The 51,324-nt window shown below is 38.1% G+C and overlaps 3 protein-coding genes and 1 long non-coding RNA gene across 4 annotated transcripts; 3 read left to right on the forward strand and 1 right to left on the reverse strand.

Annotated features, from left to right (window-relative positions):
• Positions 1–300: 300 nt before the first annotated feature.
• On the forward strand, positions 301–18,941 carry LOC140922345 (tyrosinase-like). Its single transcript, XM_073372338.1, has 2 exons — positions 301–439; positions 14,733–18,941. The coding sequence occupies exons 1-2, from the start codon at positions 316–318 to the stop codon at positions 15,716–15,718; spliced, it is 1,110 nt and encodes a 369-aa protein (XP_073228439.1). The 5' UTR covers positions 301–315; the 3' UTR covers positions 15,719–18,941.
• Positions 10,726–11,744, forward strand: LOC140940124 (uncharacterized). The gene is made up of 2 exons (XR_012166302.1): positions 10,726–10,906; positions 11,035–11,744. It is a non-coding gene; the product is annotated as an uncharacterized lncRNA (long non-coding RNA).
• Positions 18,942–22,403: 3,462 nt separating the features above from the next.
• LOC140922361 (uncharacterized) lies at positions 22,404–27,006 on the reverse strand. The gene is made up of 5 exons (XM_073372354.1): positions 26,748–27,006; positions 26,603–26,631; positions 25,996–26,460; positions 24,945–25,075; positions 22,404–23,461 (listed from the first exon to the last, which is right to left on the reverse strand). Exons 1-5 carry the CDS (start codon positions 26,995–26,997, stop codon positions 22,960–22,962), a joined length of 1,377 nt encoding a protein of 458 aa, XP_073228455.1. The 5' UTR covers positions 26,998–27,006; the 3' UTR covers positions 22,404–22,959.
• Positions 27,007–27,027: 21 nt separating this feature from the next.
• Positions 27,028–37,253, forward strand: LOC140922355 (tetraspanin-33-like). Its single transcript, XM_073372347.1, has 7 exons — positions 27,028–27,170; positions 29,488–29,673; positions 30,022–30,096; positions 32,159–32,365; positions 33,404–33,451; positions 34,532–34,648; positions 35,781–37,253. Exons 1-7 carry the CDS (start codon positions 27,087–27,089, stop codon positions 35,874–35,876), a joined length of 813 nt encoding a protein of 270 aa, XP_073228448.1. The 5' UTR covers positions 27,028–27,086; the 3' UTR covers positions 35,877–37,253.
• The last annotated feature ends 14,071 nt before the right edge of the window (positions 37,254–51,324 follow it).

Genomic DNA, 51,324 nt, shown 5'->3' on the forward strand with positions numbered 1-51,324 from the left:
TTTTGTTGATCGTGTGTTCTTTATTTGTACTTACATAACGCACATATGTAGTGGATTGTCAAAAAAGAAGTTATAGGAATCCGCATCGATCGAGCACCAGGCAAACAACGTGAATCGACCACACGGACCAGCCCACTTGGGCAAGGGAGATTTTCCCTTCGACTCGCATAATTTTCCTTCGTTTTTAGCGATTTTAAAACAGCCCCGAAGAAGTACTTTTAGTCTCTAAGTCAGTTGTTACCAGGTTATGTTACTGTACTTTAAAAATCAAATCGCAATATTCAAGGGCCGTTGGTAGGTTACAAAAAATTAATTATGCTTGGTACATGTCCTTTTCTCAGCAAAGAAACCAAATATATATTTATTACAATTTTACAAGTCAGACAAAACGCATCCTCGGAAATCTTTCTTAGGAAAGCGCGCTTTGTTGTTCTTGAAGGTAAGTTTATCTGAAAATTAAGTTAAGTTGGGTTTTGGATAAACACTTTGATCCAAAGGCGTGGAAATAATTACAGACAACTAGCTGCGCAAGCAAGAATGTAACATCGAACCTTTCGTTTGTTTTCACCACAAGAAAAATATGGCACCTTTTCTCTTTCTTTCTTATATATTTAGGTCGAAAAGGTTTGAGGTTACTGTTCGCATCCGCTTTGCTGAAGTCAGACATTGTATTCAGTTTTCATACACTCCAAAAGAACTCATTCATTACAAGTTGTAACCATTTCAGTTCAATTTGCCTTACAATGGCAATTTCAGTGTATACAGAAGGTTATCTACAAAGACCACTTTCTCTCTCGAGTTCACAAGTTTAAAAGGTGACAATACTGTTTTTGAAAAGGCGGCGAAGAAACATAGCCATTTGTATATACATCCAACGGTGCAGAGATCTTTTTTGGCTATTTGCATTTCATCAGTTTTGTTGCTCGATCGATCTATTGTTTCCTTTCGTCTTAGTTTCATTTTTCGCCGTTCATATATGTACCAGACCTGTGAAAGGCATGACTGCCTGTCATAGCCTTCCAGCATTACTTATTTTATGCATTTCGAAAAATCCACGAGAGGGCGTTTAACTTGAAAAAATTTGAGTTGTTCGTTCGATGGGGGAGTGAAGCACCGAAAATTTTGCTTATGTCAACTGAGTTGGCAATTAAAAGTTTCTGAATTTGCTATTAATTAAATTAAAAGCTATGACAAACTTAACTTGAAATGACTAAGGGAACATTCCGCTACCGTCCATGTTATTGTCTAAAAACGCTTCGCGAATTCACGAATTTGTTAATCAAACAAGAACGTTCTTAGTAGCGTTGAGTTTCGCTTGCTTGGAGATAACTTTTATTGTCTGCTGGCCGCCGCCTCACCGAGAGGACACAGAGGCTTTTTACTGGAAGTACCATCCCACGCAGGGATGTTTTCTCCGCGGGCAGCTAATCCGACTTAATCCCATTTAATATGTCGCTCTCCTCGAAAGTGCGAAAATTTTCTTGTCGTGTATTAGATTTCAGATACATTTTTTTAATCTTCATTTCGCGCCAGAATAAATTAGTTTGCGCGCAAAGCGCTCCTAAAAAAATCACAAGGTTTGTCCCACTTCGAGTCCATCTTCTGGAGATACGCCGGCTTGGTAGCTGGAATACATTGCCGAGGCGAAGATCTGGCATTTTTTCCTCCTCGTCGTATTTTCTTCACGACAAATGTTTATATTTGTTGCGAGAATGCAGCGCATATCGGTGGATTTTAGTCATGCGGCTTGCTACTTCTGAAAGAAGAGTGCCGGATTTCATCGTCTTGTTCATGTTTATTAGTGTTGGCAAATGTAAGGTAAGTGAACCGACCACTGTAAGGTAAGAATTGAAGTTTTAAATTTGTTACTCGGCGAAAAATCGTGGAATTGGAATTCGTGAAACTCGTGAGTATTACCTCTGTTACCTAATGTCATGCGATGACTCCTCGCTTTTTCGATGCGTAACACGGATACAAGCGATAAATTTCTTTCGCAAAGTGAAGTATAATTTACTTAACGAGACCATTTGACGAATATTTCTCGTTATATGCTTTATTCATATTTGCTTGGCTTATTCAGGCTACATGCCAGGAGTTTGATGACAATGTTTATGTGCTATAATTGTGCTGATAAGTTTTTGCACCTTTATATTGAAACTCATGTTAGCCAAACGTTTGTTAACTCTAGCAAAACACTCTTCTATTATGGAGGAACTTTCAACGTCTTTCGGGGCCCTAATATGGTGTCGAATTTTTAGGGGAAACAAAGCTTGATTTTTGGCCAAACAGACTATAGCATTTTTGTCTTTAAAGAGGGCGCGAGGCAAACGTCCGTGAGTACAGTGTAAGCCAGTGATTCTTTAGGTAGAGGTAACAAACATAGGCTGCACTTTAGGTGGCACACCCATGGGTGCAGTGTAACCAAGTGATTCTTTAGGTAGAGCCAACAAACATAGGCTGCACTTTAGGTGGCACACCCATGGGTGCAGTGTAAACCAGTGATTCTTTAGGCAGAGCTTACAAACATAGACTATACAACAACAACAACAACATAAGCTTTATTTGCATGACTATAATTATGTAGTTACAGTATTGCAAAAGTTTTAACATAAAAAGAGAACAAACAAACAAACAAATCATAACAATGATAATGCAATGCAATGATTACTATAGTCAATCAAGTGTCATCAGCATGATTTGATAACAAATTATTACGTAAATCATTACATAATGAGACAAATTTCAACAAATGTGAATTTACGGAAAAATTCTGTGAATTCATCAATTTAATTATTAATTCTGTGTAAGATAGCTGATTAAAGTCGACAAAATTTTGTTGGATTTGATTGTAGAATTTCTCCCTTGGGATTGAGTATTTTGGACAATGGAAGAGAAAATGAAATTCGTCTTCAATTATACCAGAGTTACAAATAGGGCAGAATCTATCGTTGCGGGAAGTTTGATTATATCTTCCAGTTTCAATCATGAGTTTGTGGTTACTTATACGAATTTTCACTAAATCTTTCCTATTAGCAGAATTTCTAATTAAGTCTAGATAACTTGAAATTTTATAATCATGTTTAAATAAGCTGTAAAATTGTAGTTTCTTAGAATGATGGATTGTATGTTGCCAATATGCAATGTATTTTTGTTTTATTATATCTATATAGTGTTTGATCTTAGCTTCACTTAAATTATTAGGATCAAAATCAGGGAGGTCACTGCTGCGGAGCGACCAAAGGGAGCGAGCAGCAACATAATCAGGATTTAAAGGAAATATATAAGTGGCGACGAATTCTCGAATTCATCACTTTTTACCACAATGCATTGCATTTAACCACACTTTTTACCACAATGCATTGCATTTAACCAGAGTGCATTGCGCCACGAACAACTCAAATAAAAACACGGGGAAGTTCGGTGGGTGAGAGAGTGCATCGTTCGCTGCTCAGACTTAGAGTTTTCTTTGTGACAAATTTTCTACAGCACAGTTAGAGGTCTTACCAAATTTTAAGACGCGCAGGAGTCTTTCAGATGAGTACGATGGTTAACTTGGGGATTGGATTTCAATTCAAGAGCCTTTGACTCGTCCAGGTGTTAAACCTGACGAGAAGATGAGCATTTGCTCTTTGACTCCGCAACACGGGGGATATAAAAATTCCAGCTTGCTAGAAGGTGATGTGAAAGTGAGAAAATGTCATACAATGCTATTCTTAAGAAACTGATGAGCCGAAAATGGATGTGATTTGGACCATTCGCTTCAAAATAACAGCGGAAATCGAGATAACAAAACATATGTTTTGTGTCCTACGTTGCAGACGAGGACGTGTATTGGCGTTTTGAAAAGCATAATTATGTTCTTTCGTTCATTCATTGCCTTGGAATATCCGTTTACATTGTTTTTTCACTGTTAATAGCTCGGTTAATGCGGCTGGCGATCATCTTGCCGGCGGAAGTTTCATGGAAAAGGAATAAAATGAAAGACTTTTCCTGAAGACTACGTATTCAGCCTCTGTGGTGTAGTGGTTAGTTGTAGTCGCGTCGAGTCGAAGGTTCGAGTCCTACCCAATTATTTATTCCTACTTTCTTTTTTTTTCCGTTTTTTGTGTTGTTGTTTTCTATAAATATATAGCTAAATAACTATTACTTCATAAAGTGCAACAAACAACAAGAAAAGTATTGTGCTTCCAGAGAAAATATCGTGCACCGTATATTAAATATAAACAATCTGAATTTCTATTATTTCCTACAATTTACTGTGGGAAAACCAGAGTTGATAACCATTTGACATTTTCTAAACAAAGTTCCCACGAGTTCTTTCTATAGACTGATAGTAATTATTCTAGTACTTCCCAACATGTAAATAGGACATTCAATGACATTTTTGATTCTTTTAAGTCTCACTGCCTAACTAATGCCAGTATCAACAGAATGTGCCGCAGCATTACTATCTTTTAGATACCCTAGTAATATTCAGATATTTTCATAAGATTATGGTAAAAGCTATTTTTACCATTACAGTGAAGTTCTAGCGAAGTACGAAAGGCTTGTTTAACAATAGTATCCTCGTTTTTACGCAGAAGATACAATATGTAATAAAGGATGTTTTTATAAATATTAATAATTAATGGCAACCGTCCTAATTCACTTCTACTTGCAACATTTGAAGCTTTATTGCTTATTTCTAGGTAACGCTTGCAAAATTTCAAGTGTGTTTTTTCAATTGGGGTATTGTCCCAAGCTTTAAAATCATGTTTTACATATACACCCCAAATTTCTCTATTATATGATAATATTGGGGAAATCATCGTTTCAAATATTTTCAAACAAGAGAAGGTTTTAATTTGCTAAAGTTTGTGTGTTTTCTTAAACTAAAAAGAGCATGCAGAGCCTTCTCTTTCAAGTGTTCGAGAGAGATATTAAAATTACCGGTTGAGGAGATACGGGTTCCTAAATATGTATATTCATGGACAATATCAATGGTTTCTTTACCTATATGGAATTCTAGATTGGAGTTTTTCTTCGCTCGTTTTTGAAAGACCATAACTTTGGTCTTTATGGAATTTATATCTAACATACAAGAGTTGCAAAAAGAGGATAATGTGTTGAGACAGTTCTGTAATCCTATTTTAGATCGTGATATAATAATTAAATTATCAGCATATAAAAGCGAATTTAATTTGGTACCATTTGGAAGGATGATAGGGTCTGATAAAGTATTTTGAAATGCGGACGGTAAGTCATTAACGTATAAATTGAAAAGTAAGGGGCTTAAAATACAGCCCTGGCGTACGCCTCGTGAATAGCTAAAAGATTTTGTTTGACTCGTACCTATTTTCAATGCACACGAAGAGTTTGAATATAGGTTTTGGATTAACTTATAGAAACATCTCCCTACACCAATTTGTAATAATTTAAATAAAAGTGCGTCATGCCAGACTGAGTCAAAGGCTTTTCTAAAGTCAACAAAACAAACGTATACTTTCTCACCGTGACAGTGGACGTACTTGTCTATAAGAGTTCGTAATGTTAGGAGGTGGTCTGATGTTCGATTTTTAGGTAAGAAGCTGATTTGAGACTTGTGGAGTATGTTCAGCGAAGTGACGTGTTCAAGAAGTCTTTGGTTTAAAATTGAAAAGAACAACTTTCCTAGACAACTAGAAACACAAATCCCGCGGTAATTTAATGGGTCATTTCTTACGCCAGATTTAAATATGGGAGTTATAAGACCGTTGCACCAATTTTTAGGCACTGTTCCTAAGTTAAGAACAGTATTAAAAAGTTTATGGTAAACAGATAGCAGTGTTGGTGAGCTAGCTTTAATCATTTCGTTTCTTATTTTGTCGGCGTATGCAGATTGGTTATTCTTTAATTTTCTTGCTGCCTTGCTTATTTCAGCTTCTGTTATGAAGTAGTCTAGAGGTCGTGATTGCATTAAGACGTCTTCTCGTGTTCTTAACTCATTGACAACTTTCTATTGCTCAGAAGTAAGTGGCTTATTAGAATGTAGACACTGGAAATAATTGTATTTTATAGTGTCATCCATTGATTTTAAGCAATTCCAAAATTTTTTAGTATCCAAATTGTGTTATATCCTTTAATTCTGAAAGTTTATTGTTGTAATATTCATTTCTTTTATGTGCGAGTAATTTCTTATACTGCTGCAAAACAATATGATATTTTTCACGCAGAGTGGTATTTAAGGGATCTCTGTGTTTTTCATTTGACAATTTCCTTAATTCGTATCTTTTTAAGCGACATTCCTTATCTAACCATTTTTTATTTGAGCGTGAATAGGTGCGTTTATGTCGTCTCGTCGTTCTTATCTTTAGGCACCGTTTTGCCGTTGTGATAAGAATATTTTCTACCTGTTCCGCGGAAGTGTTAACATTTTTAGCTGAATTGATGTCACTTAAATATTCATGAATTTTCATTTGCAAATTTGGAGATTGAAGAGCTGCTTTGAATTTTGGTGTAGAGTCACTTTCCCACATAAATTGTTTTGGTAATCGTGTTAAAGTATCACTCTCTGGTGAAGGATCTTGATTACGAATATCGGTGTCAGTACATAACCAGGTCACCAGTGGACTATGATCCGATAAATGCGTGGGCTCTTTAGCAATAAAGTTTAGTATGTGTGAAAATAACGTTTGATCACATACATGTATGGCATAATCAACGACACTTATTCCAGCCTTTCCATGAAATGTGGCTCTTCCTAAGGAGTCTCCACTAACTCTACCGTTAAGTATTCTAAGATCTACCCTTCTGCAGATTTCAAGAAGGCGTTTGCCGTGATTGTTAATGTTGTTGTCAAAACTATTTCTATGAGTGCAACCTAAAGAAAGATGAGACTGATCATTGGTAATCATAGTGTTTCCTTCTTGGCTTACACAATCCGAATATTTTCCTGTTCTAGAATTAAAGTCACCCATGAGAAGAATCGATCCTTGAGAGTAAAAAGTTTCAATGTCGTTTTCAAGATCTTCAAACATTTCATGGAGAAAGTATTTTGAGCCGTTAGGCGGAACATAAAGGCACAAACATAAATATCTTCTGAGGTTTTTACGTACTTTTTGCTAATTTTGAACCACAGAAAGTTAGGAGTTATTTTTTCTATTGATACCCAATTACGGAGTTCATTTTTCTAGAGTAAAGCAACTCCTCCTGAGTTGCGACCATTGTTTCCTAATGTTGAGGTGCCTGAAACTACCGATCGATATCCTGTTACGTCGATAATCGTCTCCTTCCAGGTCTCACAAAGAATTACGAAATCAAATTGACATATCAAATTCAAACATTCATTTTTTTGCAATTTATCACCAAGGGGTTTAGCAAAGATCCCATTGATGTTCCACGAAAAGAACGACAGACTACCAGTCGGGGAGCGATTCGAGCAATCTGCCAACATTAATGATATCTTATGGCATGTTCTAATCGTATCCTAGTAAATAATTAGGTATTATTTAGAGTAAGGATTTAATGATTCTAAAAAAAGATATAAGTTCCTGAGGGAGTTCAAGATGAGAGTCTTTACCATGGTGAGGTTTACTGGTTATCTGCTAGCCTGTAGTGAGGTGAGGAAGTATCTGTTGCGCGGGCGGTTGTTGTTGCCTTTGAAAGTGTACATCAGATGGTAACAAGGTTTCCAGTTAAAACTTTGTCATAAAGTGCTACACCATGGCACTTCGACTATTTCATTATCGCGCTTGTTTTGACGCACAATTCATAGTCAGGAGAAGTCGTATTGTCTAAAACCATAGCAAAAGACAAATTTACACACATCACAGCGTTAAGGTAAGGTAATACACGGTATTTCCTTCAGGTACATTTACATTTTCTGTTAGGTTATAAGCGATTAAATCGCATGCAGCGACGAACAAAACGCGAAGCCGTCAGATATTCTAGAACCGTGTTATTTACAGTGCTGTGCATTATTATTGCTTAACTAACTAGCTACGCGCTGATGGAAATAAGTTTCGGCCGCTTTAAATTTTGAAGCAATTCACTGGTACTGTATAGTGATAATTGGAGCGGAAAGTTAGCACGCGAGTAGGGCGATTCTGCTGTGGTTTCTGTAATGTAGAAGATATTACGGCAATGAGGCTCCCGAGGTCCGTTCTGGAAATCACAACTACATGTAGGATGAAATGTATTCTGCGTGCAGATGTCTCCTTTTCCAGGTTAGGTTAAATAAACTCGTACCAACGGTTTGTTTAACAAAGCTCCCGCGAGACGGTTTCTTGGTGATTTTATTAATTTTACCGATCCATTTTTTTTTCAACTCTATTGTCGCGGCTTTTGCGATACAAACTAAATTCATTTTTAGTTGTGATAGCATTACACTGCTTAATCAAGAGGGCTTTGGAAGAAACTGAATATATTGCGCTTCGCGATTTCGCAAAATCGCTGCGGGAATTAAAAAATATTTCCTTCCAAAAAAACGTTTTTACGGTTCTTTCTCTAGTCAATTATCTCGTTTGTCTCTTTTTTTAAAGGTCCTTGAGAACAGAATAAGACAAAATTTTATTACCTACAACCTAAAAACCTGATTTTTGGACAGATCGAAACAAAACTGGCCTCTGAAATGGAAGAAGAAAAGCCTTTTATTTTTGCCGCCTTCGGCCTGCCGACGCGATCGTGTCTGTTTTGCTTTCATATCATGACATTTTCCTGACAGAAGGGTGTCGGGAAAAACACCTCACGCAGATCATACGTGACAAAATCCGCCGCGCCTAAGCTAATGAAGAAAAGTCTCCTCGAAAGCTCCATACAATTCCTTATAACAAAATTATAAGGAATTGTATGGAGCTCTCTGGGATACTTACAGTGCAAGCCCCTTGTGTCTTCTCATTGACTGTTAGCTACGTTTTCGTTTGAAATACAAAACGAGTGTTATATGTCATAATGCGAATCCTCAAAACTTAAAATTTGCAAGGAGAAACAGGCCGGAAGCCTTAGCTACACACCGGTGTGAAGCCTTTGAAAATCTTTGCATATTGATATTGCTCCAGTGAGGAGAACTCTTTCAAGGATTTACATTCAAAACGGATGTAACCATAATTTTTATCGGTATAAATATATTTAGTAAAATCCAACTAGTGGTCTATTACCAATGCTGCCTTCTGATTGGTTGAGCTGCTACTAGGCTATATGTTATAGCCCACTAGTAGTGAAAAGCCCCGGCTTTGAAAACCAAAACAATGGCAGACTCGAAGGTTAAATTATTGATATCTCAAGTATTTATAAGGTGCAACGCGACTCCACATCTTAACATCTGCGAAAATCTATCAACACATAAGTGAATCTATTTAACCGTAGAGTTCCAGTAATTGCGACAATATTTTGCGAAAGGTAACGCCACAATACACCACAATAATATTTTCTCATCCTACTCGGGGCATTTACTTTTTAAAACACGTGCATAATGACACGAAAATCAAGGGCCTCGATTCGGGGAAAATTACATCAGCGAAACGTCTTTAACTTACATGCATCATTTCAGTCATCGCCGAAAACAAACCGCATGCACATCACAAGGCTCATTTGCACACAAAGAAAGTCGTCAAGATTCTTATCCCCAGTTTGCACTGTCTCAGCTAGGAATGCCTGGGAGCATGCCCTCCTTTTCGCGACGGATAGACGAAAAACAAAGGCTTGTATTTCGAACGAACGCGGACATCAATCAACGAGATGCTTGCTCCTATTCTTTGTTTTGAGATTATTTAGATTAGTTACAAAATATTTCATAATCGTTTCAGTGTGATTAGAATATATAGAGGATATTACACGGTGGCGAGAAGATATGAATTTTATGTTCGAGTGGCAAGAACAATATCTCACGAGTGAGCGAAGCGAACGAGTGAGATATTGTTCTTGCCACTCGAACATAAAATTCATATCTTCGAGCCAACGTGTAATGTTCTTTTTATTATATGGAGAAACCAATTCAACAAAAGCAAAAGGCGGGAATCGTGACGTCATTGAACGATACGACACTCACAAAGGTGACATACGGAAAATACGCCACTCGGGTCCCGGATGAAGTGGCGTATGGAATCTACGAGTTCCCAGTAAAACACTCTCCTCCATATAATAAAAATATATTCTGTAACGTTCTGTTAGTTTCAGAAGAGTATGTATATTACACAGTAATTTTCAAGGAGTTATATTAACTCCTCTAGTGGGGCTAATTTAACTCCTTACAGTGGAGTATTTTTTGTGGAGTTATTTTAACTCCAAAAAGGAGTTTAAGTAATGGTCCGTGTAAAAGGTAGGCAGGCGAACGGCAAAAGTGATTAAAAGGTGCTAACTTTTAATCATTAATTTCAATTAAATCAAGCGTTCTGATTGGCCGAAATCCAAAAATCGCCAAAAAAACAGTCAGAAACGTGACAAAAACACCTTTTTTTAGCTTTATTTTCCCCATTCCCCTGTCTTATACCTCACGGCCAAGTTTCAGCATTGTTCTATGCGCCAATCAAAAGTTAGAGCGGAAAACGTGCAACACACGCGCGACCTTGTTGTGACCCCATCTTAGTGTGACACTTGAGATGTTAGGAAATTTGTCTTTTACCCGAAGAAATCTCGTCAATTTCTTCGTAAAAAATCTGCATTTTTTCTTTATTGAATATTTATCTCAAATTTACTGTATTTTATCATCGGAGTGATCGTCAAAATGCTCTTAAACATGGTTTGCTGCCGTCCTCGACATGCAAAGTCGCCATGTGGGAATTTGGGCCCGGCGTAGTTGTTTTCGTTGTCAGGCCGGATCAGGAGGAGATCAGAATAATTGTGGCACTAGAAATTGGAGTACAGCTGGGCATAAAAGGAGAAAGCGAAAGATTTGTTGTTTTTACAAGGATGAATTTATTTCTCGAAGAGATGTAGAACACTTGAGCTTGAGGTAAGCTGAATTCAATAGATTTTCGCACCTCCGCGCGCATTATGTGTTATTCATGTGTTTGCCCCTTTCGAAACTTCCATATTCCGTGTATCTTTACCCATCTTTCATTCGATTTTTTTTCTCTCTAGACTGCTTCATCAAGCGAAATGGAAGTTCGCCTTGGACCTTAAGTTAAAATGAGCGAATTGAAATTTGTGACACGTTTGCATTTTGTACCTTTGAGTTCTGAGACGGAGAATACCGAGACGGAAGCCGCTTAGGTATCATAAATAGCTCTCACTGGTGTTTGAGTTTCTCTTGGTACGGAAGATCTAGCGAGCATGACTGTAGCTTGCCTTTATTTTTTCCAAGGACGAGAGAGATTGTGAGAAGGATTTTTATAGAGTAATATCAAAACCTTGAAAACAGATAAACTGTAGGAGAGCTTTTTCTGAAACCCGATTATCCGAACATGCAGGAATTTTTTCTATCTGGGCAACATCCTCTTTTTTTCCAAAAGCAGAACATTTAGATAACATTTAGATTTGATTTTGTGTACTTGTTGTTGTTCTGTATGGTGGCCGAATATGAACGCGCGACATTGGCGCGTTCGCCAGATTCGCCACGTGAGAGTGAATTGCTGCTGTTTACGATCATGGTTTTGACATTTCTTTTGTGAGAGCCGACGTAAATGTTGTTCCCAACGTCGCTGATTGATGTAACACTGTGCTCATCTTCGTGTAATTTCATATCAGTTTAACTTCCTCGGGTTTGGCGCATAGAAATCTTTTAAATTTTAGATATGTTATATTTTTCAACTTAACAAAGCAATAGACGAAATAAAAAGTTGTTCGAATGAGTCTTAAGCTATCTTAATTCAACTTTAAAATTCAAATTTCGCGCTTTTAGCTGTATTGACCAATCAGAGCATTCAGATTTAATTTGATTAGAGAAATTAGCGCCTGAAAAATAACTGACGCTATTGCCGCGGGCTATTGTTTTTCTGCCTGCTTCTTAGCTGGACCATTACTTAAAGAACTCTTTCTCAGGAGAAAAAGTGACCCCAGATATTGAGGAGTTAAAATAACCCAAAAAAAGGGGTTATCCTGTACCTAAAATTTTTACTCCACTTTCAGAGTTAAATTAACTTCAAAAAGAGTAAAAACAACCCATGTAAGGAGTAAAAGTAACCCCATTTCGGAGTTATTTAAACTCCAGACTGGGAGTAAAAAGAACTCTTTTTCAGGAGTAAAAATGACCCCAAATTCGGAGTTAAATTAGGAGTTAAAATAACCCCAAAAAAGGGGTTATCCTGTACCTAAAATTTTTACTCCATTTTTGGAGTTATAATAACTCCCTAAAAATTACGGTGTAGTTGGCGTAATCCTGCAGAAGTATTTAAGGCGTGTTTGTAAGGTGTCTCAAGCGGCTAGTACACTGTTTAAGCTTTGTCAAGCGAAGCAAGAGCCAATCGAGGCATTTCTATTAACCCCTCAATTTTTTTTATTTTATTTACTGTTGTAATTTTCCCTGAGTTTGTAAAACTGTAGCACTGCTTTTTGTAATGCTGTACGCTCGCTTCGTCAATAAACGAGATGCCCGCTTTTGTTACCCCGTTTTTAATAATTATACTAAAATTGCAGGTTGTTTTTCGGGAGTATTGTTTTGTTTGTTTGTAGTTCGTAAAGTAAGATAAACAGTCTCGCGAAAGGTGAACCGAGGTCTTTTGCCTTGTTCCCCTCGCACCCTTCCTTTAAGCTTTGTCAAGGCTGTACCTATCTACTCTAAGAACCACACAAACGAAAAATAGTCCCCAAGACGAAGAAAAAGAGTTTTAACATTTTTTAAATTTAAACGACCGTTGGAAGATAAGTAGTGACATGGTTTGTTTGAACGCCTTGGTAAATTTCCAAAAATAAAAGCCTTAACAACTAGACTACAAGTAGTCCCCCTTTTTGTCTCCGGGATAGTAGAGCGAGCGAAACGCGAGCGCGCGTGAAAATCACCCCACGCGAGAAGCGGTGACACGCGTCTCGCCTTTCTCGCGTGGGGTGATTTTCACGCGTGCTAGCGTTTCGATCACTCTACTATCCCTGAGGAAAAATGGGGGACCACTCGTAGTCTGCTAAACAACGGGTGCGATTCATTTAAGTGATACGATTTCCCAGACGAGAGAGTCGAGATATACGTACACTGAGCAATGTTTGAGATACCAGTATCTGTTTGAAGAAACAAGTGTTAGAAGGCGCGAGTCACGAATTCAAAATCAAAGGTTTTTGAATGTGAGCTTACTTTTCCACAGCGAAGGCAGGCTCCTGATTAAAAATAAGATTTAATTGATAGACTCAGACTCAACTATTGCAAATAACGTTTCAGCAGAAAAAATGCGTGAGAAACAACATGATGTGAGAATCAAAATTCCATTTAATTTTTGAGCCAAACCGCAGTAAGCATGATATGTGACACGTCCAATCATAATGATGAACCTGTGACTCATATCTCATTGACATCAATGTTTTAGAATGTCAATCCTGAATAAGGGGCTTTACCATCTTTGAATTTATCCTTCCCTAAGCCTAAATTAGCCAAAATTTCTGCGTGAAATGTCTTTAAGACGACTTTTTAGTGCACTGTAAACCATTCTTCGCTTTTTGCTATTGTAAATAAACTTAAATACTTTTCAAAGTTTGGGTATAAACAAAAAAAAACACATTAATAGCGTGATTTATTAGCAATTCTTTTTTTGTCATGTTAGTGGAAATTTAAACCGTCCCAACAAGTGCTTATAATCGAGATACTCCTAGCTTACAATGTACATTCGACTCGTAGTGCTTATGATCGAGGCACTCGACCAACAGTGCAGAACTGATATAATCATCAGCGAGGGTTGATGTTTCTGTAACGAAAGTGAGTATGACAAACTCATTCCCAGAGTTCTCTCACAAAGAGGCGTGGGTAAATGCACGCCCAAAGTTGATCAAAGAACACTTCGGCAACAACGAAGATATGTCGTTTTCATATCGGGCGACTTCAGAGCAAGTCGACCCCGGTCTACAACCCTGAGTGAGTGACTCATTTACAAATCTCAAGCCACAGCGAAAACTTGGTGAAATAACCCTTTGGTTTACTAGTCTTTGAGAAATTAAATTCTCAGACTATTATTCCTCCTAGTTTCGGATGGACTAGTTTAATCTGTCTCTTTCATATACAAAAACAACAGCAGCAAACAACAATTTTGTGCCCTAAGAATGATCCAGGAATGATGTTTTCGTAACTTATGTTTGTAATACGCTATTCCTTTTATAATAAGAGTCGTTGATGAAACGGCTTCCCCGGAGTTGTGAAAAAACGATTTATTGCAACATTTATGATAGATTGAATATCCTAACCAGCTTCGTTAAGTCCAGTACCATCAGCTTGTAAATCTATTTTGTATCCCGAAAAAAATGAATGTAAGTGATCCGAGACCCACGCCCTGTAGAAAAACCCGACGAAGACTTCAGAGACTTAAACGGTCTGAAAAAGATATATTAATAGATAAAACTTGCAATACTTTCTGAAAATATATAGTAACCAAGTTTGGAGTGATTATTCAAACCAAATTAGGCTTTAATGTGCCAGCAACTATCTTTGCAACATTCCTCAATATCTAATTGCTAACATCTCAGCTAGAATGGCCTGGCCTAAATCCCTACCAGTTGGTTAAAGTCAATCTTTAGAAGTTAGATGGCTATCAACTTGCTATAATTGATTGCTGTTTTCTATAACGAACAGTTTGTAAACTAAACTATTACCATTACACAATGTCCTTTAAAATTTCTCGTCTCATTTTGTGTTACCATTGCAGTCAACACAATGAGGCTTGGTCATTATTGGTTTATTGTTTGCCTAATTATCGCCTGGATCGTCTCCGAGGGCAATTCAAAAAAGAGCGAAGAAGACCTCGAACCCACCAAAGAAGCTTGCGAAGAAGGTAGCTTCGTGCTCAACTCGTGTGAAGAGCAATGTGAATGTAAGAACGGGGAACTGGCCACCTGTTATCGTGTGAGAAAGAATTTTACCAAAATGACCATTGAGGACAGAAAACGTTATATCAACACTTATAAGCAGGCATCGGTCGATCCTCTGTTCAAGAAGGATTACGAAAAAATGGTCGCTCTCCACCTTAACGCTCCAAACAAACTTCTTCATCACACCCCTACGATCTTTTTCCCCTGGCATCGGTGGTTTTTGGTTGAGTTTGAAAACCTACTGCGCAAAATCGACTGTCGTGTGACAATACCCTACTGGGACTGGAGTCAAGTGGCTCATCATTGGTGGGAGGAGTCTAGTGACGAAGTCGTTTGGGCCTCCGGAGATCATGGTTTGGGAGGGAATGGCAACAAGGATAATGACTTCTGCGTGGAGACAGGACCTTTCAGAAAGGATCAATGGAGTGTCCTGGACATATCCGGAGGAGGGTGTTTAAAAAGGAACTTCATGAGACGCAGTTTCACTGGCGATAGTGAACACGTTAAAAAAACTTTATCTCTACCGCTGAAAGATTTTTTCACATTTGAAAAAATTGTTCGTGACTACTATCACGCGCAACCCCACGACTGGATCGGTGCTACAATGAGAAGCCCGCGCTCAGCTGGAAATTCCCCAGAAATGCCTCTTCACCATTCATTCTTGGACAAACTTTGGTATCAATGGCAGAAGAAAGGAGATGAATACATAAATGTCTACTATCGAAGCGTTCCCTTCAAACTTCCTGGCTCAAAGTATTACGGCTGGGAATGGATGGATTATAGAAACCTCCCTGGCCAGGTGAATGTTATCTACGAAGAATGAGTATAAAAACGTTTGAATAAACAGTAAATTATCCCTTTATTATAATGTAGGCTAGTCCAAGAGAAAAAGGCCAATTACTTTAAAAGATACTTTTAAATTTGTCAAAATCTCGATGTGCAATGCAAAGCTAGTTGAAAAAAATTGACCGATATACAAGAATTTGCGTCACTGTATTTCGTCGAATTATTTGCTTAAGTAATCAGCTGATCATTCTTAAAGGCGTTTTTCAGAAATACCATTTTGCAAAATTTTGCATTGTTTTTAATTTCTCTTGGGACTTACAATCGCCCCAAGAGAAATTGAAAACGGTAATTATGCACAATTTTGGAGGGACAACTAACACTATGGTATTTTTGAAAAACAAAAAGCCTATTTATCCTTGTAGGTCATCATCTCTTCACCTTAAGTCTTCTAAGGAAGTTGTCTTCTACACAGCCATATTTCATGACAGATTTGTAATTGATTATAATCATAATTACCGAGTGAAGAAACAGTTACTTAATACTGTCATAATAACTCATTCAAGATTCAAGATGTTTCAGATCTCATGATAGAAAATCAAAAACTTGTGTATGCTAATAAGTGTTATCTTTAAAATGTCATAATCGTGCATATCTTATTTGGGACATTTTTTCTTTTCCAAATTGTTTTTCGTTTGGATTAGTTTGCCATCTACATTATATACAGTTAAACCTCCCTAAAACGGCCACCTTGGGGACAGAAGAAAGTGGCCGTTGTAAAGTGGTGGCCATTGTAGAGAGGTGTTAAACGAGAGTCAATATATGGATTTTTTGTCCCCCGGGAAGAAAAAAAAGTGGCCTTTGTAGAGAGGTGGGCGTCAGCGGAGGTTCGTCCTTTTTTCTTTTTCTTTCTTTTTTTATTTCTCACGGTGTTTTTTGCTTTTTTGTTTGTTTCTGACTAGAGGATAGCATTATCGTGTTTGCATTTTGCTTTATTCATTATTAGCGGATCATTTTTTATTCAACAAAGCGAACCGCTGTAGGCAGCCTGTAGGTATGATTCACGAGGTTTTTGGAATAACTCATGATTGGCTGAAAAGTGGTGCCAGCAGATTTTTCATCCAATCACTATGCGTAACAGTACACAAAGCAAAAGCACAACAAAGGCAACAAAGTAAACACTGCTTATTTTTAATTTGATAAATCATTATCTAAAAAGCATTCAGTTAAAAGAAACTGAAAGTTTAGACTGAAATTTTGTGGCAACATTGGCTTATAAGCTTTGCTTTGAGCCAGTTGTCACAACAAAACGTCTTTCGAATCTCTCTTCTTGCTTAATCCGCAAATGCACAAACTGCGATTTAAACTTGCATGAGAGTTATTTATAGAAAGCTAAGTCTTATATAACATTTAATTAACAAATGGTTTAATTGCCTAAAATCGCCTAGCCTAAGAAAGAACGGACGCGCGAGGGAGACACGCTAGGGGAGAGGGACGCTTGCCCGTTTTTACTCGCTTTCTGAGAGTACAGAAAATTCCTTTTGGTTGAAAGGCTCCCGAGGGGATAAAAGTTCGAGTAAGACGAGAAAACTGTCAATCAAAGAAACACAGGAAACATGTAGTACATGTAGTGCATGGACATTAAGGCAGTAAAGGTCGAATTTCAGATCTTGGGGGTCACGTCAGTGGGACTATGTGGCTGCGATCTAAAAGAAAATTAGGAGTGTTCAACCGTATTCACAAAGGAACGATTTGACATCAAATACGCATTAGCAGAAGCCGCGGCAGACAAAGATTTGTCGAATCGTTGAAATGAAGATCAGAGGAAATATTATTTGTTCAAAAAGAACTTCGCGGCTTGGATTGTCGATGGAACGTATACCATCAAAACCTGGACCGGATTGATGAAATGAAGCACTTACCAGGGGCATCAATTTGAAAAACCTTTCGCTATTGTTATTATTTGCTCGAATAATCATTTTCTGTCAAAATTTTTGACAGATCACGCAGCGGCTGCCAGGTAAATGGATAGGGGTCGGGAAACGATTTTCATGGTTCTCTCCTGCAGGCGCTCCCTCTCCCCTCGCGTGTCTCCCTCGCGCGTGCCGTTCTTTCTTTCGCCCATCACTTCCAAGCGCTTGCTGCGCAGGCTAAAGATGGCTGTGAATGGTAGTACAAATACCACTTGCCAGTTTAAAAATCGGACGTAAATGATTAACTATGGAAAGAATTTCTTTCATTTCTGATTTCACTGACCCAAATTAGCTAAAAAGTCACATAAAGCAAAATATCATAGAATATTTAATTATTTTCTTACTCTTTTATTAGCTTCACTAACAATGATAACGAAAGGAAACAACTAGTAAAAGGAAAAATTTAAAAACTAAGGCTATGCCTTTCACACTATATCGACACGAAAAGCCATCTGGTAAAGTATGAACAGCAAACTTGCCGAGAACTGGAACAAGTCGTTAACACACATCGAACACCCTGCCTGAACGGTTGGCCGAGAGAGCTTGGTGAACTAGATGCCAGTCCTCGCTCCTAAATGTTTACTTCCGTTTCAGCGGATTCCAGTTCGAGCTCCTACTCCTTCACTTCCGTCACGGTCCGTTACGGTGAATATCTGTTCATACTACACCAAAGTGTGGCAACAGAAGCTATCCGCAATGTAACGCTCCACTTTCCAGATCGGCCTGACGCAACTTCGCTCACCATTCTTATTTGTGAACTGAAGCCATATCCGGTATGGTTTTCATGCCGGTGTAGTGTGAACAGTGCTTAAGACATGTGACACTGACGTAACTTAGGATAAAGAAAAAATTGGGTGATAAGGAAACCGCAATATATAGCGGTGACCAATTACAGCGGGATCAATCAAATATAACTATAAAAAGAGTAAAAAATGCTATGAATGTTCAGGGGAAAAAGGACAAAATACTACAATATAATATTAGATAGGGAAGCGGCCCGGTTAATAATTAATAATTCTAAAAATACCGATTTAAATGAACCTAAAGTCAAAAAGCTAAAAACAAGTCCATCTGTGTCAACTCCAAATTCTGTAGATCATTACTAACGGGAAATGATCTTTGCATTTCAGGGAAATTTATTTAGAATGTTAAATAAACAGTAGTTGATTTAGCTAGTGAATGTACGTAACAATTAGGACATAGTGGTGTTTGTTGACAAAACCATGTGTTTATTGGCAAAGTCAATAAGAACTAATTAATTCATGATTAATGGTTTATGCCAATACTGTCAGATGGTTTAATAACGGTGAATAAACCATAGTGACAAGTCTTTGAGTGCGTCCGTCGTTATCCCCTACGCCTTACAATGTTTCGTCAAAGACGAAATCAGACGTTCCCGACCAATATTCAACCTTTTCTACGTCTTTCTGGAGATCAGATTGACCTCCCCTTTTTTGTTAGAGGTATTTTTGTGTCATCGGACAATATCATCAATCGAAAAATGATCATTAACTCACAGTGTCTACCGAGTAAGAGAGGGCCAACATGTAATGGGAGATCCTTCGAGTGTTAATAGATCTGATGTCAAATCAACACACTCTTAGCCAAAGGAAACAAAGAAAGTAGTACCCTGAGTTACGAAATGCTGCGATACTAAATCTGCATTTGCTAAACCACAGTTAAAAGGTGGAAAATGTTGGACTATGCCATTACTTTTCTCCACGATAACATGATAGTCCAGTTTCGAGTCCACTACGGACTGCTGAATTAAAGAATTGAGGACACATTTTTTTCAAGCTTAGCCTCCATCTCTGAATATGTTCAGAAATTCCAACGAGAAGGAAATCTGTCCATTATACTACATGCAAACGGACGCAACATTGTTGGATGTTACATGTTGCGTCCGTTTGTACACCCTGTTGCATGATGTTGCACGTTGTTCCGTTTTGATGAGAGTTGTTGCGCAAAGTTTGAACCCGTTCAAACCGTTTAGCCACGTGTAAACAGACGCAGCAACTCGGCCCATCAATGTTTGGAGTTGCTGGCCAACAATGTTGCGTCCGTTTGCAAGGGACTTTACTCTGTCTATTGTGTTCAAATTAAAGACACTTACTTGCCGCAGAATTTGTGAATACTTTACTTTATGTCTAGGCTAATTACCCTGTATGAATGTGTCGTTAAATAAATGCTTGTATTTAGCGCTAATTTTAATTCGAGACTGGACTAACTTTTGATCGGCTCAAAGAATTCAGCCAGCCAGCCTTCCTTCTTTCAGACTGGAAATCTAACTCTTGCAATCTAAACAAAGGAAAACGAAGAAAGGCTTAAACGTTCTCAATTAATAATAATAATTTATTATTTTATTAGGAGGCTAAATTCAATGACTAAGTGGCTTACAGAGGGATCCTCTTATAACACTAAATTATGGACCTAAAAGATAATAAGTTATTAATACAAAAATTATAACCTAAAAATATATCATATTACAATATAAAATGCGCTAATACAGGATGAAAGCATGAGTACAAAATAAAATGCTCCATAATACAGGATAGAAGTACGAATTAAATTTAGCGTTAGAAAAGCCGCGTTCAAAAGCTGCCATGGAGGGCATTTGCTTCAAAGAAAGATCCAAAGTGTTCCAAATATCTGCAGCAAAGTTAGTCTGATGTCCCCACCTTCAAGACGCGGAAGATACAGATTATTGCTTGGATCTAGTATTACAGTTATGAAAACTACTATTAATTAAACATTGATCCGAATGTATAAAAAGGTTATTAATATAACTGGAAGTAAAAATAACGCAGTTAGTGGCTTGAAAAGGCACGCGAAGAAAGATCTAAAATACGTCGCGCAAACTTCTGAAACTTATTGTAGAGCCCCTTGTAATTCAGCCATGAGAGTAGTGTTATCCCTGTCTCCCCAAATTACATCAGTGTAGTCGAAAAGGGGTTAAAAAAAAAAAGAGTTGAAGAACATAATGCTAACTTAATGCGCCTCAAAATACAAGTAGTACAGCTTCTTGTTTATATTACGGCGCACGTATTCAACGTGGTCATCCCACGTAAGGTTCGTCAAGATGTTTATTATCTGCGGAAATGGTATGGACAGTGGAGTCGACTGTTCTAAGCCTTACGTGCCCGCCTACAAAAATAAAATGTGGGATGGCTTCTTTGGGTCAAGAGTAAGCTTATTAGGTTTCGTCCAGTCGCCACGTATCTGAGGTTCGACTTCAAACTTTGATTCAAATTCTGAAATACTTATAAGTTTCGAGGAGAAATATAAAACAGTGTCATCAGCATACAAGTAATGTTACAGAAGTCCAGGACATTGGGTATATCATTCATATATATTAAAAACATAAGCGGCTCAGGATAGAGCCCTGTCCTGCAAGTTCATACCTCTGTTCTCACGCCAAAGTAAAATTGCTTCGTTAATCATGCCCGATACATGAACTTTTATGAGCTTTTGTCCGACTTCTCCTTAAATTAATTTAAGCGGCGATTTTAGCCGCAATTTTGTGGCATTTGCCAGTTATGCAGTGCTTCTATAGCGTGCAAGTATTAAAACTCGCTACAGCCGTATGGTTTTGGTAACTCCCCGGGGGGTACTTGGGTTAATTTTTGCTACCCAATTATAGTCTATTCTAAGGCCTCCATCTTAGTCACTTTTGGGCAAATATGTAATTTTCGCGATCCCAACTTAGTTGGGTGGTAACTTACTCTCATTCATTAATTTTATGATTAATAAATAATCATTAATCATAACTCTGACGCTATTATTGTGGACGAGAGTGAAAACTAGATCCTCCTTTAAGAAATTGTTAAGCCTGGTTTCAATATGATCGTCCGGATCGCCCCGATCGTTATAAAAAATTTCGAGACGATTCGGACGCCGTCAAAACCTGTCGGGGGACCAAGGCCCCCCCTGTCCCCTCCCCTTCCTCGGGTCCTGCCTAGACTTACCCCCGATCTGATTTAATTCGAACAAAATAATATAATTCGAACCCTTGATCTGTTTATTTCAAAATTCAGGAACCAGGACAGATCAAAATACGTTTTGCCCGTTCTAACTTTTAATTAAGCTTTAAAACGTCACAATAAATCGAATTTCATTTTAGGGAGGTTTATGAAAGACCTATTTAGCTGGTATGTTTTGTCTCCTCAATACAGGTAATGTGATAATTGACAGCTTCACACCAGAAGCGAAGTTAGTTTCAAGTAAGCACTTGTTTCAAGTGCGCTTGGAAAACATGTAGAGAAAACATGGCTTCACACCTGTTGACAAAGTATAATCCTTGAAGTAAAAGCTGTCAATCTCTCCGTTCATTAGAATCTTGGAACCGCTGCACTTGCCCATCGTGCACATGCCTTCCATTTCTTAATGGTCAATGTGGTGTAGAGTATACTTGACAGCGAACTTCGGCTTCTTTGAACCACGAACGTTTCCACGGTCACCAAGTAAAGTTGAAGTGGGAACATTTTACCCGTTCACTGTCAAAGTAGGATCTAAGTACACTTACATTATACTTGAAGGTTTGGTGTGAAGCCAACAAATGCTCTAACCGAGAACTGTTTCTTTCAAATTTCGTCTTATTCCAAAGGATCAAGTTCCCCTGGGACCTCTATTGGGAAAACAAAACATACCAGCTAAAGAGGTTTAATAGTAATAAAGACTTTATTAATGTGTAAAATGCCTAGCTTACACAAGTGTAAACTTATTACGGACACCAATTATTTTATTGTCTGGTAGATGGGCCTATAACTGAGCGGGTCTATGAACGCCAGTGTACGGTATATCACACTTTTTCCAAGATGAAGCTTAAAGTAAAACCTTTCAATCCATTTATCACGTTTTGTAGTTACCTTATTTGGCCCCAGTTGTTCGAACGTTGAATAGCACTATCCACCGGAATGGCTGGATAAAACACTAACCAGCGGATAAGTATTTGGGAAACTAATAATGCTCTTTCCAGTGGATAGGGATTTATTCGCCAGGCCCCAGTTGTTGGAAAGGTGAATAGCGCTATCTTGCATTCTCATTTTATCTATCAATAGCGAGGCAACTAGCCTGTTCACAGATCAGCTATTTTCTCTTAAACGATCGTCGAGCGCGCGTATGAAAATAAAAACGGGAGATTTATTGACCACGAGCCCAAGGGGGTGGGAGAAGGGAAAAGAGAACATGGACCTATGGCGTTCTCTTCGCTCGCACGCTGTCAAATTGTCGAATTGTCAAAAAAGAAGAACAAGAACAAAGAAGAAAGAAAAAAGAACGATGTCTGTGGACTGGCTAAAAGCCCAACGGATCACCAATACTCGTCATCCGATTCATCATATTCACTGCTTTCATCCAGCGTAAACTCTTCCAGGTCCCACAAGTCCCAGTCTGTTTCTGCCAAAGCGTTTAAGATCTTATGCCGTAACAAGACAATTTGAAAGTCGGTGACAATTTCAGTGGGAAGACCTTGACTTTTCACCAAGCACATCACCTCGCTTGAAGACAACTGGCCATAGGCGCTGCCTGTAAACCTACAATCTATGAATCTTCTTGATGCCAGCTGCACCAATTTGCACATACTTTGTCCAAAGAGCATTGGAATTAAGCTGATTCCGAAGTGTTTGAGGTTTGCCAAGGACTCATCGCTTGGATTTCCCCAGGACGCATACTCAACCAGCTCCAGCAAAATTTCTTCTGTGGAGAAATAGCCGTTATCTACCAAAGGAGCAAGTTCATGGCAAGTAAGCAGCATGTCCTTTCGACCAATGGAAGACCATGGAATAATAGCAGCTAGAAATGGTGATACATATCTGAAAAAAATTAATAATGGTAATAGGACTGAGTGGAGTCCAGTTCAGTCTGTAATCATACAAGTGATCAACAAAATCGGAAGACCATGTAGTGGAAGTCCGCTTTGTTAATCACGAGTATCATAGCAGACCAAATTGGACAACACAAAGTCCTGTTACTGTCTAACGTTACAAATTAGTCCATTTTGGAAAATCCCCAGTTTGCATTGGTAGGGTAAGTGGTTCTGTGACTGGTGGATTTAGCTGAGTGTACTTAATATGATTGGCTGATGTAAATGTCCGATAACAGGTATCTGATAAGATTACAGCCAACTGTCCGATTACAACCCTACACAATGATTAGTGAAAAGTGAAGCACTTAATGCACCAATCAACTTTGAGGAAATTGTAATGGTTATGATTAAATGCAAAGAAGATGAACAGTAAAAACTGACAATTTTCTCCAGTTTACTTTAAAATAGAAATAAGAGGTGAACAACTAAATGGGAAATGTAGTAGACATCCATTAAAATAATAATGACTCGTTTGTTTGAGCTACTGTTGTAGGCTTCAAGAAAAGACTGCATACTACTCAACAATTTTGGTGGGCGAATTAATCTATGCCAATCTGACAATTTTCCCTGGCTCAGAGAACAAAAAGTCAAAATTTAAGAAAAAAAATTTTCTATTAGCATAATGTGTTAATTAACTTATGATGAGAAATGTGTATTCAGCAGAAACTGTATTCAATGATGTTGCATAAATTTTGGAAGGTATGTCAATTTCCACCCCACCCTCGTAAGTGTTTTATATTAATTTTACCAAATTGCACATAAAATCAACAGCCAAGTGTAGTAGTAATGATACAGAGAATTCGTGTGGATTTATATTTATTTTAATTAGCAACGATTAAATTTGATGAAAATCAATTTTGGTTCATTCTAATTAAACATGGAAAAATCGATAAATAATCAGGGCCGGGTTGTTCAAAGCTACGTTATTATAACCGACGGTTGGTGCAAATTTTGAATTCAGATATGCAAGTTTAAAAAGGAAATTCAGTTTAATTCTTTTCGTCTTCAATTTGGTGTTTGGATGCTCTAAAATGAATTGAGAAAATTATCCGAGAAAATGCTTTTGAACAAAAGAAAAAGAAACTTGGATTAAAGTAGCGCTAATCTGCCTTTCAACAACTGGGCCAAGAATCTACAGAAATAAGTTACAAAAGCACTTATAAGAAGGCTTAAATTAAATGGTCATATTCCTCTGGACTTTGTCCACAGACTTAAAAGTTAGAACAACACAAAAAGTTGTCACGGGGTGGTCGGAATTTATAGCAAAAAGTGACTTTGACTGATAAATCCCTAGATACTCTTCTCAATTAGCCCTGTACTGTATCTGCTAGTAAATTATAGGGAGAATTTGACACTAGATCAAAAGTCACTTGGTGCCTTTCACTGCACACCCTCTCAATTGGCATGAGCAATGAAAAAAATTATAACACCTTCCATCTGGTCCCAATCCTCGCAAGCTGGGGTCTGCTCCATGATCAAGAAGAATCTTTGCAACTTTGAAGTTGCCTGACTGCATAGCATAGAACAGAACTGTCCTACTGTGAATCCCACAGTGGTTGATCTTGAACAAAACAAAACAAAAAGTAACATTATCGTGAAATCAAAGATCAACAAACTAATATGCAAGGAAAATAATTATGTATTGGAATGGATGCTTATTTGAGGTGGGCACGTTAATTGACTAAATACAGTAATTATGTACTGGCACATAATTGCAGACCACCTTTCCGTACTGTGAAAGAGCGGAAAGCATGTGCTTGCCAGCTTGATGAAATAATTATAACTAGTCCAGATGATTCTGACTGCATGGCTTTGTCTAGTATACAATTAACAATAATACAGGCAGAAAATTTTTTTTCTTTTGTCATTCACTGTTAGTTTTGCTATGTGGGGCATTGTTGTAAAAAAATCAAAAAAAAATTCTCAGGTTTGAAGAAGCTCAATGTCTAAACATTCTAACTGAATTATAGACACCAGCAGGAATAAATGAAGAAAAATTTGGTGACATAGGTTCAATAAGTATTTTGTAAAATCATATTATCACAGTTTAAGATATCAACTTTTATTCTGGGTTCATTTGCCTGTTCAAAGAACACCACCTGTTACTAAAACTGAAAAAAAGCCAGACATACAATTATCAATAATAACAATAATATACTATTTTATTGTTATTACATCTGTAAAAGCCAGGGAAGTAATTCTGAAAATTCAGCTGAACTAGCTCTGGTATAGGCTAAGGGTTCTAGGGTCCCAGCAGCACATTTCCCACCCAAAAATTCCTAAAGTACCCCCCCCCCCCCCCCCCCACTCCGAGTCTGCAATACTTGCAGTCTACAAATTAACATTGGAATATGATTTTTCTCTCTGACTTGTAATGAAATAAAAGAACTTCAGCACTAGAACGAACTGTGACATGCTGATTCTTTAAGAAGAGTAAACTCAGTGTGCTTGTTCAAACAAAAAAATAAATTACCAACACACCTTTACACTTTCAAATGACAGCAAAAAACGCACAGCTTCACTGACATCACAGTCAAGACAAGGACCTTGCTCAATGCCATCACGCCACGGCAATGGACAACAAAGTGACATTAGAGGTGTATTTCCGAGACAGTCAGTTGCCAAAAGATCAGCTCCATTGTCACACAAAGCCTGTGCCATACGCAAGTCCTGTGATCTTAACAGTGTTGAATGCAGAGGTGTCTTCATTTCTGCATCTCGAACATTTACATCTGCGCCACGACCGAGTAACAACCAGACTGCATTTATTAGTTCTTCAACTAGGTCTGCCTTGATCTTAATATCTTTTCCATTTAGTGACAATACTTGATGACAGGAGAGAGTTTCTCCCGTGACAATGTTATCCTTGCTGGTTACCAGATTGTAGAAGTTGACCAAACACTGCAGAGGTGACCTTCCTGGTCCAACATACTCAGCACCACTTGTCTGCAGAGGTAAAATGGATATATAGTAGACGTAAGCCAGGTAGTTTTCATCATTCAGGGCCTGAGTAATTAAAAAATATTTAAACACAATGTATTGGTTCAGTTACTCTACTAGAGCATACAACCATAATTGTAGTATTTACCTCTGGTATTCTCAGATTAGGATCTGCCCCTAAAAATACCACAAAAAATAATGAAACATTGTCCAGACTTCAAAAAAACACAATATAAATTAAATTAGATCATACATCCATCAGAAGTGAAAGCATTTCCTGCAATATATTTTACCTCTTTCTATTAACCGCCGTGCAATCTTTAAATGAACTGGAATGACCTTGCCATCAACTGCAGAATTCTCGCCAGAAAGAACTATGTAAAGTGGGATCCTCTGGTAAAATCCCTCATCCAAGCACATTCCGTATCGACTGTTAATAAACTCCAATGCTTCATCAAAACGTCTTGTCTCTAAAGCGCGAGTTAAGGGAGTTTCATTGATTCCAAACACAACGTTGAAAGACGCTGGAGGAGCCGCCGCCATGATTTTTGTTTTGACCTATCATAATTACCCATAATGCATTGCTAAATAACTTGCCGCTGCTCGAATCCAGTACGAAATTTACTATTTCCATGGCAAACGGATCGTTGCGGGAAAAGTGTAGCTTTCACTGCTTTGTGAAATACTTTCTTTTTGCTACTAATGCCTTTTTATGGGTAAGTATCACCAACGTTCTTGCATAGTGAACAGAGGGTGTATTGCACACTGTCGGTGTACATGTACTGTTCCTCTTGAGAGACCTCTGCCGCCAACAGGTAACCTCGATCTTTGAGCTACATGTCCGTTCTGTTTCCTTTTCGGCACAACGTAAACTACTAACATGCCAGTAATAATGTGCTGTAAACCCCATTCGTTGTTTTGTACTTTCGCCCGATGCTTTCGCGTTTCTTTCGCGCCTGCCCCGCTTGGCAAGCTCTCCCTCCAACACCCCCTGCCCCTACCCCTCGGGAGAGCTTGTATGTAGGTTAGTATGACATTAGCAAGCGGCTAGATGATCAGTCTGGTTATAAAGAATTCCTCAAGATCACAATATTTCACACTTAAGCTTTCATGTGATATTTAAAGATTTCATCTAAACAATACATAAGCAAGTCGCAGGTCAGGCAGCGTGGCTGAATGGTTTGTGCGACGGACTTACAATCGGGCAGTCCCTGGTTCAAGTAATGCTCTTTGGCCACTTGCTGGATTTGCCCTCGGTTGTCCCAATTCAGATCCTCAGCCAAGCCTGTAACTTGCCAGCTGGTTGCCTCCTTTTAATACTGTTATGTTACATTTGAATTATTTGTTTCTACTTACTTAACTTGAGTTGAGTACCTTTATACTAGCTGCATAGGTTAAGTGCACTTTCCACTATGAACATACCTTACCCTTTGATGTTAAGCAAGTGTAAAAGCTGTGCGCAAAGTTATTCTGCCCATCTGAACCTGCTCTTTGCTTTCTATTTCTGGAGCCGAGAAAGGCTTTGTCCGCATCAGTCAAGTACATCTCTGCTTCGTCAGTGATCATTGCAAATTCTGGGGATGGGGGTGTAAGGATCAAAATTGTCTCTAAAGACAAACTATTGTACAGTCTCAGATTGTTTTATTTCTTCTACTGACCCTTCTCTTTCCTTCCTCAGCACACCTGCTGCTAATATCTAATAGATTAAATGAGGATCATTAATTTGCATCATGTATCCTGAAATTATGTAATCTTCTTCTTTTTTAACGTCCTGGGTCTTTGCTTAACTAAATAAAAAAATATTTTAAAATACCACATAATAATTATGTATAAGTTAGACTGACCGAGGTGCAGATTGTCTGGTCTTAATATTGTAAATTTCAGGTCTGAAATATTTCGTTGAATAAGTGCCCACTTAAGTATGGGCGCTTATTACGTTGTCCTAACCAAAGATTGGTCTAGTTGTTTCTGGGAAGTTTCAGTATTTACGAAGGATGTGGGCAATATAGGACAAAAGTTAAAAGAAGAGATGCACGTAACACACATAAAGGAACTCTTCAAGTGCCCACATATGGTACAATACTTTATTTAACAAGGAATTTACACTTATCTTAATCACCTAGTTTACAGCCATAAAGGTATATTCTAAAAATTAAAAACTAAAAATGTATCATAATTATTCATGATACATGTATGAAAACTGTAAAAGCTAAGAACTAAGAATTGATAAAAACAATAAAAGCAACAAGCAGCAGCTACCATGAATTCCGATATTATAATCTTAAGCAATCAAACTTTCTTCTTCACTTCATTAGTGCCTGCTTTAATTCTAATATCATTTGGTGGCTTTTTCCTTTTCCTAGTGGCAAAATATTTCCATGGTTTGAGACCATACATGTATTTTAGTCATGTTAACTTTAGGCAATGAAAGGATATAATCATGTTGAAGATTACACTTGGATAAGTGTAAGGTGATATATGATCTCTTTATTGTGGGTGGAGCTTTGTCTGATATACTATTGTTTATTGTCATTTGCATGCCTTGGATTATTCAAGTTTCAATAGATGGGAGTCTTATTCGTTCCAAGAAATCTTGATAAGATGCACTTTTACCCTTGAAGATACATGTACTACCTCAAAGCCTTTTCATTGACTTTCTCAATTTCCTGTTAAAGAAAACATGGATATAGAAATAACTGAAAGTGACTTTAACGGAAAAGAGACGTTCTTTGATATTGAAAAAGTGAGAAGGGGCTAGGTTTATTCAATGAGGTGCTTAGACATGTATTTGATAAAATGGCCAAGTGGGGGGTGCTTTTTCCAGGAAATATGGTATTGTAGGAAAATTCTCAAGTGAAGTGTGAAATTGTATAAGGATTGCAGCAAGCATACCACACCACCTCCGTCCAATTTTTCTGGATTATAACCCCCCCCCCCCCCTCCCCCAAGGCTTTAATATGCTCAATCAAAAGTCATGCTGTTATCTGTCAATAATCCCTAATTTGGCTGTAAACGCTTTATGTATTATGTCAGATCATCAGTATAATTTTTATTGGAGTTGGATCATGGGCTCATGACGAGAAGAAAAAATACAGTGACCTGGACAGCCTGGCATTTGATCCCTCGATTTTGATTATTATCGTGGGCTGCTTCATGTTTGTAATCACTTTCTGCGGATGTATTGGAGCTCTGAGGGAAAACAAACTCTTACTACGAATTGTAAGTTACTGGTAAATTATGTAACTATTCTGCTTTTAAGATCCCCATGAAAATTCAAGGGTTGTCGCTAAGATTTCAAGTTGCCAAAGTTAATACAACAAGTAGGCAGGGAATCAAACAGCTAGGGGTTTCTAACAGTTTTTCAAGGTTCATATTTGTTGTTTGTAACATTTGATATTAAATATAATACTGGGGAGACATATTTGTTTGACACAAAGGTGTAATTTTGTTATTCGCAAGGAATGTCTCAAGTTCATGATGAAGACTTGTAATTGGCATTATAAACAAAATGAAGTAGGCAGCTGTGACAGAGCTCCTTTAATATCATGATTATTTTAAATTTTGTAGTTTATGGGATCACTCACCATTATCTTCATCTTGGAACTGGTTACAGGATTTGTTGCATTCTTTTTTGTTGACAAGGTAAAAGGAATTAAATTGTTCATACCCACCTTTGGGAAGTCCAATGAAAGCTTTTAGTTTTGCTTGCGAGTGTTTGTTTGCGATTGTTTAGACTGTCTTTAATAATACCTATAGGCTCAAATAGTAAACAGCATCTGATCTTTCACTATGTCACTGAATTTAACAGAAAGGTCATTGAAGAAAAGGAAATCACTTTTTCCCCTGCACTGGTACCATACAAGATTTAAAGGAAACTATGCAAATCAGAGAAAGAAAAAAATAAAAAGATGAATATAAATTTTATAGAAATCAAAACTGACCATGTCTTAGCTGTCCAACCACCCACAGCCTCTCTGTTTCTAATAATAAGTCCATCAAGGTAATTATAGGTGAGAGACATCTTGTAGGAGGCAGCAGTGGAAGGCAGCATGGCAGAGTGGTCAGCGCGTCAGACTAGCAATCAGACCATCCTGGGTTAGAGTCCCGCTCTGGCCACTTGCTGGATTTGTTCTCTGTCGTCCCAAGTTCAAATCTTCAGCCACACTTGTAAATAGCCAACTGGCTGCCCCCTGCCAGTTGGGGTTTTTAATCCTATTATGTTTTAATTGCATTATCTGTTTCAGAATTATTTAAATGGAGTGCCTGTAAACTAGCTGGATAAGCTAAGTGCACTTGCCACTATAACCAAACCTTTGAATTAAAAAGACATAAATGGTCATTTGCATAAAAAATAGAGGATGCAAGTTCTTGTTCTTCAGACTGCTACTCTCACTTTTCAAATCTTGCCTCTTGCGGTGCATGAGTACTGTTGGGCCTCTTTGACTTTGTCTACTCACAAAGTTTTTTGAAAACAAAAGATTCTCAAGAACAATAGCATACATAATTTTATTTGAGGGTTGTTTCCTGAGAACTCAGTTAATGGTTTTATAGTTTTCAACGGTTGCATAATTGAACCTTAAATTTATTTGCAAAAAAATTGAGAATCTTTTGTTCATAGAAAACGTTGGGATTGGACAATTCTCTAGCAAGTGTCCCGGTTTGAGTGTCTGCAATGTACTAAAAGTAAAAACGGGATAGAAATAATTGCTTGCATTATAGAGGTTTCTGTACAATAGTATAAAGTTTTATTGCTTTGTCTGGCATTTTTGACATTGTATAAAGAATCGGCCATACAATTTTGGAGAGATGTCTGTATTTTATCTCGTTTGATCATCTTCTTCCACATTCATTACAATAAAGCCAGAGCAAACTAAGCTCTTTATTCGAGGCCATATCTGGCCCCATGTACAAGGCAATCCAAATTCCAAAATCTGGGAAATTTTTGCCCGTGGAATTCGGTATCCTGGGCTTTGGAATCTGGATTTCAGCCTCAGGAATCTGAAACCCCGCTAACGTTTGGAATTCAGAATCCAAGTTCCTGCTGACGAGGAATATGGAATCTACAGCGTAGATAAATACAGAATCCAAGACTGCTAGGGATTGCCTTACCTGTCTGAGATGGGGCAACATATCCCTTATAACAAATCCCTGAAAATTGTTTTAAAAAAAATCATGGGGGTACTTAACGACTGTTTTCTGTAAAATGTCTGTTCGAGGCAAATATTGCGTAGAATTTTTATTACTTGAAGACGGCCAAAAATTTCTGGATGACCGTTCTTTTCATGTACAATTTTCGAAGCTTACCTCATAATTTCCCTATGATTTTCTTAAGTTTAATTTCTCACATTTCACTTCCGAGGTTACGCTATTTTTCGTAGAAAAAAGGAAACCGAAAATTTTCGGATTTAAAAATGTGATGCATGGAGAGAGGAATCTAAAAAATTCTTACTTTCGAAATACATTAAATCGCACCTAAAATTTTCAGGAAAATAAAACCGTGAAGACCCTTGTAATTTTGAAAAGACTTAAGTTCCCCTAGGATGCCCAAACAGATACAAATTTTATAGCACCGCTTAGAATGTCTTTCTAGAGATCGATAAGTATACTGAATAGTCTTTAAGAGTGATTTCAATGTATTTAGGAGGAAACCGTCGTTGGGCGCCCCTGAAATCAGTCAAAATACCTAAGTCTATTATCCCTGCAGACCCGCAGTAAAGTGAAAGAGGCAACATACAAGGTGATCAAGCGGTACAGAGATGACCCAGATCTCCAAAACGCAATAGATGGAATACAGAAAGGATTGAAATGCTGTGGGGGATACTCTTACCATGACTGGGAACATAATGAGCACTTCAACTGTTCAGTCAAAACAGTACAGGCATGTGGGGTACCCTTCTCATGTTGTCGCGAGGTAAGCATATCTGCGCTCTTGAGCCAGATCGCCGTATGGTCAGTTGCTTCTTAAAGCATTTAAAAAGAAAAATGAGCAGTAACATTACAGTAAAACTCCGCGGCTAAGAGCCTGTTAGGCTAAAATTTGGTACTTAAGCCCCCTGAACCTGTTTAGATTATAGAAAATAAGAACCTGTTTAGCCAAAAATTTGAAACAGGTTCTTATTTTCATCATTTTCTAAAATCTATGAAAAAATTCTGTGCACTTAGACAAATAACGTAAGTCAACATTTAGAATCCTCTTTGGAGACATTTCTATTGCTACTACTGACCAAATCATTTTCATTTCTCGGAAGTGCTCTACCTGGCATAGTCTCCTTTCATGTCCTTTGCAGCCGCTCAGGCGGGAGTCACGCAGAAAGCTTGCGTGACTCCGGCCCAAGCGGCTACGAAGGAGACATTACCTGGCAAGGCTCAGTAAAGATAAATCTAGAAGTCTTTCAATGCCTCGCATGGGATAAAGTGGAAGGTGAGCGTCAGACTGGGTCGCTGTTGTGTCCAATTGCACTATGGGACAGTTTTGGGAACACTGTCCATTGGCTGTTGCCAGGTTACACAGGAAATTGGGTTAAAACATTCCCATAGTTCCCTAAAAACACTTACGTGGGAGCGAGGCTAGCTATTGTGATGTGGTGTGGCTATAGTTCAGTGTCTTTCCAATCCTTTTTTCAAAACTTAAGTAAAACTCTTTGGTAATTCATAAACAAAAAACAAAAGAAATTAGTCTTTAATGAGTGTCTTTATATCTGAGAGAGATACGGCTTAACTTTACGTCCAATTTTTTAGACCAAGATAACCTCAAATCTAAATATTTGTGCAAGAATGAGGTGATCTATATCAGAGATTTTGAAGCCGTTCAAACAACTCGCAGTCGTGTATTATAAGGTGTAAAAACTCTCTGCTTCGTCTTGAGTTTTACGTCATTTAGTGTCTGCACGTATCCGTAGAGTTACTCGCTGCTTAATTTTTGTTTACACTGATATTCTTTGTCGAACAGGATCATATAAATACACAGTGTGGATTTTCTGTACGACGAGAGAAACTCGTAAGTACCTTTTATTAATTAGTACGCGCCGCAAACAAATTTTACCGTAGCAAAAGGAAAAAGGACGACGTGTATTACTAAATTAATATCATGCGCGTGCTTTGCTTGTTTAATCGAGGTGTTACAGATCTATTCTATACTGTAAAGGATTACATTTTTGTGGCGTTGTATTCCTTAGACCTGTCAGTAACTGCGGCCACATAGTGGGTGGCTCCCCCTAAAATGCTCTGCAGTTGGTATAGGATTTAATGGAGCCAAAACCAATTGAGGGAATTCCACTCAGTTTAGGCATCCTACTGTCGAACTGTTACTACAAGGATATTTGCTGGAGCGACTGGCCATAATTTGTAGTCTGTCCCCTTCGAATTATACTGTCGTCTGCATAAAGTAGAAGTTATATTCTAACTGCTTTATGGTAGTTCCCGGATTCTGCTGGCAGCTTCTCTTCTTCCATTGTTTGTTAATTGGTCTTAAAGAATGATTTTATTACAAATAGGTATGGGGGGTCCTGGGACTCATTTTGTGAAAAATCATGAGTCCCAGTTCATAAAAAAGTGAGTCCGAAATTGAAAATGCTTCAGGGGGCGCGCCTTTAACCAGACAGTTAATCTGAAAACAGACTCCAAAACTCTGTATTACAGTTTACTGAAATTTAAATTTAGTCCTTCTATTTTAAAGCACAACAAAGGCTAAAAGAAATATGCATCGTTAAACAACAGCTATAATAACTGCCACAGAAATTACGCGAACGGACCGGATATTTCTTCAAACACGCATGTTCAGATCGATCGATTTTTGCGTCCTACGGGACACATGCCATGAATTATTTTCGCCTTTGGGGATTTGCTTTGCGTCAGGGACGTAGGGCACAGAGGTAACAAAATCACTACTAGAAATATCGGAATTTTAAAAAAAAAAATTCAGTAGCAGGGAACCTAATAGGGGATCGCAAATTAATGAAATTTTAGAAAACACGATTCGAAGCCTCTCATGAGCCAGTGTTCATTCAAATGTGGCATAGTGTGCAAAGTGTCCTGTGCGCATCTCTTAGTTGGTATCTACAACATTTTTATTCCTTAGGAAACGGAAGCTTCCTCGCTGATTTACACCCAAGGATGTATAGACAGCCTGACAAGCTGGATTAACGACAATCTTCACATCGTTGGCGGTCTCGCATTTGGTTTTGCAGTTATCCAGGTCAGTGTGTATTTCAGATTAAAGGGGCTCTGTTCCGGCTGTCTTTCTTTAAGTTCATTTTTGTGTAAAATGGCAATTACGCGTCCTTATTCTCTACGGAAATTAAGAAATTACTTCTGAATGACAAAATCACAGCTTCGTGTCCAGCAAATACACCTCCAAAACATTTTTTCAAACGTTAAAAACAACAAATGAACCTTGAAAAACTGTCAGGCTAACAACTGTTTTCAAAAAGCACAATTGCAATCTGTTTCAATCTCTTTTAATCACGTTTGTTCATCCATTCCTCTTTTTGTATTTGCTGTGTTATCTATATATGTAAATTCTTTCCTTAATTTCTTCGGTTTCACTCAATTTGGTGATAGTTCCCACCGTCTGAATTTTGGTGAATTTCATGACACAGCCCCTTAAAACATTCATCAGTAATTGCACTGTGGGTCAGCTACTCCGTTAGCAAAGTACTCTTTAAGATTGCCGATAAGGTATCCAGATCGTTGGTGGGTATCAGGTCGTTTCGCCCGAAGTTGTTTTGCCCGAACGTAAGTCGATTCGCCTGATGTTAAGTTGTCGCTTTTTAAGCCTGAAAAAAGGAATAAGCGTGAAAAAACAGTAACTGCACATGTTGGTCAACAACTTTTTCCAGCGAAAACGTGAAAAAAAAAATACAAATTACACATCAAAGATCTGATTGTTGCGATTGCTAAGGTACATGTAGACTTCAGCTTTTATGTACAGTCTGTCGTCTCGAATATGATTATCAAGATCGCTAAAATCATTCAGATCGCTCGACCTTTAATTTTTTAAGAATGGCAGCAATAGAGATCAATAAAATCCAAGCTTAACTAAAAATATCTCTGATATTAAAGGCGTGTTGAAGAGTGTTGTTTGTCATCGGGCGAATGGACTTACGTCCGGGCGAAACAACTTCGGGCGAAACGCGACCACAGTTAGTGGGACCCTCAGTGATGTTGTGATGCTTTTTTTCGGGGGTGAGGAGACTGACAGGTGCTCAGTCTTCTTGAAGGCTAAACGTTGTACAATGAATCATAATTTCCTGACCATAATGATAAAAGTAATTAGATACTGCTATGAAACCCTTTGAAACCTTTCTTTTCTGGTTTTCCTCCTTTAGCTACTCGGCATACTTGGCGCTTATAACATGATCCGAGACATCGACCTGATATTGAAGTCAGCGGACAGCGAGTCAGGAATAAACTATATGCTATGAAACAACCACTGGTCATAAGGCAGAAAATGGTAGAACCAATTTTATCAGTACAGTCTTGATAAAAAGCTAGCTACAGTTCAAACTGTAGACTTTATCCTTTGACTACGTTGCTCAAGTTTCTTGCTGAAGAAATGTAAGAGGTCGACGTGATTGCAAGGCTATAGTAACTGTCTCCAGCGCAATTTGCTAGATATTGAACTTGTCAACGTATAGTGAAAGTGAATTCGACTGCTTGAAAAAACCAAAAACGGAAATTCTTCCAAGTCCAGTTTAGAAGAGACAATGTGTAGCTTCTGGAAGGCTAAACATTGTCGTGACACGTGACTAGACTCTCAATGGCTCCGAACCTACAGATACCTCTTGGGCTACGCTCACACAGCGGCAACGAACGAATTTTCGACCGGTTGAAAATTTAGTTGTTCCGTTTAGACGGAACTATGTTAACCGTATAAAAATTTAGACCCCTAGCCTTAAAATATTTGAAAGCCAAAATTGAGTTCATTTTCTTAGCTGGTACGGTGGAAAATTTGACGTGCGCGTTGTGAGCACTATAACCATGTACATTTTTTGGCGGCGAAGGTGTGGTTTCATAGATGCATGGTAATTCAGTTGAAAGACGCCATTTTGGATTTGCTGAAGTAGCGCTCTTCGCATGGGTAGATGGTAAAAGCTCTGACAAACATTGATATTCAACCTGGTTCGTCAGTACCGTGTGAACAGTGAGTGAACAGTTCCGTGTGAACGAAGAGTCCAGTCAAATTTCGTCCGGTGGCGTGTGAACGTAGCTTTGGTAGCTAGTCTTCGGTGGTGGTGGTAGAGGGAAAAACGATGGCCTTGTTTCTCTGCTCATCGTTCTATGCTCACTCACTATGTGTTCATGAGTTTTCATTGGCGTAGTCAGCCTATAGACCTGTAGGACCTGGCCTACTAATTTTTGCATAGATCACTCTACCGCTAGTAATAAACTATGCGCTGTTAGGTTGAGCAAAAAGCTTCAGAGGTCAAAGGGTTGGTGAGATCAGGGCGTACTAGTCATGCGTGCAATTTTCAGGTTACGCAGAAATTAAAGTCAGAAGTCAGCCAGGCCTACAACTAGTCGAAAAACTGGCTACACCCCTGCTTTTTGTTGTTGTTGTTGTTGTTTGTTTGTTTGTTTTGTTTTGTTTTGTTTATTTTGTATATTTTGTTGTTGTTTTTTTCATTACATAGTGAAGATTCTTCCAAGGAGAGGGTTACAAGCACTTTCCTCCTATCGTTTTTGCCGTCAGGCCAGTTGTTGTCTAGAAATGGATATTTAACGTTGTGTTATATGTGAATATTTAAAAACTTTGTACAGCCATTTTGTAAAATAAAGATCACTCGAAGCTGTTGCTTACATTTCAGGTAGTTTTACTGGTTTTGCCAGGCTTGCAAAGGATACTACATGAACTTATGCGAATTGCTGTGGATCCGTATAAACCAAATTCAACACCGGCATGGCGTCGTGTTGCCTTATGTTTGCAGAGTGAAGTTGAAGTTTATTGATTAATTGATTGATTTCCGTAGAAGTTACAAATAAATTAAGCATACATATACTTGTAAATGCAAACATCTTTAGCGTCACTGCCCAGTGACGTGAGCATCTAAACAGAAACAGGGGTCAGGTTCTGCCATTATATATTCAGAAGAATATGTAATTTGATCCTGATGCAACCATTCACTTCGTTCGCCTTTGACGCTGGAGCGTGCAAACAGTTTTTTTTTTTAACTCTGTAATACCGGCGAGAGCTTTGTGTAGAAAACTCCAATATTAGTTGGATTATATCAAACGAGGAGAGACTCTGTAGTTCAGTCTCTCTTTTTTCATGCTATGAAGAGAGAATTAGCTCATTCTCTCTTAATTCTATGTCTTTTATGCTGATGTATAACTGGTGCAAAGCGCAGGAAAATATACAACAGGCGTCAAGCGGGAGCAAATGTGCAACCGACACAACGTGCGCGCAAGAAGACGTATGGTTATATGTTAAAGGGCCGAAAAACGTGCAACCGTCGTCGGTGATGGTGAAATACAGCAGCTGAACGCGTAAGCGGACCGGTTCGAGCCAGTAGAGAGGTTAAGCTTCACGTTTACGTCAAACGACAAACGCTATTTGTACCACGTGACCATTTTTCTCATTTGTCTTTTACCGTTCATTATTTCTACACATAAATTAGCAGTTTCACGCAATTTTTTATCCATAAGAATTGTTTTGAACAGTTTTTATCTGCTCATTTTCTATTTTGAGAAATTCTCAAATTGAATCTGACGTTTGCCGTTTGCCGTATACGTGAAGCTTGAACTCTCTAGTAATAAAGCAAAAAGAAATAAAAAAACATTCAGTTTGAAATGGTACGAGGTATGTGTGCGAAATACCCGTGCACAACAAAGTATCTGCTTGTTTCCTGCAACAACCTAGGTAAAATGAGCAATAGAATTAAACAAACCAACAGCAGGCTATTTTAGGTGTGGTACGCGTGGTGACTAAGCGGCTAACACTTTGGACCTCAGCTGCAGTCCTTAGTTCAGTCAAGCCTTGAGCACTCACAGTGCGACTACAGTAACCGGAGCCACCTAGGCAAAGTTGACCAATCGGATGACACGACAGTTGGTTGTAAATGTCCCGAGCTTTATATTGAAAGTTTCAACGCCAAAAACATCGTCAAATAATTATTTTTGCTTTCTCGGACACGTTTGCTACTTGCTGCTTTGAGTAACTTATGATTTTTACGAGCTGCCAATTGGCTCAAGACACTACTTACTCGAAATGTATTGTTATTTTCCTGTAATCCGATTGGTCACATTTGTCCAGGGGGCTTTCAAACCACATTTTAAAAATCAAGTTGCAGGTCGTATTCCCCACAGACTTTCCCAAGAAGGGGAGCGGGGAGAAGGAGTGATTGGCCAAGCACTTGGCACAAACATTAGATACGTCTGAACTGACTGGCTGTTGGTAGAAAACAGATAAATCAATGACGTAATCCGAGATGTAAAACAAATTTTATCTTTCACAGTGTTGTAGATTACAAGTATCAATAAATTAAAACAACAACAAGGAGGAGGAGGAGCGCAGGAGCTCTCACCAAACTCTTCAGGGCCCAGTTGTTCGAAGGCCGTTAACGTAGTAGGGGTTAAAGTTTACTTCGGGTTTCTTATTCTTTTGATCAAAAGCATTTTCTCGGATAATTTTCTCTACTCTTTTTAGAGCATCCGATTATCAAATTGTAGATAAAAAGAATTAAACTGGATGTTGCTTGTAAAGCTTTCATATCTGAATTCAAAATTTCGCACTTTATACTACTACATGAGAAATTTGTGCAATTTGATTGGCTCAGAGCAGTGGTATTTCAGCTTAATTTGAAATACCTACGTGTGAAAATTACAAACCTTTTGTGGGTAGAAGTATAAACAAATAATAGCATGATTTGAACGTGATATTGTGGCATAAATACCACTCGTGATATTTCAAAATTTTCTCAAATTTCACTCTCCTAACGGCTTGTGAAATTACGTATAACAATTTTGAAATATCACTCGTGGTATTTATGCCAAATATCACTACAAATCATGCTATTACCTATACAAAACTCAACCCGGCCCAGAGCTTTACGAGGAAAGCAACAATATTACAACTGTCCCGGCGGCGCAGATTTATCGTTCTACCTCTTGTTATAACATAACGGTCTTTTAAACTGTCATCGAAAATTCAGACTCATCGGAAAATATTCCATCCTTGTGTTATCATCACGTTTGTCCCTTTAATTTGATTTATTCACTTTATTCCTAATGTTGCACATCAATCAAAATTGTTTCAAATGTTTAATTATATTTCTTTTCTAATCTAATACACAATTGTATTTTTTTAGGAAATCTTTTTCCATAGCCCTAGACTCTCTGTCTAGGACGCTAATTCGCGGGCCGAGGGTGCGCATTTTAACGACGGTTGACTGTCAAGTTAGTGTAATTCAGTCACGTGAATTGTTTTTTTACGATATAGCTATCTTTGCCAGCGAATCCGCGGTGCTAATAGGGCAAAAACTTAGATAACATCAGTTCTATTATTAATAGTAAAAACCCGCGAACAAGAACCTGAATTTTCCCAAGTTAGCCTAACTAAAGAGGTTTGAATAAACGAAACTTGTCTTAAGGCTAAAATAAAGGCTAGTGTGTGAAAGACTATTCGTAAAACTCAGTACAGTTTTTATGAGAATTATTTCCAAGTCTTTCGAGGTTTCAGCAAGAAAAGTTACCCAGAGCCTAAAACAGGTTCTTACTAAAATCGTAATTAACACAAATTTAGGCCGCTTTGGTTCTTATTTTCTGAAGAAAAAAATGCAGAAAATCTAAGAGTACTTGGTAGTATTCAACTTATTTCTTATATAACATCTGCATTCCATTACACTGCAGTTGCAGTGATAGTAAACCTCTGTCTCCAGAGAGAAACCTGAATGTTGACTTATCTTATTTGACCAAGTGTACAGAATTATTCATAGACTTTAGAAAATAAGAATCTGTTTCAAATTTTACACTAAACTGGTTCTTGTATAGAGTGGGCCTAACTGGCAAATTTTAGCCTAACAGTTACTGAGGGAGTAAAAACGACTCGAAGTAATCGTCTGAAATTCAGGCCAGTTCTTAAAAACCAGGTTTTTACTTGCGGATTTATACTGTACTCTATATGTAAAAGATTCAGTTGGAAGTAATTGTCTGAAAATATCAAGATCGGCTAGAGGTCAGCCTGAGAATACAGCCCTCGAAAACGTCCCTAACTAACGGCGAAGAGCGAGGAGACTCGACGGTATCGCAGGTTAGCCAGTGTCGAACGGAAATCTTTCGGGCTTCGTAGCAGGTGCTTAGAAGTTATGATTGCAAGAGAAAACAGGGCACGCGACGAAGACACTCGCGTCCTCCTCGTACGCTTCGTTCTTTCTTGCACCCATATTTCTTCCAAACGCCTGTCACCGAAGTGTACATTCGTTTCGCATCGCACTAGCTCCCAGCTAATAAATTTCTTTTAAAATTCAATGACATAAAATCATTTCTTCTATAGGAAACAAACTTATAGCTAATTTAGTACGAAAGAATGCTAATAGCACCTTTTCTATTTTAGTAAACGTTTCTAAAATTTTATTTTGTTAAAGACGGAATCTGAGAATGACACATTCTGCCGTCTTATTGTATTCCTTTCGCGTTGTTTAACCATTTATTTTACTCTAAAATAGTCCAGTAGTTTCAATCCAATTACTGACGGTGAGAACCGTAACAGTTTTGATATCCTGTAGTTGCCGAAGCAGCGTAATTCAGGCTCGTAAATCGATTCCAGGCACCAGGCTCTTGGCAAGTTCCTTCAGTCTTTCGTCTCTTGGGAACCGCTGTTCAGGTCTGAATTTGAAGAGAAAATCTCAAGTTATTTTCTGAAACAGGGTAGGGGTTTCAGGAAGCAACTGCCGAAGACCCGAATGCTTCGACACATCGGTCAATTCATTCGTAAAATTTAACTGTAGGAGATACTTAAAATGCACATTAAAAGAAAAACAAATGAAAGCAATTTGTTTTGAGGTGTTAACCTTGGAGCCATGGACAATTGCCGTTAAAAACTGTGGATATATTTATTTATTTGGTTATTTAGTTAGATGGTTAATTAGATAATGAGTTACTTTGATAGTTGCTTAGTTAAATATTTATTCTTATTTTTATTTAGTAGTAGCCTGTAGATAAAAACGGACGGACTGTGTGTCAGACGATTCAAACGAGCATGATTCTTATTTATCCTGTGCAACGTGTTTTTTATCCATCTTCTGGGAATTGAACTGTTTTTGTTTTTATTTCAGTCGTTTGCTTTTTGCACACTGAAAAATTGCTTTCTCTTCAATTCAACAATTAGAATCAAGAAATCTAAGAGACAAAGGCTGAAACTCAGATTTTTCCTTTTCCATACCTTGACACGTGATCATATTTCTGCCTAAGTTTAATGTGGTTCTCACCTTTGATTGGCTCAAAATTCAATGTCACGTCATCACCAATCAGCACGAATGGCGCCCAGTACTGCACCGCATTGAACTCGTCAGACTCTCGCATCCATTTCATGGCCTGATGAAGCGACTTACTTGCACTTTTCCCTTCTACCAAATGTTCATAAAAGTGTTTCATAAACTCCAGAGTGGCTCCGTCGCTCAGCTCCCACAGTGACGCGATAACGGAACGTGCCCCGGCTCCTAAAAAGGCACGTGCAATTCCAACCACGCCTTCGGCTTTGATCTCTCCGCGTCCACTGTAACAGCAGCTTAAAACAACAAGCTTGGCTCGCAATTGTACACCCAAAACATCTGCCTTTGTCAAAAGGAAGTCTTCCTCTTTCGGTCTTTCAGTATTAGCAACATTAGGAGACAAAATAATTTCTCCCGTCTCTCGACAACCATGAGCTGCAAGGTGCACCAAAGAAACTGAATTAAGCCTGCTCAAAACTTGGTGTTTTGTAGCGTTTTTCCCAATGAGGGGCTCGGTGTTAAGAATCTGTCCAATCATTTTTGCTTCTTTCTCAGCACCCGGGAGCTGCGGGAACGGTTTGCTGTCTTTGATGGGTACAGTTTCCACCCACGGATTACCAACAAGCAGTGCACCAGAAGTACTATGGTGACTTTCTTCACAAACTGTCAGCAGCAGCAAGCTTGTTAATGATGGAGCTAATCGAATTCTCAGCGTTTCAGACAAATATCTGGATTGTTGGTCCATGAGGGCAGCATAAGGGATCAAGAATGATGCACGATCAGGGATAATAATGAGTTCATCACCGTTTATCAAATCTGAAAATGGAGCGATAACTAGGTCATACAATGTTTTCAAAGTAGCACTCTCGTCGTCTTGCTGTGATATCAAGGGCTTGCACCTCACACCAGTCCTTACACCAATATTTTCGTATGTTTGGTAAATCAATGATGTCAGGTTACCATTTATTTTGTTTTGCATCATCTGACACTGCTGTCCATTTAGAATTAACCAGAAACTCAATGATGTTTTAAAGTCTTCATGTTTTTCTTCTTCTGCTAGAAAAAGAATAGATGGCCAACTAAGGCTTGAATTGGACATTATCAGTTCCCTGTCCTGTTCTGACGACGACCAAATTGATGTACTGACGTCATATCGCGATTTCATGAGATCCATGAGAGCTTGTGCTCGTCCTGCCTCAGCTGTAGAGAGCGCCTCAAGGCTCTTGCCTTGTCGTAACTGAAGACGCGTTAAATGAGTATAAGTACTATCATGTTGATCCCGAAAGTTGATTTTCCATGCGTCTTTCCCTTGAAGAAGGACCCTAGTTTCCTCTAACAGCCTTACTGAAGATCTGCAAGACTCCTCGGCTTCAAGAAAGTCCTCAAGATCACAAAAACAACAAGCGAGGTTGTGACAGCTAAGTGCTTCGGAATAGTTGTCTCCAGTATCCTTTGCAATAGTTAGACTCAGCTTACAAAACTTGATTGCTTTCCTGACATCACCGAGAGACTTATAGGCACAGCCAAGGTTGTTATATACAGTTAGTTCCAAACTTTTATTTCCAGTCTTCGTTGGGATAGTTAGGCTCAGCTGAAAAAACTCGATTGCCTTACTGAAATCACCGAGAGAGTAATAGGCAGCGCCAAGGTTGTTATATACAGTTCCTTCAGAATTTTTGTTTCCAGTCTTTGTTGCGATATTTAGGCTCAGTTGATAAAACTCGATTGCTTTCCTGAAATCACCGAGAGAGTTATAGGCAAGGCCAAAGTTGTTATATACAACTCCCTCAGAATCTTTGTCTTCAATCTCTGTTGCGATAGTTAGGCTCAGCTGATAAAACTCGATTGCTTTCCTGACATCATCGAGAGAGTAATAGGCACGGCCAAGGTTGTAATATACTTTTCCTTCACAACCTTTGTTTCCAGTCTCTGTTGCGATAGTTAGGCTCAGCTGAAAAAATTCGATTGCCTTCCTGGACTCACCGAGAGACACATAGGCACCGCCAAGGTTGTCATATACAGTTCCTTCCAAAAGTTTGTTTCCAGTCTCCGTTGCGATAGTTAGGCTCAGCTGCCAAAACTCGATTGCTTTCCTGGACTCACCGAGAGACACATAGGCACAGCCAAAGTTGTTATATACAGCTCCCTCAATATCTTTGTCTCGAGTCTCTGTTGCGATAGTTAGGCTCAGCTGATAAAACTCGATTGCCTTTCTGACCTCACCGAGAAACCGATAGGCATCGCCAAGGTTGTTATATACAGTTCCCTCATAATTTTTGTTTCCAGTCTCTGTTGTGAAAGTTAGGCTCAGCTGATAAAACTCGATTGCTTTCCTGACCTCACCGAGAGACTTATAGGCACCGCCAAGGTTGTTATATACAGTTCCTTCAGAATCTTTGTCTCCAGTCTCTGTTGCGATAGTTAGGCTCAGCTGATAAAACTCGATTGCCTTCCTGACCTCACCGAGAGACTCATAGGCAAGGCCAAGAAAGTTATATACACTTCCTTCAAAGGCTCTGTTTCCGCTCTCTTTTGCTTCCTTCAATGTCAACTCGAAGTAGTTTTGCGCTGTTTTAAAATTACCATGTTTGAAAGCTCTTTTTCCCATGGCAAAGTGATGACTGCCCCAGCACTCCTTTACGCAAGTTACATTGTCGGGCTGTCCACGGTTTTCTTTACCTCTTCGGTATGGCTAGAAAAGCAAGCAACCTTTCTGTTAAACAGCTATCGGAGTTGGTATCTGGTATAAAATTATACCCCTGTCTTTCAGAAATCTTTAAAAGTGCAAATGCCATTTTTTAAAGAACTCTTCCTCGTATCTTTCTATAGATCGTTTTTACATGACGTCACAGCGGCCATATTTGTGTACAAAACAATGAATCGGCGGCCATGTTTGTGTACAAAAGAAAATCCTGTTGAAACTTTCTTTTATTCCAAGCAATTTGCAAAGCTGTTGACCACGTGACTGAAAACGATCTATTGCTTTAGTTATTTGATAGCCTCGATGAAGGGACGTAGCTGCTTTTAAGCCATTTTAGCCCTGGCTTAAAAAAAACAAAAAACGAAATGGAGTTATAATGAGCCATGTAATCGCATGTTAACAGGGCGTCAGTGAAACTGCACCTGATATATACAGGCACTAAGTGTCTGACGCGGTGATGGGCATACAATTGATACATAAATAACATGGAAAATATGTCGCTGAACGCCATTTTGGTTTTTCAACTGTTAAATTGGTTATAAAGAATTTAAAAATGTTTATCATGGTCAGATATCCATTTCAGATGCTTGCTATGACAGTGTACTCTTTATTTTTTATTTATTTACCAGTGCAGCAAACCCTCGTATTGAGGATTATCAGGCGGTGTGGTCAGAAAAAAAAAACAAACAATCAAACGAACAAAAAAGAAAAAAAACGAAAAAACAACAGAAGACAAAAATGATACAACTATAATAACTAGTGGGTGGGTGATTTTAGACAAGCTGTTTCGGAATTTAGCCAGGTCAGTAAAGAGAGAGTGAAGACAGCCGGAGGCGGGGAGTTCCAATGATCTATAGTTCAAGGATATGATATGTAGAGGTGGAAATCTGGATGGAGTGACCATGGAAATATGCTTCGGTATAGTGAACGCAAATTGTCGCCTGGGTTCACTGTAACTAGAGGTAAATGATCTCATACAACATGGTAAGGCGCGCGTCGACTGATCTTCTCTGCTCTGAGGTTCTCCAGTTGAGCTCTCTATCTTTCTCCTCCGCGGAGGCCTCTTTGTCCACCGCGCGCTTTCTATTTTTCGATTATTGCTATTTTTAATGGGATACCCAGCGAAAGGCTTTGCGGAAGAGAGAGGCTCTTTAAGCATCTCTGTCACGCTTACTGATTACTGGTATCTCCCCCGTACCCATTTGTTGGCTCGTGGCTACATCATATTTATTTTTCACACTTTTACGAGGGTCCCAAACAGTACTACAGTATTCCGGGGGGGAGCGTAGTACTACTGCGTACGCCTCAGGAGGCAAATTATCTCTCAGGTTTCCTTTATGAAATCTTAGTGTTGAAATCTTGCTAGTATGGGTGTTCCATTTCAGGTCGTGATATACAAAAGCACTAAGATTGTTATAAATTATGTAATCAAAGAATTGAATAGAAAAGAATAATAGAATACTTCACTAGCAGTATCGACTGAATTGCTAGAGTTTACAATATATAGAAATGAGTTATGAAACATAATTACAAAATCCTTACATACTATAACTACAGTATATCAATTCTTACAACCACGAACAAAATCCTTGACTAACAATGAATTATTAAAAAATACTTGCGCATTCGTTTATAAAGGTATCACGGCACCTGTTGGTTTTACATGGCTTTACATAGTATGTTCTAGAGTTCCTGAACAGAATGACCATGAGTCTGCTGAAACCACCACGCAGTTGCGTTTAAAACTTTTCCATGCTATCGGAGCCGAGGGAGTGACGAAAAACGACATTGATATCGCTCATAGAGTGAATAGCCGAAGGTCTGACAGCCATTATCCAAGTCCTATTGTGTGCAAGTTTATCAGACGACTGGCCAAAGAAGAAGTCATGGCTTATCGCAATGAAACTTCGAACTTAAACTCTGATGATCTGGATTTATCTGCTGATTTCCACGCGGAAAATATCCGAATTCATGAACACCTGATCCCGAGATTACAGGTAACTTCTTAGCGAGGCAAATAAACTGAAATCTACACATCAATTCCAGTGCGTCTGGGTGAAGAACTCTGAGATTTTGGCTCGTAAATCTTGCTAGTAGCTCTCAGGTCTTCAAACTAAAACGCATGGCCCAAGGGCACCCAACGAGAATATAGTTCAAAACCACTTAAACAGAGCATTGTTAAACGTATTTTAGTATTTAAACGGTAGATATAGGCACATTTTTATCCCCTAAATATTTTTCATCTGTTCGTATTTCCTAGCTGAAAGTCTCGTGATCCGAAAATTATAGGGATCAAAACTTACCTTTCCGAAAATTCCAGCCAGAAAAAAGGCTCCCGAAACTGCTAGTTGAACTTTTTAGGGTAAAAAACCATTTTTCAGGTGTTCGAAAATCCTAGGAGAGGCAGGCAAGCAAGAACTTTTACAATAAATGTTCCGAAAATTCTAGATCTCAAATGGTCTTCCGAACAGATATTTTCCGAAAATTGACGTTGGGTGCCCCTGATGGCCGATCTTGACAATCTGAAGCAAAGCTTGGTCAGTAATCCAACTCAGGATTAAGGAGATAAGTGTCTTTGGGGGGTTATTCGTTCATAATCTTAATGATGTGATACAGTTATTGGAAATGGCTTCGCACAAAGAGAAGAAAAATCTCGCTAAAGAAAACAAATTGCTGTTGATGGATTGCCATATTATAACTGTAAAGATCTGAAAAGTGCCTACCCGCAGTATAACGCTTTACTGGACACTAATCTCGCCTCCAGGAAATCGATCTATTCATTTGATAGCTTGTATGATCTTGATCTTTTCAGAAGATTCCGCAGATAAAAACGATTGATCCTGATGATATGCTAACTTAATGACAACAAGTAAAATTCGTTCGAGCTACTATTCGCCTCATAGCTTCTCCATGAAGTTTGAAAATATCTCAAATAGGGATGTCGTATCCGATTTCTCTATCTTTCACACTAATATAAGAAGCTTAAAAAAATATCGAACATTTTCAATGTCACGTACTCAGTAAGGTAAAACATAATTTCACGGTATTAAGTGTAACAGAAACGCGATTATGCGAAGGCGAATCAATTGATTTTATACCACAACTACCTGGTTATTGCTTTGAATTTGTTAAAAACATCGTTGTCTGCCAGTGGTGTTGGTCTTTTTATTAATGAAAACTATAAATATCGAGTCTTAGAACGCTCTACTAATTCCTCTTATCAAGCACTGTGGATTGAAATTTTATTACCAAATCGCAAGAAAAATATCTGTGGCATTGTTTGCCGACAACATAATAATGCAGATCACTTGAATTTCTTGACTATCTTTCGGATTCCCTCGAGTATTTCAGTAGTCATAATAATGATATATATCGCATGTGAGATTTCAATATAGACTTGCTAAAATATGAAAACCGTAAATACAGCCAGACACTGCTTCAATGTATGCAAAGTTTTTCTATGCTTCTTACAATTGATAAACTAACACGAGTGTATGGGTCCTCAGCGACTTTAATGGACAATATCTTCACAACAAACCTGACGAATAATATTTCTAGTGGCAATATCGTCACCGATACAACCGATCATTTTTCGCAAGTCTGTATTGTTAATGTAAACAAGCAAAAATTACCGCATACAAAAAAGACTAAACGTAGGGATTATTCCAGCTTTAATGCTAATAAATTCATAAACGACCTAAGTGCAATTAACAAACATGCACCGCTCAGGGATGCTTCAGTGAGAAAACTAAAAATGTGAACTAAACCTCGGCTAACTGCTGGACTAAGAAAATCAATAAAAGTGAAGAATAAATTGTTCTTTGAATCAAACTGGCCGAAATATAAAATAGATAGAAATAAGTTAACAACCCTTATTCGATTGAGTAAACAACGTCACTATCAAAGGTTTTTCGACTCTAACATAAAAAATCCTCGATCGACATGGAAAGGTATTAAGGAAATATTGGGAGATGCGAAGAAAAGGAAAAAATCGAAAAGAATTAACTTCATTCGTTCTAACGGGCATAGCGATTGGTAACACACTCAACAAATACTTTCTCGTCAATAGGGCATCAACTTGCAACCGATATTCCTGAAGTAAACACTACTTTTTCTGATTACGTATCTTGATCCACCTTTACACTTGCAACAGTTTCTAATTTGATCCAATTATACCACAGGAAATTGAAACAGAAATTAGCTCGTTGCCATACAATAAAGCCCTGGGGCTTTATTCGACCCCTATTAAACTGTTAAAACTTACTAAATCAGTCATATCCATACCATTAACCGAAATTTTTAACCAGTCTGTACTAACTGGGGTTTACCCTGCAAAACTCATATATGCAAAAGTAATTCCAGTGTATAAGGGTGAAGACGAGACGTTACCTGAAAACTATCGGCCAATTTCTTTGTTATCGATTTATAATCGCTTATTTGAGAAACTTTTATATCGTAGACTGATAAAGTTTATAGACAAGAATGATTTTCTTTACGATTTGCAATATGACTTTCCCAATAAACATAGTAACCCAACACGCGATTCTTGATATTGTGGACACAATACATTCTAATATGGACAATACAAAGTACTCATGTGGAATTTTTATAGATCTTAAGAAAGCATTTGATACTGTTAACCATGAGATTCTTTTGACAAAACTTGAACACTATGGAATAAGAGGAGTTATAAATTATTGGTTTAGATCATATCTTTCAGATCGCCGACAGTCGATTGAAATAGACAAATGCATATCGAAGACTGAAACGATCATATATGGCGTGCCTCAAGGCTCTATACTTGGACCTTTGCTATTTTAGTTATATATTAATGACATCCATAAATCTTCCAAGGAATTTACCTTTTACTATTCACAGATGATACAAGTCTAACCTATGCAAATGACAACTTACGTACTCTTGAACTAACTGTCAACAATGAGCTTGAGAAAGTAAGTGAATGGCTTAATGCGAACCGTCAAAAAGTCTAATTATGTCATTTCTCGTCCGCGCCAAAAAGAATACCTTTTATTCGTCAAATTAAGATTCTTAATCAAACTTTAAATACTCGAGTAATTTTAGAGATGAAGGTTTTTGTTAGATATTTGGGTATAATGATTGATTCTGAACTCTCATGGAAGCATCATATTGACTTTACATCTGTCACAAAATTGGTAGATCGGTTGGAATAATTGCTAAAATGAGGCATTACATTCCACGGCATCTTCTTAAGAATTTATATCATGCACTTATTGCTCCTTATTTAAATTATGGTATCTGTGCATGGGGCAGCTGTCCACAGACCTGCCTCAATAAAATACTTGTTCTACAAAAACGTGCAATGCGTTTGATTTATTTTTCTAAACCCAGAGACCATGCAATCCCTTTTTTTATTGAATCAAACTGCCTTCCTTTGCAGTCTTTGTTCTTTCAACAGTTAAGCTATTTAATGTATGACGTTCGTGCTAAGACAGCTCCTAAAAGTCTTCTCGATAAGTTTGCGAAAATCAATACAAAACATCATTATAATACAGCGATTATCTGCAAAAGAATGTTTCTCTGTTAAATTCTCTAGAACAGAAAAAATGAAAAAATCTTTTACTAGAATTGGTGTGTCTATTTGGAATTTCATTCCACTTGTTGTTAAGACTCTCAACATATCTAATTTTCGTAAAAAAAATAAAACATCACTCCTTAATGTTCTAGGTAATGAAGATAATTTTATTTCAATGTTAATTATTAATAGAATATTTTATGAAGTTAACCTGATATGTTGTATATACCTGCAGTTGTAATTTAAGTCTTTTTCAAATAACAAAATCCCCTGCACTTGAATTTATATGTAACGTGTTTCTTTCTGTATGTTATTGTATTTCCTTTTTTTTCTTTTTCCTTATGTAATTTAATAATGTCTTCATTTAAAGTCTTGTCCTGCCTAGATTAGCATTATTAATAGCTATTTGCAGGACGTAAAGTATTGTAAACTTCATATTTCTTTAAATAAATACATTGTTGTTGTTTGTTGTTGTTGTTGTTGTTCCTGACGTCCTCAGAGGGTCTCTCGTTGAATGGTACATGAGAGGGTGCAAAACATCAAGGAGATTGTCAACAATTTTGTTAAAAAGTTGTTTACACAGCTCTGTCTTTCTTTGCCCTGACGTAACAAGGTCCAGGGGCGTAGCTAGGGGGGTCCTGGGGTGCCCGTGACCCCCGCTTGGTAGGCCTTCTTTTGAGCAAACAACCTACAATATTCAGGTGGCGAAAACGCCATAACAATATCTTGGCCGTAAAAGCCATTGTTGAAGAGCCCACTTTTTTAAAAAAAATTTTTTTGTAAAGTATTTTCGTCAACGGCTCTTGTCTTTAGTTGATATGGGCGTGGAGGTCGACATGACAATCTGGTGAGTAGCCTCTGTGACCCCCCTTTGAAAAATCCTGGCTACGCCCCTGAGGCCTGAACGTGACAGGGCATCTGAGTAGTGCTCTTCGTAACCAAAAATTATCCTCAGAGCCCGTTTCTGTATCCGTTTAAAAGTCAAGCTTAGATATTGTGGAAGAATAAAGTGAAAAACCTGACAGCCATAGAGTAAAACTTATTGGAAGCAAGCTTCACGGAACTGAACAAGTTTTTCAGGTGGTACTTTTGTAAGCTTTAGTTGCACTAAAAAGTACAACCGTTTGGCAGCTTTATTTTGCCATTTCTTTTACATGAGAATTCCACTTAAGGCCTTCTTGAATATAAAA

Source organism: Porites lutea, chromosome 1 (genome assembly GCF_958299795.1).
Source record: "Porites lutea chromosome 1, jaPorLute2.1, whole genome shotgun sequence".
Taxonomy (NCBI): Eukaryota; Metazoa; Cnidaria; class Anthozoa; order Scleractinia; family Poritidae; genus Porites; species Porites lutea.

Bases quoted from the DNA above. Each gene is read 5' to 3' on its own strand.
- LOC140922345 (XM_073372338.1), top strand. From the start codon at position 316: ATGCTTGGTACATGTCCTTTTCTCAGCAAAGAAACCAAATATATATTT. The intron at 440-14,732 runs GTAAGTTTATCT...TTACCATTGCAG, and splicing joins GCGCTTTGTTGTTCTTGAAG to TCAACACAATGAGGCTTGGT.
- LOC140922361 (XM_073372354.1), bottom strand. From the start codon at position 26,997: ATGGCGGCGGCTCCTCCAGCGTCTTTCAACGTTGTGTTTGGAATCAAT. The intron at 26,632-26,747 runs GTAAAATATATT...TGGTATTTTTAG, and splicing joins ACGGCGGTTAATAGAAAGAG to GGGCAGATCCTAATCTGAGA. The intron at 23,462-24,944 runs GTGTTATAATTT...AATTTTTTTCAG, and splicing joins GGATTGGGACCAGATGGAAG to ATATGTATCACCATTTCTAG.
- LOC140922355 (XM_073372347.1), top strand. From the start codon at position 27,087: ATGGCAAACGGATCGTTGCGGGAAAAGTGTAGCTTTCACTGCTTTGTG. The intron at 29,674-30,021 runs GTAAGTTACTGG...TAAATTTTGTAG, and splicing joins ACAAACTCTTACTACGAATT to TTTATGGGATCACTCACCAT. The intron at 30,097-32,158 runs GTAAAAGGAATT...TTATCCCTGCAG, and splicing joins CATTCTTTTTTGTTGACAAG to ACCCGCAGTAAAGTGAAAGA.